Source organism: Taudactylus pleione, unplaced genomic scaffold (genome assembly GCF_031769625.1).
Source record: "Taudactylus pleione unplaced genomic scaffold, aTauple2 ptg000095l, whole genome shotgun sequence".
Taxonomy (NCBI): domain Eukaryota; kingdom Metazoa; phylum Chordata; class Amphibia; order Anura; family Myobatrachidae; genus Taudactylus; species Taudactylus pleione.
The window spans coordinates 3,008,632-3,080,720 of record NW_028284497.1 but is presented as its reverse complement, the minus strand read 5'-3'; the positions used below and the strand labels follow the sequence as shown (position 1 = coordinate 3,080,720).

General features: G+C 41.2%; 1 protein-coding gene across 1 annotated transcript; it reads left to right on the top strand.

The window, feature by feature from the left end:
• The first annotated feature begins 45,324 nt into the window (after positions 1-45,324).
• LOC148526483 (olfactory receptor 5V1-like) lies at positions 45,325-71,757 on the top strand. Its single transcript, XM_088470143.1, has 5 exons — positions 45,325-45,382; positions 53,042-53,159; positions 54,590-54,788; positions 55,224-55,287; positions 70,814-71,757. Exons 1-5 carry the CDS (start codon positions 45,325-45,327, stop codon positions 71,755-71,757), a joined length of 1,383 nt encoding a protein of 460 aa, XP_088326269.1.
• The last annotated feature ends 332 nt before the right edge of the window (positions 71,758-72,089 follow it).

The following is a 72,089-nucleotide window of genomic DNA, read 5'->3' as shown; positions in this document are numbered from 1 at the left end:
TAAATAAAAAAACATAAAAAATATGTTTTATGTTTGTGGGAGGCACGCAACTACAGCACATGTGCTGGGGAAAGCAGGGGTGGCTGAGTGAAGCTTTGCCTTGGGTGTCTAGAAACCTAGCACCAGCCCTGCTGGTAGGTAGTTCACAGGGGCGCCGAGATGGGGGGGGCGGGTACTAATTACCCGGGCTTGCTGGAGGGGTCCTGCACCGCTTTACCCCTCTTACATCACAGCAGCCCAGCACACGCACCCCCCTCGCCAGCGCGCAGCGCCGTAAACTGGGTGTTTTTTACCTAAGGGGGCATGGCCACGTCAGCAGATTAGGCCATGCCCCTTTTTTACCGGGGGCCCGATAGTACAGTGTAGCTTTTTGAAAATTGGTAGATACTACAGTCTACCATAGTGCAAACTGGTATTTACTACAGTCTGACATAGTGCAAACTGTTAGGTACTTCAGAGTGGCATAGTGCAAACTAGTAGCTACCACACAGTGGTATAGGGGCCTACTCATCATGACATAATTATCATTAGTGATAATTATGTTTTAAACTCCCTGTGAGTTTAATCGATGTTTTGGAGGCATTCATCATGGCTCCCTCACAAAAGTATCACTTCCGAAAACTGCTCTTCTTTCAGTTTTTCGGAAGTGAGACTTTTCCCCTACAGTTGAGGTATTAACAAGGATTTCCTCACTGCTGTGCGTCTCTTCCCCCTCTCCATCAGTCTCTATTCCTCACTGACTAACACCCCCTGCCCCCTCTGGTGTCCGATCAAGCCTCCCCCGCCCTGCAGGTGTCCGGTGCAGCCCCCCATCCGGGTGTCCAAAGTGGCATCCCCCACCCCGTGGGTGTCCGATGCATCATCCCCGCCCCCGTGGGTGTCCGATGCAGCCCCTTTCTCCCCGTAGGCATTGGATGCAGCCCCATTTCCCCCCCGCGGGTGTCTGATGCTCCCCCCGCGGGTGTCCAATCATCACCAAAGCCCCCTTCCCTTGCAGTTGTCCGATCACCCCCCTGCTAGTGAATGATAACCAGCCCCCCCTCACGCGCGTGGGTGTCCGATACTCGATGATCCCCCCCCCCCCGCGCTGCATCTTCTCCTCACACGGGCTCACCTGTCTTCTCTCGTGAGTCCGGGGGCTCTGCAGTGCAGACACAGCAGGGAGGGATCTGAATAGATGGCTCTTCTGTGGCTGCCTTGTAAATCTTCACAGGCTGCCAACTAAACAGCAGTCTGTGAAGCTTATCGGGGACTGAACGCCATTTGAAAGTAGCGTGCAGTAACACCATCAAGTTCCAAAAGAAATGCTTTTTTGGAACTTGATGAATAGCCCTGATGCTTATTTTTTACAAAAGTATGTGAAAATGTTCATTTTCACATGCTTTTGAGAAAAATAAGTGATGATGAATAGGCCCCTTAGTGTTCAATTACAACCTGTTTTACACAAAATAATTTTTTGGAGAGTCATTTCATGGGTAAGATTATGTGCAGTTACTTTTCATAAATATTTTAAAAAAAAGCGATAATGGGAGAAAGTTATTACTCTCTCCGCTTCAGTCTTGGGTTGTGCAGTCCCCTCTGACTATTCATTTTTGCTCTTAAATCTATACCCTAGACCACTAATCACTTACAAAAAATCTTTGCTCAAATTCCTCAATAGCGCTGCGAAGGCAATCATTCCGGGCCATTGGAGGTCCACGTTCCCTCCCTCTTTGAAGGAATGATTTACCAGGATAGATCTATATATAGATATGGAGGAGCTGCACATCGGAGTGGAGCAAAATCAAGAATTTTGGACCTGATTCAGAACAGTTTGCTCAATGCGTATGCAAATTCGTCTAACTAACAGCAAGGCAGGCGATCGCACGGCAAGGCATAAGCATGCCCACTATGTCTTGGCGTGTGATCGTCCTGTGTATGCAGATACCCACCAGCCTGTCTTAAGATGCCCACTAATGCACGTCATCTCCAGGAAGTGTATGCAACCATCGGTACCATCGGAAGCGAACGCAGTGCTTGTGGTTGACCATACCCTACCGCAAGCACTGCAATCACTTCAGTGTAAAATCCAGCCAGGTTACGTGTACTATGATGCTCCATCTTAATTATGCATGCCTCTAGAACAACGTTAAGACGCTCAGACACACCTGTGTTTGCACCTCCACTCCCCCGTTTTCATAGACCAACCCCTGTCACCACCCACAAACGGCTTGACCTGTCACTCATTCTGGCGGGGCATCTTTAGACATGGGGCGATTGCGTCGTGATCGCATGGACTAGTTCGCGCCCGCGCAGTGCAATGAATATGCATGCGCACAATGGGAACCATCGGCAGCTACGAGCGAAAGCATCCTAGCGAGTGGGTCTGAATCAGGTCCTTTGTTCTACCTGGTTCTCTTGGCTTCAGTTTAAATCATCTGCGGCTTACAAAGCAGCTTTAGTTTGAGTTCTTGGCATACTAGGAATGGCTCTTCCCATCTTTCCTGTTCGTTTTTCCCTTCCGCCTTCTCCCCCTTTTGATTTGTTCTATATTTATCCATAGTTTGTCTCTTTTTCCCTGTGTATTGTTTAGTCCACATATGGTATTTAGTTTAACTCAAATATTATTCATTTTTCTGCTCTAAATTTGCAGGAAACATGTTATTCATTTTATTATCTTGTAAGAAAGATTGCACACAGATATAGGGCCTGATTCAGACCCGTTCGCTATCTGCATACGCTCGCTAGATGCGTATGCAAATTTGTCAAAATGATGCAACGGGAAGCGATCGCTCGCCAAGGCATAATCACGCCAACCATGTCTTAGCGAGTGGCCACTTTCTGTATGCGTACGCCCAATCACACAGGCAGAGCCGCCCACCAGCATCACGTCATCTCCAGGAAGTGTATTAAAACATTGGCATCGAGCACCATCGGATGTGAACGCAGTGTTTGAGGTAGCTTTACCCTACCACAAGCATTGCGAGGAAATCAGTGTAAAAAAAAGGCAAGTAACGTGTACTATGACGCCTCCTGTTAATTATGCATGCCTCTAAAACGGCGTTGAAACACTCAGGCACGCCTGCGTTTGCATATCCAACCCCCCGTTATTACTGTCCTGCTCCTGTTACCACCCACAAATGGCCTCTGCTGTCACTCATTACCCTGGGCTGCCCTTGCTGGGTGAGCGTGAGGGTTGCGATTGCATGTGCATACACAGAACATCGGGCCGCTTGCGAATGCACAGCGCGAGCGAGCGGCTCTGAATCAGGCCCTAGTTTCATTTGATATTCTGTATTCTCATTAATATAACAATAATAACCTACTTGTGTAGTTAAGCCTTCTGAGGCTTTGTAAATTACCTCCAGCACATGCACAATATGCAGTTTATTTTACCTGAACTGTGAATTCGGTTTGGGTATGCAATCCCGGCGCACACAATGCTTGCTGTCAGAATCCTGGTGCCGGAATCCCAATGGTGGAAATCCTGATGCATGCAGGTAAGTAATATGACTCTTCCCCTACCCCTAAACCACCTTCCCTGCAGTCTAACCCTGACCCACCCCTCCCGCAGCCTAATCCTAACCATCCCGTCCCGCTCCCTAACCCTAACTGTCCCTTCCCGTAGACTAACTCTAACCGTCCCCTCCCGTAGACTAACCCTAACCCTCCCCCGAGTGTCTAACCCTAACCATCCCGTCCCGCTGCCTAACCCTAACCCACCCCTCCCACAGCCTACCGCTAACCATCCAATCCGGCTGCCTAACCCTAACCCACCCCTCCACAGCCTACCCCTAGCCATCCTGTCCCGCTGCCTAACCCTAACCATCCCCTCCTGTAGACTAACCCTAACCCTCCCCCCGAGTGCCTAACCCTAACCCTAATTCTCATACTTACCGTCAGAATCTGTTAGGATTGTAACCATCGGGAAGCCGCTGTCGGTATTGTTACTGTTGGCATTCTGACGGTCGGGATCCTGACTAAATATATTCTGTATATATCAATTCATCTCCATGCTATAAAATATGCTTCAAACCCTACTGCCTAATCTATAACCCCCTCCATCAGATACACATTGATCACCACAGTTGACTATAATTTCAGATCATCCTAATTTTCATTTTTAAGATAGTAAACATCACCAAAAGGGTTAAAGTCCATTGTAATTCAAAGTAACATGGTGTAAACTTATTGATTCATCTCATCTATAACATGCAATATTGATTTGTTTACAACACATGTGGTACTCACAGTGGGTATGCCAACGCACGTTTCGCTGTGAGTCAGCTTTATCAAGCCATATTATCACTCTGTACCTTGCAACATTGTGTCTGTGTGCTAAATTATTGATAGCACAGCCATAATAGCAGCATTTGGCGCCGTTTTCACTACTAATATCCAGTAGGATGACTGTGACATTCTGCTAGTCAAAAGGGGTGGATAGAATCCCTGTCATTTGTTACCGATTCAGACTATGCAACATTGTGTCGGCGTGTCATAGCATAGCTACAATAGCAGCAGCTTGCTTTTATGTAAACTCTAACACATATGAGAGTAATCTCTTTAACAGCGAGGTCTTCAGAAGTGTCCGGTTATAAGGACAACTATATGAATATACTTGTAAACTGATATATGTCTGCATTGGAATATAAAGGGATCTTTACAAAGAATTCTCTATAGTACCGAGGCTCTCCAGATTGACTGGATATAATGATATATGTGGATAAGCCTATGATCAATATATGTCTACGTATTAATCACAGTATATGATCCTATAATTTTAGAATTACTATAATTGTCATAGGGGAGTGGCTCTTTAAGGACATTTAGACCAATAAACCGAAGTTGCTATTTTCCATTTAAGCAAGTGATACAGAGACTGAGAATATTACCCATATTTGGACCTTAAGAATTGAAACACAGTCACACAGCAAGGATTCTCCTTTTTTCTTTTTATTATCACTAATTTCTATCATTTTCACTTTTTCATATAATTATTATTTTTCTCTATTTTTCAACCTCTATTTCGCTGGTCATGTCCCATGTGAGGGCATTTTTAATGTATATTTAATAAAGATTTGTTTTTATTTCTTAATACTTTTTGTTGTGCGCCATACCATAGACATTCTTTCTTTCTCCTCTCCTTTGTGAGATTAGAATGGTATATATCCCTTTGTCTTTTGGCAGCACGCCTTATGTATTTAAGGATTGAAGGGTCTTTTTTTGGAATAATTTTGAGTGCAGATGTTTTCTCCTTTGTCAGCTATTATATTTACCATGATATGACATGGGGATCAAGGCATCACAAAAAAATATATACGGCATGTACAAAATATAGTGCGTGTATATGCATCAATTATTAAGAACATGAAAATATGGTGAATGTTGAAGACAGGATATGCTCAGTATCCCGACAAATGGGATGCCAGGGCTTAGAATGACGGCGCCGGAATCCCGACACCTGTCAGAATCCCGGCGCTGGCAACCCGAAGGTAAGTAGCGGGGTTAGAGGAGGGTTAGGCAGAATTACAACAGTTTCAATATGTGCCTCCCACTTTTTAAGGGGCCAAAAGTAATGTGACTATCAACTCAAAAGCTATTTCATGGACAGGTGGACAATTAAGCAGGTAAAAGGTCTGGAGTTCATTCTAAGTGTGACATTTGCATTTGGAATCAGTTGCTGTCAACTATCCATATGAGATCCAAAGAGCTGTCACTATCAGTGAAGTAAGCCATTTTTAGGCTGAAAAATCAAAACAAACCCATCAGAGAGATAACAAAAACATTAGGTGTGGCCAAATCAACTGTTTGGAACATTCTTAAAAAGAAAGAACACACCGGAGAGCTCAGCAACACCAAAAGACCCGGAAGACCACGGAAAACAACTGTGGTGGATGACAAAAGAATTATTTCCCTGGTGAAGAAAAACCCCTTCACAACAGTTGGCCAAATCAGGAACACTCTCCAGGAGGTATATGTATATGTGTCAAAGTCAACAATCAAGAGAAGACTTCACAAGAGTGAATATAGAGGGTTCACCACAAGATGCAAACCATTGGTGAGCCACAAAAACAGGAAGACCAGATTAGAGTTTGCTAAACAACATCTAAAAAAGCCATTACAGTTCTGGAACAACATTCTATTGACAGATGAGACAAAGATCAACTTGTACCAGAGTGATGAGAAGAGAAGAGAAGGAAAGGAACTGCTCATGATCCAAAACATACCACCTCATCAGTGAAGCATGGTGGTGGTAGTGTCATGGTGTGGGCATGTATGGCTGCCAATGGAACTGGTTCCCTTGTATTTATTGATGATGTGACTGCTGACAAAAGCAGCAGAATGAATTCTGAAGTGTTTCGGGCAATATTATATGCTCATATTCAGTCAAATGCTTCAGAACTCATTGGACAGTGCTTCACAGTGTAGACGGACAATGACCCGAAACATACTGCAAAAGCAACCAAAGAGTTTTTTAAGGCTAAAAAGTGTAATGTTATGCAATGGCCAAGTCAATCCCCTGACCTGAATCCGATTGAGCATGCATTTCACTTGATGAAGACAAAACTGAAGGGAAAATGCCCCAAGAACAAGCAGGAACTGAAGACATTTGCAGTAGAGGCCTGGCAGAGCATCACCAGGGATGAAACCCAGCGTTTGGTGATGTCTATGCGTTCCAGACTTCAGGCTGTAATTGCCTGCAAAGAATTTGCAACAAAGTATTAAAAAGTGAAAGTTAGATTTAGGATTGTTTAGTTTGTCCCATTACTTTTGGCCCCTTAAAAAGTGGGAGGCACATATAGAAACTGTTGTAATTCCTACACCGTTCACCTGATTTGGATGTAATTACCCTCAAATTAAATCTGAAAGTCTGCAGTTAAATCACATCTTGTTTGTTTCATTTCAAAGCCATTGTGGTGTTGAATAGAGGACAAAATCTGAAAATTCTGTCAATGTCCCAATATTTATGGACCTGACTGTATATATGTATATATCTATGGGCCTGATCCAGAGCCGAACGCTCTGACCAGAGCGCTCGCTCTGAATCAGGGCCCTCCTCCCTCAACTTGGAGCGGCCTCATGGACGCTTGCATAGCTGTGGGTTACCACCCACAGCTATAGCGAGCATCCATGATGATGGTCGCGATGGTCAAGACCATCGCGACCATCGGGCTTGCGACGAGACCCTGCGGTAGGGTCTCGCTGCCGGAAGCCCTGGAGTGATTTTGGCTCTATCAGACCCAAAATCACACCCACTGACATCACTACTGATGTCAGTTGGGCCGGACTCAGACGGTAGGCGTTCCCATGGGAATGCCTCTGTCTGGCAGCCACGCCCCCGGCACGCCCAACAAAGGGGGCGTGCTGTCAGTCACCATCGACAGCATGCCCCCTTTGGTGCGAGACCAGGAGCGACAGATTCCCCGTCACTCACCGGGTCTCGCGCATGCGCACGATGGAGCTCCCTCCGTCGTGCGCATGTGCATTAGGGCACCATCGACCAGCTTGCGAGCGTCCTACGCTCATGAGTGGGTATGAATTAGGCCCTATATGTCTACATATATATATATATATATATATATTGTGATAGGATCATTGGTAAAGTGGTCTGTGGCAGGTACATTTGTCCCAGATTCCTATCTTATGTGTTTTAAACCTCCAGGAGAAAGTCTCCAGTGTAGCAGGCTTGAGTCTCGGCTTTTTGAAATGCCGGTTTGGGACCTGGGGGTTGTGGGTGAGAGGAGAGGGAGGGCTCCACCAACGGCCACTCCAGGTTTTGGTTCTCTTAGCCTGGTAACAGGCTTGTTAGGGTTTCCACCTGAGAGTGGCCAATATAAGCCTAGTGTGTTGAGGGCTGATTGTCTCACCTGGGAGAGCAGACAGGGAGTTTGCTCAAAGACTCTTGAAAACCTAACTGTAAGTGTTGTGCTGTGCCCTTGTTGCTGGTGAGGGCATTAGGCCCTGCCAGGTTCTGGTAGTGAGGGAACTACCTGTGAAGTTAGTGCCCCGACAGGGCTAGGATTTATGTTTATGTTTTCTTTATGTTTGTTTCTGACAGTGTACAGTAAAGACTGGCGCCGACCAGCTTGTACTTGCATCCAGTCTGGCGTACTGTTTCCCAGCTGCTGTGTGTGAAAGGAAGGAGTCCTCTACCCAGGAGAGGGACCCCCTAACCTAACTGTGTCACAATATGGTGGAGAATGCGGGCAACCACACACACTGAAGTTGCAGCAAGAGGAAAACTTTCCGTTTAAAAATTAAAGGGACAGACACCCAATTTGTGAGTGTGGAAATAACACTGTGTCCTTGGAGTCCCATAGAGGAGGCGTCAGCCAATGCTCAGAGAGGCAAGGTTCAGCTTCCAACCTACACCCCAGGACAAAATGGAGGACATGATTAAGGCCTTGCTCCAAGCTACAGCAGCTCAGCAGGAATCTACCAGAGCTCAGCAGGAGATGAACAAACTTCAGCAGGAATCCACCAGGGTGCAACTGTTGGCCTTGGAGACAGCCCAGAAGCAACAACAGGTCGCCATCGAGGAAACCTGCCAGGCCATAAAAGAGGTGGTACAGCACCTGGTCGCCCGGCCCAGAGATGTTGCTACTGGTCCTCCCACCCCCACTCACTCCGTACGAGCCAGTCACTTCCTTCAAAAGATGACTTCGGGCGATGATATGGAGGCCTATCTCGCCGCATTTGAAAGAACGGCCGAAAGGGAGAGTTGGCCCAAGGAGTAGTGGGCAAGTCTGGTGGCACCTTTTTTGTCTGGGGAGCCACAAAAAGCATATTTCGACTTATGCCTGGCTGATGCCAAGGACTATAAAAAACTAAAACAGGAGATCCTAACTCGTTGGGAGTCACCACCTTTGTTTGTGCCCAATGTGTCCACCGCTGGGAGTTCCATAGGGACAAGCCTCCACGTTCACAGATGCATGACCTCGTCCATCTGTCCTCAAAATGGCTACAGCCCGAGACGCTGATGGGACCACAGATCGTGGAAAGGGTCGTGATGGACCTGTACCTGCAATCATTACCTGTGACTCTGCGCAAGTGGGTGAGCCATGCAGACCCTAAGTCCGCGGACCAGTTGGTTCAGCTGGTGGAGAGGTACGTGGCGGCTGAGGAGCTGATGAGAATGCCCCACGAGTCCCGATGGCGCACCGGCGAACTCCCACAGACACTGGTAAGACTGTTCCAGGGGAGAAGGGTGCTGGGCGGTGGAATGCACCTAAGACTGAGGGTGTAGAACCTGGAGACAGGCCTGCCAGGCCAGGAAGGTTCTTGCCCCGTAAACGACTAGACATTAATATGACTCAGTGTTTCCGATGTGGTGGCTTCGGCCATATTGCCGCTAATTGTTCACTTACAACTGAACCTATGCAATGTGATACTGCTCATGTCTACCGCAGGGGGTCTTTCTTTGCACAGACAGCCTGTATGGCTGCCCGGCAGGCTGAGACTGATAAGCACATGTGTGTACTCACTGTAGATGGCAACCGAGTAGAGGCACTGTTAGACTCTGGTAGCTTGGTGACACTTATAAAAGCTGAGCTGGTGAACCCCTTGAGGCATACAGGGAAAACTGTTGGCGTGACCTGCATACATGGGGATACTCGATATTATGTTACGGCCGAGGTGAACATCGAGACACCACGTGGCTCTGCTATAGTTTCTGTGGGTTTGGTGCATGGTCTGGTGTACGATACAATATTGGGGAGAGACTTTGCTCACTTCTGGAAGTTGTGGGAAAGCCATTTTGTTCCAGAGGTGAACAACCCCGATCCATTTGAGAAGGTTGTCGATGTAGTGGAGGAGGGAGTTTCTTCTGAGTCAGAGTTATTCCCTTTTTCTACTATGGTTGGCGAACTAGAGAATGCGGAATGTGACGGTGGCCCGCCAACTGATGTGCCTCCCATTGAGGTGGGAAGTGTTGTCGGGCCAGGTGATCGTCTGCCTGATTTAGAGGTCAGAAGAGAGGTCTTTGCCGTGGAGCAGTTGAATGACCCTACTTTGGTAAAAGCCAGGGAGAATGTAAAAGTAGTTGATGGTAAACCCGTAGACCCTGATAGTCCTTTGTCCTATCCCCACATGGCAATGTGTCAGGATTTGTTATATCAGGTGACTAAGAAGGGGGAAGATATTGTGGAACAACTAATAGTTCCCAAAGCGTACAGAAGAACAGTGTTGGATCTGGCCCATGGTCATGTAACGGCAGGCCATCTAGGGGTAGAGAAAACCACTGAGCGAATAATGCAGAGCTTTTTCTGGCCCGGGCTTCATAAAGAGGTGTTTGACTTTTGCGCATCCTGCCCTGAGTGTCAGTATCATGCTCCCAGGCCACATTTTAAGGGTTCACTAGTTCCATTGCCTATTATAGAGGTGCCGTTTGAAAGAATTTCAATGGATTTGGTTGGACCCTTAATGAAGTCTGCCAGGGGACACCAGTATATTCTGGTCATAATGGATTACGCTACCAGGTACCCGGAAGCGATCCCATTGTGCAATACGTCAACCAAGACCATTGCCAGAGAGCTAGTTCATGTCTTTAGCAGGCTGGGTATACCCAAGGAGATACTAACTGACTAGGGTACACCGTTTATGTCAAAAGTCATGAAAGAGTTATGTCGCCTGTTCAAAATTGAACAGTTAAGAACTTCGGTTTATCACCCCCAAACCGATGGGCTGGTCGAGAGGTTTAACAAGACGTTAAAACACATGCTTAGGAAAGTGGTCGACAAGGATGGTAGGGATTGGGATTACTTATTGCCGTATTTATTGTTTGCCATAAGAGAAGTTCCCCAGTCCTCCACCGGGTTTTCACCCTTCGACTTGTTGTATGGGAGACACCCAAGGGGGTTACTAGACATTGCCAAAGAGACATGGGAGGGGCAGTCTAGTCCTTACAAAACCGTGATTGAGTATGTTTCTCAAATGCAGGAGAGAATTTCTGCAGTAGTGCCGATAGTGAGAGAGCACCTGGAACAGGCTCAACAGGCACAGCAGAGAGTATACAACCGCAATGCTCGGTTACGCAGCTTTGCTCCTGGGGACAGAGTGTTAGTATTGGTTCCCACTGTGGAAAATAAACTTTTGGCTAAATGGCAAGGGCCCTTTGAAATCTTACAAAGAGTGGGGCAGGTCAATTACAAAGTTTACCAGCCGGGGAAAAGAAAGCCGGAACAGATATACCATATAAATCTGTTAAAGCCCTGGAAAGATAGAACGGCACTGTCGGCCGTCCGAGCCTCTCCAGTAAATCCAGGGCCCTTAGTTCCCGAAGTGACAGTGGCAAAAACCCTGTCGGCAATTCAACAACAAGAGGTCAAGGAGTTTCTGATTAGAAATAGGGTGCTGTTCTCTGACGTACCTGGGAAAACCTCGGTCATTAAACATGACATCATCACTGACCCAGGGGTTAAAGTTAATCTAAAGCCCTATAGGTTGCCAGAAGCACAAAGAGAATCGGTGTCGAAAGAAATTAAAAATATGCTAGAGTTAGGGGTTATTGAAGAATCACATAGTGAATGGTCAAGTCCCATTGTGTTGATTCCAAAGCCCGACGGGAGTGTGCGTTTCGGCAATGACTTCCGAAAGTTGAACAGTGTTTCAAAATTCGATGCCTACCCGATGCCAAGAGTGGATGAATTGATTGAGAGACTAGGGATGGCAAGGTATTTAACCACTCTTGACCTAACCAAAGGGTATTGGCAAGTACCGTTAACCGAGAGCGCCAAACAAAAGACAGCTTTTTCAGCACCAGAGGGCTTGATTCAGAACAAGATGTTGCCCTTCGGGCTACATGGGGCACCTGCTACCTTCCAAAGAATGATGGTCAGGATTCTAAGGCCCCATAGACGGTATGCGGCTGCTTATCTGGATGACGAGGGCATTCATAGTCCTGAATGGCAGTCTCACTTACCCAGGGTACAAGCAGTTTTGGACTCCATCTATAAGGCAGGTTTGACAGCCAACCCAAAAAAGTGTTGTCTAGGCATGGAGGAAGTAAAATATCTGGGATACACCATTGGCAGAGGCCTGATAAAGCCTCAGCTCAATAAAGTTGATGCCATACAAAACTGGCCATGGCCTCTGAAGCAGGTGAGAGCCTTCTTGGGAATTACGGGGTACTACAGGAGGTTTATACCCAACTTAGCCACCATGGCAGTCCCACTGACTGACCTGACCAAAGGCAAACAAAAACTCATGGTAGAATGGAGTCCTGAGGCGGAGAAAGCTTTTCAGGAGTTGAAAGTAGCGTTGTGTTCCCAACCAGTCCTGATGACTCCTAATTTTGACAGGGAATTCATAGTACAAACCGATGCATCAGAAGTAGGTATAGGAGCGGTCCTGTCCCAGAACAAGGAGGGTGAGGAACACCCTATTTTCTATCTAAGCAGAAGTTGAATGTACATGAGAGAAACTATGCCACAGTGGAGAAGGAGGCGTTGGCCATAAAGTGGGCGTTAGAGGCTCTCAGGTGCTACTTGGTTGGAAGAAAGTTCAAATTGATCACTGACCATGCCCCTTTGAAGTGGATGTCCGAAAATGAAGACAGTAATGCGAGAATTACGAGATGGTTCTTGGCGTTACAAACTTTTAAATTTTCAGTGGAACACAGGCCAGGATGCCAGCTGGCCAATGCTGATGCGTTGTCACGCGTTCATTGTTTGGGGGCTTCAGTTGTTCCGCCCCACAGGTCGAAACAAAGGGCGGGATATGTGATAGGATCATTGGTAAAGTGGTCTGTGGCAGGTACATTTGTTCCAGATTCCTGTCTTATGTGTTTTAAACCTCCAGGAGAAAGTCTGCAGTGTAGCAGGCTTGAGTCTCGACTTTTTGAAAAGCCGGTTTGGGACCTGGGGGTTGTGGGTGAGAGGAGAGGGAGGGCTCCACCAACGGCCACTCCAGGTTTTGGTTCTCTTAGCCTGGTAACAGGCTTGTTAGGGTTTCCACCTGAGAGTGGCCAATATAAGCCTAGTGTGTTGAGGGCTGATTGTCTCACCAGGGAGAGCAGACAGGGAGTTTGCTCAGAGACACTTGAAAACCTAACTGTAAGTGTTGTGCTGTGCCCTTGTTGCTGGTGAGGGCATTAGGCCCTGCCAGGTTCTGGTAGTGAGGGAACTACCTGTGAAGTTAGTGCCCCGACAGGGCTAGGATTTATGTTTATGTTTTCTTTATGTTTGTTTCTGACATTGTACAATAAAGACTGGCGCCGACCAGCTTGTACTTGCATCCAGTCTGGTGTACTGTTTCCCAGCTGCTGTGTGTGAAATGAAGGAGTCCTCTACCCAGGAGAGGGACCCCCTAACCTAACTGTGTCACAATATACACATTACACATACAGACGTGTGTGCTTACCATTCAGTCCCCTTCTCCTCTGGTCCCAAGGCTCTTCCTTCTCTGCAGGAATGAAATAGGTATTTGCCCTCTCTATTACAGTATCCAAAGAGCATTTGCCAGCTGCACTTCCTCTGGGGTTAACCACTTGGCAGGGGCAGACATGACAGGATGTTAGAGCACTGGCAGGGAGACCACCGTGGCATACCAGGCAGTGCAGAGGCTGGCTTTCTTGCAGCCCAGCCCCAGGACACCAAGTAATTGCTGAGCCAGATCAGCTGGAACTGCCCTGTGTTCACAGCGGCTCCACTTCCCCGACTGCAGCCTCCTAAGCTCCACCCCTCCCCTTACTGCAGCCCACTAAGCCCCGCCCCTTCCTGACCGTGGCCTGCGAAGCCTCATCCCCTCTCAGAAAGGGGCGTGCCCTCAAATCAGTGGGGCCCACAGGGGAATTACCCGGCTCCCCGGCGGACCAATCCAAGCCTGGTTCCAATAATCATGAATGTTAAGTTAAATGCAATAATGTACAGGAATTAGAATCTTCATTCAGAGATCTAAATAATACAAAATGCATTTACCAAGGACAATTCTGCACACTGCAAGGTAACTGATTACTAAAGTGACTAATTTACTAAAGTGAGAGTTTTTAGAAGTGGAGATATTGCCCATAGCAACCTATAAGATTCTAGTTAACATTTCACTAGCACCTTCTAAAAGATAAAAGCTAGAATCTGATTGGTTGCTTTGGGCAGCATCTCCACTTCTAAAAACTTTCACTTTAGTAAATATACCCCTGAGTGTTCATAGCACTATGCAAAAAGACTATTTCAAAAGTATAAAGGGGAGTATCCATTTAGCGATTTAACCAAGCGATTGCACGATAACGACGTCATTATCGTGCAATCGCTTGCAAATCGCGAATGCATCGGGTATGTTTTGGTCGGAAGCGACCAGCGATGCGCGTGACCGCTGGTCGATTCCGACATCCGGCATCGCCCGTACAATCTCGTCAGGTTCAGCATGTACGGGGATGAGGGATGTGCCTGGACTGAACGAGTGAACGTTCAGTCTAGGCACATCACTAGATATACAAACGAGAGCACGACAGCAATGTCGTAATTGTGCTCTCGTTTGTATATCTATAAGTGGATACCCGCCTAAAGACTTTTTTATACATTTTTATATATTATAAAAGGGAAGGAAGGTATAAAAACATAAAATAACATTTAAGCACAGAGAAAATGCACATAGGCAAATGTCATTTTAATGAATTTTATGTGACCTCATCCACATTTTATTTATTGTAAAATGTATATTTATTTAATTTTGCTGGGTTTTAATGATAAATAAGTCAGAATGGTAGCAATTTTGTGGGTGCAGAGTGTTGCTCCTCCTGATAGGGACAGCTGAGTGAATAGGGGTAATATGTGCTGAAAGTGGAGTAGCCATACTAATTCACCTGACCTGTGCTCAAATGTGAAAAGAATATTTGTGCACTAATATAACCACTTACCCTACAAATAAGCACTGTGACTTGTATTTAGCAAAAAAATTGTCACAATGTACAGAAATAAAAATAAATGGTAAAAGTGGCTGAAGGTTGGAACAAAAGCATACATCTGGCAGCGCACTGATACGTGAGCGCCAGGCACATCCCGCAGCCAATACCGTCACCACTAGCTAAGCCCTTTTTACATTATAAATCTGAAGATAAGGAATATGCACAGCGTTGAAGTCAGCCAGTCATTGTATTTATTATTACAGCCTAAGGTCATAGTTATGTTACACACACTCTCGTTTCTCTGTGTTAATACATGTCACACGTTAGTTGTTAGACCAAGGAGACCCAGATGTGCTGTTGTCCACTGAGTTTAACAGGATGAATGATAACATAAGACATGCTTTACTGTGTTACATCCTGCACACACTGGGTTCTGTACTGCAGTAGCTGGGGACCTATACTTTATATTACCACTTACAGTATCACCTGCTAGACCCAGAAATTACATTTGTGTCAGTCTGAATTAGTGTGGACTTTCCTGGGTATTTTTATATACAGTAGGATCCCAATTGAACAGTACGCTTGCCATATATATATATAACTTCGGAAGAATGGAATGGCACTCAAGGTCTTAATTTGCAAAAAAGTCTGTATACAACCTGTAATATCCATCTAGTGGTACATCGACGTTTCGGTGCACATAAGTACCTTTGTCAAGACACACACAAGTAAAAGAGAAAACATCTACAACAAAGAAAGCACTTACTTACCCCTCCTAATATACCAGAGATACACCGGTGCTCACGCTGTGTCCACCCAGCACAATTAATGGGCCACCCATTGATGATATCACGCTGTCCTCGGGTCATCTGCTATCTCCAGAAGCAGTGTTGACCTGGAGGCTCCAATAGTAGTGGCGACCAAGAGATCTGCCAGCTGAGAAGAGCTGATTACTGGGCTATATACAAAGTTCTTAACCTTGATTTATGTGAGCATTATTACAAGTAAAATAATACATTTTATACTATTCTCACGAGTGCGCTATTCCTACTATCTGCATATATATATATATATATATATATATATATATATATATATGCCTAATATCCAAAACAGCCAGAGCCACATTGTTTTTCCCTTAAATTGTTGTTGTTTTTTAATAAGTGAATTAGGTGAAGAACATCTATTTTAACTTATCCAAAATGACTTCCTAAATAAAAAATAAAAAAATGTAATAGTTGTAAAAATCGTGTTTTCAAACATCGGAACATTGATTCACCACCATCGGAACATCGGATACATTGCATCCATCACGACTTACAGTACCTTTTCACAGCAGCTTCAGGCACCAGGTACACTGTAGGGGGTGAGGGTGCTAATCTGCAGCCGCTGGGTGGGGGGTCCTGCTGGGATGACCGATCAGCAGTGATTGGCAGCACGGCAGACACTGGGGGAGGGTGCAGGCAAGCAGAGGGACAGGAAGGTCCCTCTGAGAGCAGCAGCTGCGGTAAGATTCTCTTCCTGCAACACCTACACTGTTTATGTGACTGATCGCATTATTGCGACCAAATCAGATAACGCACAGCCTGGTGTGGTCGGAAAACTGCGACCATGCCAGGCAAGTGGTTACAGACCGGAGAACATTTCTTCCAAAATAATGTTAACTTGGTCTGGGCCCCATGTTCATATACAGAAAGACAGGCATCGTATTTCAGTTCTCCTCTACAGAAAGCCTGAGAATCTCTATCGCCCATATAGCTTCTGATCATTAGAAATATCCATAAAAGTGGGGACAGCATTATAGGACAGGAGGAACCAGTTCCTGCCATTTTCCTTACCTTACCCTTCACTCCCCTTTTTTATTTACACCATTGAATTTTTCCTGTTTTTTTTATTTTTAATTTTGCTTTTTGTAACAGTGTAAATGAAAACTCAGGTGTGTACTGTTACAGTGTAGTAATAAAAGTGTAACCCCTGTAATGCTAGGGATTAAGTGTATTAATCTGCTGTAGTTAATATAAATATTCGTTAGGATATATTATGGTACCACAAATATATATTAGATATGTATAGTTATATATAATTGGTGGTGTGGGACAGAATCTGCCAAAGGGTTCTGGCTGCCTGTCAGCAGTTAGGGCCGGTGCTGGCGGCTGTGCACACGGGCACTGATAGAAAAGTGACAGTTGGAGAGAGGAGTCAGTGAGAGCTGGGGGCACCTCAGGTAACAGAGGAGAGAGGGGCTTTGTGCTGTATGCAGGCACCTAATGGCGGCAGCAGCCCTACCTGCTCTATGGGGGAAAGGTTCTTCCTAATAGATGGGAACAAGCTCCTAGTCCCAATACCAGAGCGGAGACTGCTGGCTCTGGGGAGGCTTACCTGAGGAGACATAATGGACAAGGATGAGGCTGAGGAAGAGAGCGGCCTTACCTGAGAGGAAGCTGTCGGCTGAAGGATAGGGCGGGGGATAGTTTTGCCAATTGCAGGGGGAGGGAGGAGCAGGGGGAGCGGCCGGATATCTCCAGCATTACCCGGGGAAAGAATAGAAACCATCCAGAGAGGTCTGTAATTAACCCCACACTGACTACACATAACAGGAAGCCGGGAGACCTAGAGATTTACAGCTGCTTATACTATAATAAGAGACATAAATCTGCTATAATCCGCCCCTCATCACTGTTACAGGAGACTGTTAGGAGCTCTAAATATCTGAATTTCAAGGAACTATAAAGATAGCTATATACTAGCACAACCCTGGGGGAATCTTGGAAGTTAGGAAGCAGGACTGAGGAGACAGAACATGTGAACGCAGGTGTGCCAAAAGAGCATAGGGAGTGGATCTGCAGGCCAAGTTCAGCAGAAGAAGGAATTGGATCAGGTGACAGTGCTGGAACCTGTGAAGCCAATGGTCTTGAGGTTAGTGTGTGTCTGTTTAACTGTATTCAGTTTTAGATCTTACACTGTCTGTTTGTCTGTCTATCTATCTATCTAAATATATAGACCATAGGGCCCAGAGCTGGACTGCCCATCTGGCACTTCTGGGACGGTGTGGCATTAAACCCTGGCCGAGCAGCTCCCCCTCCCAGCACTCTGCTTGGCCTGGATACTGACAGACGGGGGAGTGCCACGAGGCCATGCCCCCCTGACTCGCGACATGCCCACGTGAGATATAACCATGCCCTTTTTGAGACAAGACCATGCCACTTTGTGGGAGCTTGCGCACCTGCGACGCGTGCACAGGGGGACTACCAGGGCTGCTCAGCAGCCCCAGTCTGTACCTGATAGGGCCTCTCCTGTCTTAAGTGCCCCCAGGCCACTTGTAGGCTTAATCCGGCTCTACTCACAGTGATAGGCGGTTGGCCGCAGGGCTGATCTCCTCCTCCCTCTCTGTTGGCAGGGGAACGAGACATAATATCATGTTGTCCTCCCCGGTGCAAAGAGGATTTGCAAGAGAAGAGAGGAGCCACCAGCAGTATACAGTATACAGCCCATGAGTCCAGAGTAAAACAACAGCAAGATGGAAAGGTTGTCAGTTACACTTTGAATATGTCCATTTGCTTCCATTATTATTTTAACACCTAAAATAATCTATGGAAACTGGCATTCTTTTAACTGATTTAGGGGCCTATTCATGATGTTAATTATCGAGGTCTGAACGGACCCCAAAATGAACTTTCTAACTCGCTGCGGTTACTGGAGCTATTCATCATTGCTCTGGCGCGGTGACAGCTGATGCAAAATCAGATGTCCCCACAAGCGGCTTCACTGGCCCTTTTCGGAGCAGTGACGGGATTTTTTGTCATTTACATGCCCGATTTGCGGGCGATTGCACGATAACGACGTCATTATCGTACAATCGCCTGTCAAAATCGCCTAGTGGATACCCGGCTTTAGCTTACAGGGTGAAGCAAGAAAGTGGTCCCTCAAATGTTTCATGTTGTTAAAATCATGTCACCCTTGTTTCCCTACTAATATGATAGTTTGCTGAGTGACTGGCATGCCTCATAAAAGTGCACAGGATCCTGTGCAGGCAGTGTGGTGGCCGCCCTTTCCCTCTACTCCAGTCCTCTTCTTCACTCTGGTCCTTCTGAGCCTGTCAGTTACAAGCTCCGCCCCCAAATGAGGAGCTGCTGCTGGATGGACACTGGTAAGATATTTCTTTAATGGCTTCATGGTTAGGAGAATCAATTAATGATTGATATGTGTGTATATGTGTGTATATGTATGTGTGTATATATGTGTATGTGTGTGCAGGGCCGGTTCTAGATATTGTGGAGCTCAGGGCGAAAGTTCCCAGTTGCGGCCCCCCCCCCAAAAAAAAAAAAAAATTTTTTTTTAGATGGCGTTCCTCTGCGCGTGCTGAAAGCGCGAGTGCTTCCGGAAAGGGAGCGTGTCCTTGCGGAACACCCCCAATTCATCACACTGTGGGGTGTGCCCAGCACTTACGAAGGTGCTGGTCTTCCCCTAAGCTCTCCCCTCATGGCGAATAATTGCCATGTGCAGTAATGCACCTTACACAGTAATGCCCTTTATAACACATTATGCCACATGTAGTAATGCCCTGTATAACTTTATGCCACGCGCAGTAATGCTCTTTATAACACATTATGCCACACACAGTAATGCCCTTTATAACACATTATGCCACAAGCAGTAATTCCCTGTATAACACATTTTGCCACACGCAGTAATGCCATCTATAACACATTATGCCACATGCAGTAATAACCTGTATAACACATTATGCCACACACTCATGACGTCTCTCCCATTACCCACTGCGGGAGCCGGAAGATGGCTCCCGCAGTGGGAGCAGCAGCAGCCGATGAGAGTCTGACAGACTCTCAGCGGTTGCTGATTACAGCAAACACACAGCTGCCGGCTCCAGCGGCTGTGTGTTTGTGCTGTGTAGCGCAGACCGAACTCCGTCCGGTCAGCGCTACACTTCACTCGAGTATAAGCCGAGGGGGTACTTTTTCAGCACAAAAAATGTGCTGAAAAACTCGGGCTTATACTCGAGTATATACGGTATGTGTGTGTATGTATGTGTATGCGCGCGGATGTCCCAAGTGCAGATCAAATGTTTGGAGGTGTGCAGTATGTATATGTGTGTGTGTGTGTATGTATGTATGTATGTATGTATATATGTATGTACAGTATATGTGTGTATGAATGTATATATGTGTGTATATATATATATATGCGTGTGTAAATACAGTATGTATATGTGTGTATATATTTGTGTGTGTGTGTGTGTGTATATATATGTATATGTGTGTATGTATGTGGGTATATGTATGTGGGTATATATGTATGTACAGGTTGAGTCTCCCATATCCAAATATTCTGAAATACGGAATATTCCGAAATACGGAATATTCCGAAATACAGAATATTCCGAAATACGGAATAATTTTGGCATGACTGAGATAATGATTTTTGATGGTTCAATGTACACAAACTTTGTCTAAGGCACAAATTATTAAAAATATTGTATAAAATTACCTTCAGGCTGTGTGTATAAGGTGTATATGAAACATAAATGAACGCTGAGCGCTCGCAAGCGGGTCGATGTTGGCCAAGTGCACATGCACACGAGGGAGCCGGCTAGTGGAGTTGGACCCCCCGGGCAGGGAGTGTTAGGATTAGGGTGCATGGAGGGGGAGGTTAGGTTTAGGCACTAGGGAGGAGGTTAGGTTTAGGCATTAGGGAGGGGGTGTTAGGTTTAGGCACAAGGAAGGGGGTTTAGAGATAGGCACCGGGGATGGAGGGTTAGGGTAGGGGTAGGGAAAATACTTACCACCCATTCCTATGGGTGTTGGGATTCTGGCTGTCGTGATGCCGCTGTCGGTATTCTGAACAGCGGCATCCCGACAGCACCCAACCCAAAATAATAACTGTGATGGAGAGACAAACGTGATGGAGAGACATCTCTGAATAGAGATGTCTAGCTTAGGGTCCCATGAGGTCTAAATCCGCCTCTGATGTCTGCTAATTGTTGCACTGCTAACATCATTGTCTCTGCTGTACATACTGTATCTAAAAATCATTGAAGGGAGGAGACCTGGATTACAGTCATCATATGTTTATTAGCAGAATGACAAAAGTTGAAAAATTGTGCTCATAAATATTGTTTTATATCTAGACAATTATATATGCTAAAAAAGCATTTTTATAAGGCATATAGAAGTGACATATGAATGTTTGGAAACATGAATAATCACCTCGAGCCTTAAGGTTTAGGTTACAGATTTTTTTAAACACATTTTGGACCTCATTCAGAGCCGCTCGCAAAATGCGAGCGCTCGCTCTGAATGAGGGCGGCCACTTCTCTCTAATGAGCCGGCCTCCTGGCTGCTCGCTAAGCTGTGGGTGACCACCCACAGCTTTAGCGAGCGGCCAGGTTGATGGTCGCGATGGTCAAGACCATCGCGACCATCGGGGCTTGCGACGAGACCCTTGTGGTAGGGTCTCGTTTGCCGCAAGCCCCAGTGAGCTTTCGGCTCTAATAGAGCCGGAAGCTCCCCACTGACATCACGAGTGATGTCAGTGGGGCCGCCCCCAAACGGCAGGCGTTCCTTCGGGAACGCCTCCATTTGGCCAGCCACCCCCCCCACCCGCCTACAAAACGGTGCGAGGTGTCGATCACCATCGACAGCCGCCCCTTTTGTAGTGAGCCCCAGAGCGAGAGAATTTCTCTCTCGCTCCGGGGCTTGCGCACGCGCAGTGCGGCCGCTGCACGTGCGCAGGGCCTCGACATCGACCCGCTTGCGAACACTCAGCTCTTGTGAGCTGGTCTGAATGAGACCCTTTGTGCATTAGGTTAGGGTGGGTGGACATTATTTCTACTTAGAAAGAGTATTAAGTGCAGTGCTCTATATGAATATTCACATGGCCTAACATTGTTTTATATATGTATATTTTCATTTTAATAAATATTGGAGTATTTTGTCAGCTGATATTTTAAAAGTGATATATCAATTAATATTAAAAGGAAAAATAAATAGAATTTTACTGTTTGCCAGCGCTTCCTCTTTTTTTGTCAGGTAAGTACTGGGCTGGGGGCACTGCTTAAGGGGCAATACTTTAGTAGGCACTGCATATGGGGAAAAACTACAGGGGGCACTACATAAGGGGCACAAATACAGGGGTCACTGCATAAGGGGCAGAACTATAGGGCTCATAGCATAAGGAGCACAAATACAGGGTGCACGGCATAAGGGGCACAAATACAGGGGCACAGCATAAGGGGCACAAATACAGGGGGCACTGCATAAGGGACAAAACTACAGGGGGCACTGCATAAGGGGCACTACTACAGGGGGCACTGCTCAAGGGGCACTGCATACGGGGCACAAATACAGAGGACACTGCATAAGGGGCACAAATACAGGGGGCACAACATAATGGGAACTACTGCCTGAGAGTCAGTGGGGGTGCAGCCTGAGAGCTGGGGGATGATGTCTGCTTTCATACTTATGGGGGCAGAGTGGGACTGTTGAGATAACTCCAGGGGGGTGGGGTGGGGGTGGCTGGAGTGACACATGTGGGGCCGCTGCAGTGGCATGGGGGGACTGCAATGAAACATGAATGTGGTCTGGAATGGCAAAGGAGGGGGCTGGAGTGACATTATATTATGGTATTATGTGAATCTTGCTTTTTCAATGTATATTATGTGGTTCTGGATTTCAAAATGTATTTGATGTGGTTTTTAAAGCATCTTTTATGTGAATCTGGCTTTTTCAATGTATTTTTAATCTGCAGTCAGCCACAGAAGAGAAGTCAGACACAAACACACAGTTGGGATCTTATGAGTTCTCTGATTTATTGAGCTCAAAACATGAGTTTTATATCCCTCTTAGTTACATGTGTTACTATGCAAGTCCAGAATCTGCCAAAGGCGTATTTATCTTGGCATTACTGTCTGGCCAATATTGTCACAGTGTCCTTCACAACTGTTAAGCACTTTATGTCTGAAAACAGCAAAGTTGTAGTTTTGTTTCTCCCAAGAAATTCTAGTATTTGAATAGATCATAAATATCACAAGATAGTTTCTTTAGTGAACAAAATGGCATCCTGTCTATAACATGTGTAGTGTCTTATTTCCCACCACCATAGAATCTTACACAAATTATTATGCATTTAAATATAAATGTTGTGATATACACCAAATAAACATTTGAATAATATACTTAACATTCTCTTGTAAGTTTAAGTAATTTACCCAAATAGATCTACCAGAAAAATCTGGGGGGATAATGTATTTTTCCAAACGCTAGAAGAAAATAAATGCAAGTGAAAAAAGAAAAGGGATAAACCCTTTACAAACTAGAGGTAGAAGGTTTAAATTAATCATAACGCATTTAACTTGTACACATAAACAGTCTTGTCATATCAGATGTGGTGATTCAAGAGGAGATGGAGCATTTGGAATTTTCCACGAATCCAGGACATTGAGACCATTATCTATAGAGGTCAAGTAGTTAGTCGATCCTGCACAGGAGACTATTAGTTTAGCTGGAAATACCCACTAGTATGGTATGTCTGTCTGGTGAAGAGCTGAAAATATGTGAGAATGATCTCCGCTCAGCCAATGTAAACAGGTAAAATATCTCCAAACAATTGTATAGAACCTAAGGCCTCAGGTGTGAGTTCGGATTCACAGGCTGCCCTCAGGAGTTGATCTTTGAAATGGTAGTTGTGCAGTCTCATAATGATATCCCTTGGAGACCCAATTTGGGCATTTTTCTTATTAGGTAAATGATGTATACGATATAAAAGAAATTGAGATAGAGATAGATCAGGTAGTAATTTTTAAATATTTCTGTTAAATATCCAGAGAGTGCAGAAAGTTGTACTGATTCCAGTATTCCACGCATTTTAAGATTGTTTCTGCATACTCTATCCTCCAACTCTGCTATTTTGTCACGCATCTTAGAAAGATTAACCTGTGTAGAACCGTGGGCCAAAATAAACTCATTATGGAAAGAGTCCAATTCTTCCATTTTATGTTCTAAATAGTCTGTACGGTCTCCCAGGTCATGCACCTCATGTTTTAATTCATGAATGTGAAAACAGAGAGGAAATTTTTTGGTGTATTTAATTGAGGATCTGTGAAAGACTCCATTAAGGAAGTGAATTTATCCAGCGCCAAGCTTCTTATTGTAATTTTGATATACTTTTATGCTTTTTTATTTGTTTGAAGAACCTAAACAATTAGAGCAGGCTGCAGGAGACCCTGACTGCCACCTAGGGACTCTTTGTATTTATAATCTAAATAACAGTTCCTAAAGTATGTAGTTCTTCTGCCTCATACATGTGACTAGGGATGAGTACAGACCCTTGTGTTTTGGTTCTAAATCATTGTCATGTTTTAGCAAAACCACCCTCAAGTGTTTTGGTTTTGATTTTTTAATTTCTTTAAAAATTTATAAAACAGCTAAACTCATGTAACTTTGACAATTTTTCATTTCTGCAAAGAAAGTATGCATTTTTTGGATAAATCATCTTGAAATCACACTGGGTTCTATTTATTATGTTAATTCATAATTGCTCCAATGCGGAGACAGCAAAAATCAGCTGTCTCCACCTTTTGGAGCAGTGAATCTTTTCACTGCTACTAATAACCCGGAACTTCTTCCCATAGGAAAAGAGTGGGTTGCAAGCCCCGAGTGAGAGCAATCACCATCTGAAGTTGGCAAATGCTCCCGCAGTCAAGCTCAGAAAATATTTTATTTACAGAGCTTGATGAATTCTGTCCCTATACTAGTGAATGGCAACAGCTGGCCATTTCACCTGCTTTGGTAGAAATTAAGTGATGATGAATAGACCCCACTGTCTCTTTACACTCATATAAAATTGACAATATAAATTATGAACTGCAGTGTAGATAGATTAGATATAAAAAGCACCAGAAGTTCATTTTAACAAACATGTAAAATAGCCTATTTGCTGCACTGGATTGCAGGTGCTACTACAGTGTGTCTGACAAACAAATACATAGTAGCCCATTTGCAGTGCACTGGATTGCAGTTGCTAGCTAGAGTGTCTGACAAGCAAACAGACTAATAGCCCCCATACACCTACCTGCAGGTTGCGCGACCCTGCAGTTCTGCAAAATGCCTACCAGCGGTCATCAATGTTCAGCGATTCGTCTGAGTATCAGTGAAATTCTCCACGTTATTTTTCACTAATTTGCAAATCACGATCATACGTATTTTGATCGTGATCAGCAAATCAATTAAATCCAATATGGATTTCACCGATCCTGCAAACCTGCATCTCAGGATCAAAGGAAAGTGACAATCCATTGATAGTGTCTAGGCCCCTATACACAGTGACAGAGATGCCTGCAGTCACCCATCCCACATACTCCATCTACCTTCTACAACTCTAATCCAAAGGTTCTGAAACTTGGTCCTCAGGACCTCAAACAGTGCATGTTTTCCAGGTCTCCTCACAGAATCACAAGTAAAATAATTAGCTTCACCTGTGAATCTTTTAAAATGTGTCAGTGAGTAATGAGTACACCTGTGTACCTGCTGGGTGACCTGGAAAATGTGACCTGTGTGGGGTCCTGAGGACTGAGTTTGAGAACCACTGCTCTAAACTAATGGCATCCTAATTGTGTAATTTGAAGTGAAACTATAGCCTACACCCTTTCCATTCACTCTCCTATGCGAAATGGCACCTGATCATGAGTAAGGGACTCTTATATGCAATCCAAAACAAGTGAGCTCTGAAATTCCAGGAAAATTAGTTTTGCCTAATTTTGAGATACAATCTTTGTGGGTGGACCTTAGTTGGGACTTTGTTCTACTCGGAGACCCCAAGTTTTGGTGTGTTCAGTTTTTGTAAAACCAATCAACTCATCTTTATTATTAATTGATATTATATATACATCAGCATACTGTAAACTGTTATATACTGATAAATTCCAACATTTTAAGAGCAATTCTCAGTCAGGTTGGCTAACCAATATTCTTGTGAGAAATTGTTCTCTCCAAGATACTTTAGTAGAACAAGCAAATATAATATGAAAGTAATTTAAAGAGAATAACCACATTATTGTGGCAACATTAAATTAAAAAAATTCATTAAATTCTAGACACATTTATATAATAGTGTCTTTAAACAAACATGAATTTATTTTATCCGTTTTACAAAGTTTCTTATGGCAGCTTTCATTGCCTTGTTTCTGTATGTATATATTAGGGGATTTAATATAGGTGCGACAAGAACATAAGCTATCGCTACAAGTTTGTCCATATGATAGATTGAATGTGAACTTGGTCTGATGTACATGAACATGCAGGAACTATAGAATATTGTAACTACAGTAAGGTGGGAAGCACAGGTGGACAAAGCATGATAGGATTTTATATGTAGTACAGTATATAGAATGAAAATGTAGGACATGCATATCATAAGGAAGCAGCTTAGAATTATAATAGTAGCAATTGTGTAAAAAACTATTCCTGTTTCAGTACTGTCACTGCAGGAGATCTGTAGTAATGGACCAATGTCACAGAAAAAATGGTTAATGTAAAAACTACAGTATTCTGTTTTGTAGAGTGAACATGCAGTAGGGATATGAGCCAATAAACACAGGAGCCAGGCACTCACTATCATTTGTAGGCAAAAATTTGGATTAATAATAGCTCTATACTGAAGTGGGTGGCAGATGGCAATAAATCTGTCAAATGCTAAAATAGCCAGCAGACAGTGTTCATTAGCTCCGCAAACCATAAAACAATAAAATTGTGCAATGCAGGAACCAAGAGAAATTGATGTGTATTCCATTATTAGATCGCGTATCATTCTCGGCACAGTGACTGTCGTGTACCATATCTCTAGAAAGGAAAAATTAGCGATGAAAAAATACATAGGAATGTGTAGCTTTGGTTCATTTCTCACAACTATTATGATCATAATGTTACCACATATAATAAACACATATAGTAATATAAATAAAGAAAAGAGTGGTGTGCGGAGCCATGTTGGGATAGGAAGTCCGAGGAATATAAATTCAACAACAACTGACCCATTACTCATTGTTCAATGTTACATGCACAATATTATACTGTATATGCATTTAACGGTACTGAATACACATACCAATATACTATTGATATAAATGAATAAGCTGTGGTAAAAGAGCAAATTAGTTATTGTAATGAACTAATAAAATATTTTATAATTAGTATACAACATTAGTAGTTACAGTTTTTTACATTAAAAATCAAACTTTCAAATATTAAAATATTAAAAAAAAATCAAGCACACAGAAGTGGTAATGGTTATTTAAAATGTGAAATTAAATCTTAATTTCTAAATAACATACAAAGTATGAAAGTACAACTACAGTTTGCAATTTTGCTAATAATTAAAATCAGCCAAATATTAATAGATTATCATATATAAATGATGGCTAACAAAACAAATTTTCAGCAGAGGCTAACACACATCTTTAAGTAAGTTTTGTCAGACATAAGAGGAAAACATTTACCACAGTTAAATACACCATATGTTCTAGACTGCTTTATTTCCAATTATTAGATAAACATGTTTGGTTTTATTTATATACCTACGTAAAATAGATTTAATTTGCTGATTGCTGTGTTTTATTAAACAAGAATCAATGTGAGCCCTTAACAGTAAGGGTAGATTTTATTATAGCTCTTGGGAAGTATCCTTTGAGATTTGTAATTGCTGTAGCAGAGGCTCAGTGACACCGGTGCAATGTATTTAATTAAAACATCTGCTCCAGAAAACAAACACAAATATTTTTTACTTCATAACACATTACTGTAAAAAAAATATACAGTCAAAATATTTATCGTTGCTGTAGAATTATCATTTATGCAAAAAGCAATTATACAAATGTAAGAATATGTAAAATAAGTTTCCAGTGGTTTTACTAGTCTCCTATGTCTTTGAGTTGTTTGTATTAGCTCTTCTTCAAAGCAGAAGAGCTACTGTAAGCAGATCAAATCGCGTTGGTTACTTCAGTTGACACTGATGTCCTAAATAATGCTATGAGAAACAACACCTAAGCCACCTTTTAAAGAATATTTAAGAATGAGGATTTTGATTCACCCATCTTTAATTACACTACCACTCATTTGATGTGTTGTTCTAGTATGCTCTATTATCTTACATTTTTGTTTACTGTTCATTGTTATTAAATCGTTGCTATCTTTGTAATGCACTATGTGTGGAATTTCCTATTTTATTACATGTCCCATGGAGGATGACTTCCTTATTTATTTGATAATATTCAATGTGCAATCAAGTAATTTCAGTAAGCAGTGTCACAAGCTGCTGCTTCCATGGCTTGTTACCTTCACATAGCTTCTTCCGGTCGCAGGATCTGACAGCCTCGCCAGTTACCAGGCAACATGGATGCTGAACTTGGATGGCACCTGCAGTTGCTGGGAGACCAAGAAGCCAGATGGTCGTGGGTTCTGCTGAGTCTGCCGGATAGACATGTAGTGTCCCAGCTTTCAATCATCTGTGCACTATCTGCCCATTGGCGAAAGATATTTTATCAGTATGTCTGGAACAGCGCCACGTTGCCGGTAATAGTTTACGTCTTGTGTGTGAAACCTGCTTTCTGTTAGTCCGTGCCTGTCTCTGTCTGTCGGTATCCTGCCAGGTTGTGCTACTCTGCCTTGCCTGTTTACCCTGCCATTCTCTACTATTTAAAGATTGGACTAGCATTCATGGCATTCACCTTGGATGATGATCTCTATCTCAGCCCTAGTGCTATATGTGTTTGCCACTCATGCTACCTCCATCTATGGTGTCTGTTTGTGGCCTCGCTTCCTGTACCACCAAGTGCACACTGCTACCTAAAATGGCACACCTTGACCCTCAAAGCCACACCTCTGCCATCAAGACCGCACCCCGGCACTCAAGGCTGCTTTCCGGCTCCGAAAGCTTCACTTTGGCACCCAAGGCCACAACTTGGCCCTCAAGGCCACATCCTGGCCCTCAAGGCCACACCTTGTCACACAATTCGCAATCTCAGCCCTTAAGGTTGCTACTTGTCATTTTGGTCACATTATAGCGACTATTCAAGTGCAGCAACTACTAGTGTGACCTTTGCCACCTGTACCACCATCAGCCGCTACACATCCAGTGATCACCAGGATTGCTGTGTAAGCCCTTACTGTTCAGAGTTTAAGATTAGGCTTCCACTTAATTACCGGTGAGTGTATCCAGCTCTAAGAGAACAGCGGGTGGCTGTTACTTGCAGAAGACCTCGCTGGCATTACTGTAGGGGCCAAATTTAATAGGATGAGAGTTTAGAAAATGTGAGAGTTTAGCAGTATACTCTCACACTTTTTAAACCCAGCCAATGTAATAGAGACCAAGAACATGAAAATTCATGTTTTTAGACTCATAAAAACTCTCACAATTTAAACTGCTAAACTCTCACATTTTCTAAACTCTCACCCTATTACATTTACTACCAGTGCTCTTATAAGGTGGTTTTTTGGTGATCGGAGCAAGCAGATTACCTAAAGGGATATTTACACACCGTGAAATTATCTTCATATTAATCTTGAATTTTATTTATTTGTTCCTTTTATTATTGTGAAAGTATTACACTGTGTACCAATATCTGCCACTCTGATTTAGCAATTATTTATTTTACCATTTTAAATTTATTAGTCAAAACTATCAGTGATCTCATCCATAAAACAAAATCTAAGATTTGTATGTGGGTAAAAATTTAGGATTAATTTGCAGTCAAAAAGCACCCAGTGACCTGACTTCAGGAGGCTATAACATCTAACAGGGAACACACAAGCCGCGATCACCCGCATGCAAGGAAACACGATCCTAGATGCAGGTGCTTCACATGCTCTGTTGTCAGAGAAGCTGGTGAGAACACTCTCTGCAATGTATTTATACAACAGGAATGTCTGACTGAAGTCTCTGACAGCAGAAGTGTGTCTTTCTATTTTTCTAGCGCTGACCTCTCTGCTCTCTTGTCACTTGTCAGATGCCCTGGCAACAGATGACAGTAGAAGTGGAGAGGAGTTACAGCACTTGGATACATTTCTCTGCTGTCACAATTTACACAAGTTTTCATTTGGGAGAACTATATTCATGTTTCAGGATTTTTATTATGTGACCATGTTGATGGTGTGGTCACTGAATATTGTGTTCTGAGAGACATCTGTTTCCCTATAAAATTACCAAACAGTATATGATATTAACATACATATATAGATTAAAAACCTGGCATTGCCCAGGTTAAAATATTCAAGTAATTATGTTTTATTATGTGATGTCATCCAAATCCATCCAGTGTAAGTCCCAGAATAGGCTCCCTTGGTCAAAGTTCGGCCTGGCACACTCTGCCTTGAGATCTGACTGGGACAACATATATTCCTTTAGGCATCCCAGACCAATTTCCACCCCTCTGTGAAGTTTTCATCCAAATCCATCCAGTGGATGGCTGAGACCAGGCTGCTCGGGTCAAAGTTCTACCTAGAGTACAGGAATGGAAGGTCCTACCAGGACCATAACCCCATAGTATGTCTTCTGGGATCCATTGTTACCACTCTGAGAAGTTTTCATACAAATCCATCCAGTGGAAGCCTCATAAAAGGCTCCCTGGGTCCAAACAGGCTCCCTGGGTCAAAGTTCTGCCCAGTGTGAGCTCCGACTGGGACTACAACCACTCCATTAGGCATTCCAGACCAATTGCCACCCCTCTGAAGTTTTCATCCAAATCTATCCAGTGGAAGGCCCAGAACAGGATCCCTGGATCAACGTTCTGCCCAGCGTCCCCAGGGCAAAGTTTTTTCCAGCATATACAAACAGGAGATCCAACCAGGACTTCAATCCTTTAGTATGTCTTCTGGGGTCCAATGTGTTAGCACTCTGTGAAGTTTTTGTCCAAATCCATCCAGTGGAAGGCTCAGAACAGGCTCCCCAGGTTAAAGTTCTGCCCAGTGTACACCATCGGGAGTACCCTAACTCCCCGTAAATCATAGCCAGGATTCAACTGGGCCACCTTCCATTGGTTTTATCCAAATCAATGTCCCAATGCAAAACAAACATATAAACAAATAAACCAGTTAATTTTATATATAAGATTTGTCGCTCTGTCGCATTGTGATCACTATGTGGTCAAATAGTTATTTAGTATAAAAAATTTAAGCTATGTAAGATTTGGCAGCTTTACCTAGAGAGCTGTAGATGATACAGTATTCACCAACAAACAAACTTCTTTTATTTATATAGTAGATATAGAATTGTGCATATGTGATAACTCCTCCTTTAATCTAATATTATATATATATATATATAAATATATATATATATATATATATATATATGTATATAAATCCACAAACGGAGGCACTCACAAGACTGATGTATCCAAAGTTAAAAGTCCTTTAATCCTACATTTCGGGATTACTACCCGTTGTCAGGGACATACGACGGGTAGTAATCCCGAAATGTAAGATTAAAGGACTCTTAACTTTGGACACATCAGTCTCGTGATTGCCTCCTTTTGTGGATTTTTGTATTTTGGGCTGCTTGCCCTGGAGGGCACCGGAACATTATTCATATTATGGTTGGAGTGCCGGGTCTACTTGGATCTTTATATATTTATATATATATATATATATATGTATATACATATATATATAACTGCACGGAGTAGCGGCATTCAGAGGTTTCAAATAAGATACAATAGATGTCTCAGTGGTCAACGTTTCAATGTATTCACATTTTCGTCAGGACAATGATATAATACTAACAACCTGATGTTGCTTAGAAAAGTTGCCAGCATATAGCCAATTTAGTCTCTTGTTATTAATTAGGGGATGCTGCCAAAGACTAAAAATGTGTCATTCATACATTACATTTACACAAGAGTACATGATTATATACCAGTGGGCCTGCTTTCATACATACCCCCAACGTTAAAAGTTCTGATAATCATGAGAAAATAGCAGTTTCTGCATGATTTTTGTAACAAACTAACAATGTAAATAGGCCCCATAGCCTGTGTACAGCTGAAATGACAGCAGTGTCAGAATCTTTAATTTATAAACTTCAGTGCGAAACCAGGATAGCATAAGAAGAATGCAATTCTGTGGACAGTGTGATAATAGAACTTAAATGGTGCAAATGCACTCACCGTCAATTTGTAAAATTAGCACAATATTGCACCAATATCTGCCAGGTGTTGCTTGAGCACAAAGCTTAATGTTGGTTGTGATATTTGACCCATCTTACATGCAGGGCTGGTGCTACCATTAGGCAGCTTTAGGCACAGTCTGACATGTCTGATGTAGCACAGGCAGCGGAAGCAGCAGCGCCCAATGCCCGTCCCCTTCCCTCTCTGTATGGTGACTGCTCCCTCCCTCGGGCCACCAATGTATTGCTGTCTATCTATCCCTTCTCCCGCCCCTATGTGTCACTTGTGAGGGTATATGAGGGGTATGAAGATAATTTCACGGTGTGTAAATATCCCTTTAGATAATCTGCTTGCTCCGATCACCAAAAAACCACCTTATAAGACCAATGTTAGAAAATGTGAGAGTTTAGCAGTTTAAATCATGAGAGTTTTTATGAGTCTAAAAACATGAGTTTTCATGTTCTCGGTCTCTATTACATTGACTGGGTTTAAAAAGTGTGAGAGTATACTGCTAAACTCTCACATTTTCTAAACTCTGATCCTATTAAATTTGGCCCCTACAGTAATGCCAGCGAGGTCTTCTGCCAATAACAGCCACCCGCTGTTCTCTTAGAGCTGGATACACTCACCGGTAATTAAGTGGCAGCCTAATCTTAAACTCTGAACAGTAAGGGCTTACACAGCAATCCTGGTGATCACTGGATGTGTAGCGGCTGATGGTGGTACAGGTGGCAAAGGTCACACTAGTAGTTGCTGCACTTGAATAGTCGCTATAATGTGACCAAAATGACAAGCTAAATTAGGCTAAAATTGTGCCTAGGTCGCTGTGACACCTTGCACTGGCCCTGCACGGACAACAGCGCAAGCTATAGGTTACAGATGACATTATTAGGCAGTTAGTTTATGTATCAGAGATTCATATAGTGCATACAATGAAAATGCTGATGTGATTTTCGCTGCTCAGACTTTAACAAGGCAACCCAATCTAAGGAAATGGACATATTTTTAAAACATGTGGCAAATCTGTATCTGCCATGTCATCAGGTGTATGTCTATTCGTAATTGCCGAAATGACGTGCTCCCAGGGATGTATATGCTATGTCATTAGGAGCGTATGTGCCGCACCATTAAGAGTGTTTATCTTCACATACATCATGGGCACTCATGGGAACTCTATGGGCATAATTAGCATTCATCCTCTATTACAATTATTACATTTGATCGAGTATATTACATATCTACTTAAATAGACTTATTATCCAAAAAGGTCTCCACATAAGAACGTTATTTACTATAATAGTTAACTTGATGAATTATAATATAATAATTTTATGGTAATTTACATATTTGTTTCTTCCTATCTTTTTTCATATCTTAATAATAGAAAGGGGAATTTAAAAACACAGTCCAACTATTTTCTTTGAACATAGATATGAATTTATTCTGGATATTATGTATCAATGTAGTGCATACTGTATTGATACTAAATTCCTTATAAAATCATATTTTGTTTTTATAAGAATAAAATAATTGAAAACATTTTGTATACATGTTATAAGAATGATATTCAGGGAGCTATTTTTATAATAAACTTTTTATATATCAAATGTATAGTCTTCATTACTTTACACTTCACTTTCACCTTTTTTCCATTTTTCGTGTGATGCCCTGGGGATAGTTCTTGGCTGGATTCTTTTGGGGTTCCCTGCGTCTCGGACGTGAAACCAATAATGTTAGGGACGCTGGTATAGAAGAGCCTTGACATTGGCCCAGCGCTTATTCATATATTTGCAAATGTATGTAAACCAATACCTCTGAATTTCTATTATCATGTAGGATTCAAGAATTTTTGTTGATTTTGCTGCAGTGTGCTGGAGGGAAATTCCCTTTTTCTCTGTAGCTCAGTGTAAACCCCACCCTTTACAAGCACCTGTGCAATGTCATTAAGTTGATGTGAGCGACCACCATACTTTTTGATTGCAGTTTTGTGAGGCATGAAAGGAGCCAGCATTGGGAGGATGTGTTGGTCTGAATAGTGCCATTAGGAGGTTTCTGGGGTACCTTCTAGGTGAGTCTGCTCTCAGCTTATACATGTACTGTTATTATGCAGTACATTAATTTTTAATTAAATGACCCAGAGTGGGTGCTACTATTAGGTAGCAACAATTATTTTGGGGTGAGCGTTTGGGCGTGGGGCCCCCGAAGTTGCTCTGGCTGGGCCTTTTTTGAGGGCATCACCACTTAATTCGCATAGATATTTTTTTATCACCTTTCTATTTGTTTGTCTATTATTTATGTAATTTTAACCCCTTACCATTAACACTTATTGATTTATCTTTACACAACTATACTTTACACTTCACTTTCACCTTTTTTCCATTTTTCGTGTGATGCCCTGGGGATAGTCCTTGGCTGGATTCTTTGGGGTTCCCTGCTTCTCGGACGTGAACCCGATAATGTTAGGGCGCTGGTATAGAGGAGCCTTGACGTTGGCCCAGCGCTTATTCATATATTTGCAAATGTATGTAAACCAATACCTCTGAATTTCTATTATCATTTTTTTCTGTAGCTCATGACAACGTCTCTCCCATAATGCAAAGTGGTCAGAGGAGCCGGTGGAAGCGTCGGGACCAGGAGCAGGAGTTTCAGGTAAGTGGTTTTTTTTTTTAAATTAATTAAGTCTCTCTCTCTACTGGGGGGGGCTACTGGGGCACTACCAAGGGGGGGATTACTATGGGGGCACTACCAAGGGGGGGATTACTATGGGGGCATCACCAGGGGGGGATTACTATGGGGGCATTACCAGGGGGGGGATTACTATGGTGGCACTACCAGGGGGGGGATTTCTATGGTGGCACTACCAGGGGGGGATTACTACTGGGGGCACTACCAGGGGGCTGGATTACTACTGGGGGCACTACAAGGGGGGGACTACTACTACTGGGGGCACTACAAGGGGGGGACTACTACTACTGGGGGAACTACAAGGGGGGACTACTACTACTACTACTACTGGGGGCACTACAAGGGGAGGGGACTACTACTAGGGGCACTGCATAGGGGGGAGGGGACTACTACTAGGGGCACTACATAGGGGGAGGGGACTACCACTGGGGGCACTGCAAGGGACCACTGCTGGGGGCTCTATATAAAGGGCAATACTGGGGGTACTGCATAGGGGGGAGACTACAACTGGGGCCACTATTTAAGGGACATTGCATAAGGGTTACCACTATTGGGCGCACTACATGGGGGGGTGGACTGCTACTGGGGGCACTACATAGGGGGTACCACTATTGGGGGCACTATATAAGGGGCTTACTACTGGGGGCACAAGGGGCACTGAACAGGGGGGACCACTACTGGGGGCACAAGGGGCACTGCATATGGGCACTATGACAGGGGGCTGCCCCTAATCTTTATTTTTACCTTACATTAATCCCATATGGACCCGCCTCCTCCCTGAAACTCTTGAGGGGAGGCGGCGCCGTAGCACGCACGTTCTTCGGGCACCCTGGCTACACGCTACTCCTCTGCCAGGGCCGCCTGCATGCATTTGCCCCCCAGGCTAAAAGTTGCCAGCTAGCCCCTGGTGCATGCCCAGTAGAAGCAGAGAAAAAAAAAACACTCAGTGCCTTTCCATGTGAAAGGCACTGAGTGCCCTAAAGAAACCGGCCGGCTTCTGCCTGTTTTTTGGCCAACCAGCCAAAACCAGCAAGTGTGAAAGAGCCCTTACATATTATCCCTTGCTGAAAGTCACAACCAATCTAAATAATATGTAGTTGTTCAATACACCCAATATATTATTTAATTTTATAAAAGAAAAAGGTGAAAGATAAAAATCCATATACTTTTATTTATCATCAGTTTCATTATGTATCATAATTTCTATGTATTACACCAAGACATTTCCCAGTGTCATGAGGATGTGATGAAGATTTCTTATATTGACCCAGTGAATCAGTACATTCCAATATTCAAGAAAGAAGAGTATTTTAATCATTGTTTTACAAGAAGGGTAAATAGTTGTTATTTTCATTGAGTACCCTAGGTGTCATGCTTCTCATCAAGAATATCCACCTGGTTTCTCTTTTAAGGAGCTCCTGGTCTAAATTGCCACCTCTTATCGCCAAGTTGACTTTTTCTAGTGCAAAGGCCAGCCACGATGATGTTTCAAGAAATGCCTTGCCACTGGGGTGAGTGTTTTAAATTTTGCAAGATCACGGGAGGCATTCTTGATAGCACCTGCATGTTCTAATAAATGTTTTATTGTGTTGCCTATGTAGATTTTGTCACAGGGGCATTGAGAGTGATTGATTACTCACGGAGAGGCACAATTAATGTAATCTTACATATACCAGGTTTTTGGAAATTTGTCAATGAATTATATAGTTGGATTCATATAGTTACAGGTCTTATAGGAACCGCATTTGTATGAGCCTTTTTTGTGGCACAGTATTTGATTTTATTTACTGATAGCAAATGGCTGTTGACTAGTTGATCCTTAAGATTTTTGGATCTTCTCTAACTGATTTCAACACGGTCTGGGAGGATTTTTGCAAGGTCCTCGTCAGTTTGCAGAATGTGCCGATGCTTTTGTAAAATTTGTTGTATTATCCTCCACTCTTTACAGAATGTGCCAACAAACCTCACATTTTCTTCTTTGTGTTGACTCTGTTCTTAAAAAATACTCCTTAGGAACCCCCTCTGAATTGTTGAGGGTAGATGGGAGCTGTTGGCATGTAAAATGCTATTATTAGCTGTAGTCTAGTGATATAAATCAGTAGACAGTTTCCCATCTTCTTGAATTCTAATTGTAAGGTCCAAAAAATTTATCTTTTCACGACTCATCTCCGTTGTCAGTCTAAGATTGATATTATTCGTATTCAATTTGCACATGAATTCCTCAAAGATCTTATTGTCACTGTCCCAAATCACTAAAATATCATCTATGCAGGGGCAGGCTGGGCTGGGGGTCAGGGTGCCATCTGGTTTAATGATCCAGGGCCACCTGGCTGCCCCCATAGCAGTCTACAAAAACAAGGCTGCCGTCGACCAATGGGGAACCAGGTTTCATTTCCCCCAGTGTTCACTGCAGAAGGAGAATTTATGCTCCAGCAGCTGCACAAAGTTGGAAGCAGCACTCATCCTACGAATATTTACCTACAGGTACCTTTATATGTCTATACATGTTTTTCTATCTAAACTGTGTTTGAATAAGTCAAGGTGCTCTCATTAGACATCACCACTATGATCCTTTACTATCAATTGTGTCACTAATGTAAGCTCTCATGAGCAGGGACCTCTTCCCTCATGTGCTTCTCTTTACATTTTCTTCTACTCTCTACTCCCCATTAGGGCACCTAACACGGGACTGCCAACTCCTGGCAGCTTATTGGGAGTGCTTTAATCACTATTTCAGCAATGTATATAAGTCGTGTCCTTGTCCTGCACTGTAATGTACTCTAAGTGACTTGTTTCTTGTTCACCTTAGTTCTATGTACTATGTAAGTTGCTGCGGAACACTTGTGGTGCCATATAAATAAAGGATAATAATAATAATAATAATAATAATAATAATAATAATAATAATAATAATAACTAAAGTGTACCTGAAATATTACTTTTTATTACATGTGCATATTTTTCATTCCTTTGGATTTGTTAAGTGTGACCTGAGATTTTTCTGCCTTGGGTAGTGTATATACTGCTTGCACACTGGAGCTAGACAACATTTTCTAACTACTACAATACCAGGTTGCCTAGGTTGGGTTTTGTGCACTGCTGTTAATAATTTCCATAGCACAGTTGCTGAGTGTATATGCTCATCATATATACATATATTCCTGTTGCTTTGATACAAACAGTGGGCCTGATTCAGCACAGATTGCAAGTGCGTTGATGCACGCCGTCGGCCGATTTTTGTGATCTGCGCATGCGTAAAAGATGCAGTACGTAGACCCAGTACTCAGTGATTGACAGGAAGTTCTATTTGGGGGTGGTCATGCAAACGCAGTTGTGTCAGTGTGTTAGAATGCCGTTGCAGGGGTGTGCATAAATTATTCACAGTGAATCCATACGCAGCCTGAATACTCACTGCGTGCAGGAAGTTTAGCAATTCCTGTGGGAGGATCAGGTCAACCACTATTCTGCGTCTTGGTCTGATGGTTCTCGATTTTACTGATGTTTTCACAATCTTGCACATTATTATGGATGTGAAGGTAAGGGGGCATCTTTATGAAGTGCTGGGTGTCTTCATAATATGGTGCCGTGGCACTGCGTATGCATTCATTAGCATATTCTCACAGCGGCCAGGTGTGTGCGTTTGCAGACTTGCGATCTGTGATGAATAAGGCCTAGTGTTTTAAATTCAACAGCCCTTCAAGGTTGACCATTGTGCTGACATTTACAGTCAGGTCCGTAAATATTGGGACATTGACAGAATTTTCAGATTTTGGCCTCTATTCACCACTACAATGGTTTTGAAATGAAACAAACAAGATGTTCTTTAACTGCAGACTTTCAGATTTAATTTGAGGGTAATTACATCAAAATCGGGTGAACGGTGTAGGAATTACAAGTTTCAATATGTGCCTCCCATCTTGTTTGTTTAATTTCAAAGCCATTGTGGTGGTGAATAGAGGACAAAATATGAAAATTCTGTCAATGTCCCAATATTTATGGACCTGACTGTATGTTAGCAGCTATTATATAGGTCATTTCTTATTATTCCCTGGTTGCCGGTAATTTTAACTTAATGTTTATATGTATTTTATATTAATATATTGTATATGTTTATATTTTACCATTATGTGAATTATTATTTCTTTCCTCCTTCCCCTCCCTCTCACTATTTGTGTATTTGCACTTTTGTATTGTACTGTTTAATGGATTTACGTCCTCTTCTCTTATCATGTATTTATGCTTTTGAAGATAATCACGTTGATTTTATTGCATATTTTTTTAAAAGTTACATTTTAAAATAGACATAGTGCCCCTGACCAAAGAATTTCTGTGGTTTCAAGATCGAATTAAATCAAATTGAGGAGGGTTGGGACAATGACCCCCCTGAGATGAGAGGTCAGCAAGGGGGACAATATATACCTTTATGAATTTTTGGTAAAGTGTGCAGTATATCACTGGAGTGAGTGGAAAATCTAGTTACTAGGCTGTATGCAGACTAGTAATATCAGCTGTGATAAACCAGATGTCCTCAGTTATTGAATCAAAAGTTTGGAGTTTCTTCAACAGCGCTGTACTTCCTAGTAAAAATTGTGATTGTTCCTGAATTAGTGGTTGCGAGATCGAATCAAGCCAAATTGAGGAGGGTTGGAACAGTCGCTCTTTCAGAGCACTCGCTCTGAATCAGGGCATTTTTTTTGTGGAGCCGGCCTCCTGGCTGCTCGCTAAGCTGTGGGTGACCACCCACAGATTTTGCGAGTTGTCAGGTGATGGTCACGATGGTCACGTTTGACCAGCCACACCCCCCTCCCCGAATACAAAATGAGGCAAGCGGTCGATCAACATCGACAGCCGCCCATTCTTGTAGTGAGTCCCGCAGCGAGTGGTTCTTGCTCGCTGTGGGGCTCATGCATGCGCAGTGTGCACGCCACGCCTGTGCACTGCCCAGCCATCAACCCGCTTGTGAGCGGTTCTGAATCAGGCCCAGTAACCCCCATGCCGAGTTGATAGGTCAGCCAGGGGGAGGGTATATATCCTTATGAATTTTTTAGAATTCTGTTAATTTTTTTATAGTTGGTGTTGGGTCATTGCTGAGTTTCTGATATACATTGACATCTGTCAGTTAGCATTGAATCTTCTGCATGTAATCAGAGGAATCTTGCAGCACAATCCCCCTGCCTTTGTTTGCCAGGCGGATGATCAAGTTATTATTGTTTGAGAGGGATCTTAAGGCTTGTCTTTCAAGCATGGCTAAATTAGGGTGAGTAGATGAAGTGCTTTTAACCCTTTCCGAGACTTTTATCCAATAGACGAAAAAATTTATTGATCGTAGCATTATTAGAAACTTGATCAAAGGTAGATTTCTACTGCAGTTTTTTTATATTCTCTGGAATTAAGCACTTGTTTCTGAGTTTTGTTTTTATTTAAGTACTCTTTCAATTTAAGGTGTCTTTGCAACTGATATTTTTCAATTTGACACCAAAATTCATTGAATGGGTTAGAGGGAACAAACAATAGTCCTTTTCTTAATAAACTGGTTCCACTGTTAGTAAGAGTATGAGAAAAGAGATTAAAAATTATTTCCGCTGTGGCAGAGGTGGCTTTTTGCAACGTTTTCCCCCTTTGGTACTGTATACCTAGTCTGATGTACCTCCTTATGCCGCTGGGTTTTGAGTATGAGAGACCAGCCCTAAACTGCATGATGGTTGTCATCTAGAGGAAGTATTTCAGAGTCACTCATAGTACTATATAGTTCCTGAGAGAATTCAGTATCGATATAGGAAGCAGAATATTTTGCTACCTAAAAAATGGTTTCTTAAATTATCACCAAAAAATGTAATCACCAAAAAGACAGGGTAATCTCAAGCTTATAAGTAAATAGGATGGTACTTAGCAGTAGGTGCATAATGTTTGTAGACAGGGAGCAGCGCTCAGAACCCGGACAGCCCCAACAGCTGTTTTGTATGCCTTCTTCAGGGGACTGACATATACTAGCCACTAGCCATCTATATACCCAAGACAATCATTAACAAATTAACTCACCTGGACCGAGCTGTACACGGCTCCATCAGAAGGACAGGGGATCACGTGTCCACACGTGCGAGCGGCACACCCATGTCACCAGCACCGTCGTGCCAGAAGTGAAGCGACGGTGGCAACTGGGTAATGCTGGACGCCTCACCATGGCAACAACAGACCTCACCATCAAATAGTAGCACCGCAAGAGCGCGGCACAAGTCCCACACATAAATAAAAATGCCCACAATACATACATTATAAAACATTAACCAGAGCGGCATCTATAACAGACAACCACAAATACAATTATCAATATTATAAATATATAAGAATAATCAATACCACATCAACCACATAAGAGACAAACATATTTAGCAGCACATAAATTAATAACCACTACATTAATGTATAAACGCTAATGGAGCGTGAGGGCCAGAACCTATAAAAATAAATATACAGACATATATGTTAACCCACAAATGAAGTAAACATGTATTCTTCGTTCAGTCCATGAGGAACCATGGTCCCAAGCTTATATATCCACTGGCACTCTTGCCTGAGCAGTATTATGTGTCGATTGCCACCTCTTCTAAGTGGAGGCACATGGTCAAAAGGCATATAACAAAAGTCATTAATAGAATGTCCCGCTTGCACAAAGTGTTTAGCGACCGGAGGCGTATTACTTTCAAGCTGTGTGTAGGCCTTTTTAATGGAGGACCTATGCATCGAGATGCGTTCTTTCAACATTCGGATTGTCCTTCTGACGTATAGTTTTATTGCATGTACATATGATAATATATGTCACAAATTTTGTGTCACAAAACATCCTGTGTTTAATGTTATATACAGTTCCTTGAGTAGGGTGGACAAAAATGTTGCCCGTCCTCATTAATCTGCAATTCACACAGCCTGTACATTTGAAAGCCCCTTTCTGGGGTGTCAGCCAATATGTTGTCGCATAGGGTCGAGGACCAATATCGGCACAAGATATCATTTCTTTTAAATTTTTGCTTCTCTTATAACAAAACAAAGGTCTTTTTCTGCAAACCTGCTTTAAAATAGGATCAGTCTGCAGTATATGCCAGTGCTTAAGTATTGCTTGCTTAATTACCCCAGAGGTGATTGAGTATGTGCTGGCAAATACCATTCCTATTGTCTTGCAATTTCTCTGTAGGTTTTTTAAGAAGGTCTTGCCTCTTTAACTTCAAACATCTCTGTACTGCACTTTGGACTACACTTCTTGAGTAGCCCCTTTGGATAAAATTCTGCCCCATCTTATAGAGCACATCATGTAAATCCTCTCTGTCTGAGGTAATCCGTGCAACTCTTATTAGTTGCCAAAATGGCAATCCCTTTTTAAAGGGTAATGGATGAAAGCTCGAGACTGTGAGCAAAGTGTTCTTGTCTGTGGGTTTGGTGTACACAAAAGTCAAAAACACACCCTTAATGATTTTTACACAAACATCAAGATAGTGAATCTTGTCTGCACTGAAATTATATGTGAATCTAATAGAACTGGGCAACTGGTAAGGCCCTCAACAAACTCCCTGAGAGCATCCTCTCCTACAGTCCACAGAAGAAATAAATCGTCAATAAATCTCACATAAAATGATAGAAATTGTGAAAAATTGGGGATCTGCATAATGTGTCTTGTTTAAAAAAAATACATATATAAATTTGCATATGAAGGGGCCATATTTGAACTCATTGCAGTTCTTTTAAGCTGCAAATAAAAAGCATTATTGAACAAAAAAATATGTTTATGCAAAATAACCTCCATCAAAAGTAAAATAAAATCAATTTGGGGACCCGAATACTGTGGGCTGGAGGAGAGAACCTTCCTCACTGTGATCATACCATCGACATGTTCAATGTTGGTATACAGACTGGTGGCGTCTAACGTCACCAGAAAACAATCGTTGGGTGGCTGACCAATGTCACCCAATTTATTTAAGAAGCCGGACGTGTCCTTCAAGAAAAACTGAGTACTCTGTATAACAGCCTGAAGAAAATAGTCAACAAATTGTAACAGGCTTTGGCACAATGAACCTCTAGAACTGATTATAGATCTACCTGGGGGCTGCGTAAGGGATTTGTGCACCTTGGGCAAAATGTAAAGTAGGAGTGTATGGAGGAAATCCTGAGTTAAAAAACGTACTGTATGGTAATCTATCCAACCATTCATGTGGCACATATTTATAATGGAATCAATTTCACCTTTAAATCTGTCAGTGGGATCAAAACTTAACTGCTTATAGCAGGTGGAATCCAACAGTTGTCTCATGACCTCACCGACATAGTCATCATGATTCATCACTATCACTCACCTCCACCCTTATCGGCGGGTCGTATGACTATGGTGGTGTTGTCATACAACTGTTTAATAGCCAAATTTTCTTTATTAGAGAGATTAGGCCTAAAGATTTTAGCTTTGCGTACAGACGGGTGTGTGTCAGCTTTGACTAGATGCATAAAGGTTTCAATAGAAGCATTCGATGTGGGTGGGTCAAAAGTGCTTGCCACTCTAAAAGGGCTAGCCATGTTATCCACACTCTCCCTTCTAGCAAAGAAATCTTTCAGCTTTAGAGATCTATAAAAGCTGTATAACTCTCTCTCATAATCAAAATCCTTTTGTTTACAGGTTTGTACAAAAGATAAGCCCCTTGTTAAGACAAACATCTTGTCCTCCATCAAAATGTGCCTAGAAAAGTTAAAAACTGTTATCACTTGGGACCCCTGTTTCCCCTGCCTCATTTTCTTGTGCCGGTAGCCCCCTTTCCTACAAGATCTCCTCTTGAGGAATCTCCTCTCGATGTCCCTGGGACATTACTCCTGTCCCCTAAAAAACACCCTTTTATTGGACAGAGCTATCTGTATCACTGTGTGAAGTGTGAGACTCAATGTCAGTATACTGTGTTTCAACTCTTCTACATCCACCAAAGGTAGCCCTCCAGGGCCGTCTAGTGCCTGAATTTAGGAGCCAAGAATAGACTCTCATTTCCTTGTAATCCTCCTTCACGTTCCTATATATGGCTTTCTTGAAGGACAACAATTCAGTTTTGAAGCTAGCTATTGCGTTATCTAGCTTGGTCAGCCACTCACCACTAATGTTTTCAATGCTTTTAAGCCAATAGCTTCACATGCTGCTATGTCTCTTTTAACACTTTAAATATCTGTGTTGAACTGTTGAACTAATAAAACCATGAGATCAAGACTGCATTGGTTTAATATCATACACCATTGTCTACAAAAGTCCTTATTACTTCTGCCCAATGTAGGTTGGTTACAGATCCTAAACCCTCTAGGTATCAACCCTTTGCTATGATACTGTGAGAGGGTCAGGCCAATGTAACTCCAACTCAACTGCCCTTTTACACAATTTAATAAGGTCAGCATATACTTCTGAAGGCATATGTTACGAATTCCGATGCCTACTCCATGTGACACCACAAGAATCCAGCTAGCAAGATCATCCACCAGTAACAACCACCCATTGTTCCCGTAGAACTAGGATACATTCACCGGTACTTAGGCGGCCGCCTGGACTTATGCTCAAGGTACCGTAGTAGTGGCTCACATGGAGATACAGGGAAATTAAATAGGTAAAGAATGTACAGTTAGGACTGACATAGTTGATGATGATAAGGATATTGATGGTACAGATGTTGTGAGAGTACAGGTTTTTTTTTTGGACAATAGCTTGGGAGCCAATGGTGTGGCAGCTGTGCTGATGGTGCAGCGATGGTGCCGATGTTGGGGCAATTGCCATAGATAAACAGTCTAGGGTTTGTTAATGGCTTAGAGAGCCGATGGTGCAGAAAGTGTGCCGATGTTGCGATGATGGTGCCGATGTTGCATCAAGGGAGCTGCTTGGAGTGGCTAAGAAGCCAAATGAGGAATGGTGGTAGCACGGGAGCTACTTGTTGCGGCTAGGAAGCCATATGGTGAAAGTTGGCAGCATGGAAGCTGCTTGATGCGGCTAGGAAGCCATTTGGAGATTGTTGGTAGCATGGGAGCTACTTGGAGCGGCTAGGAAGCTGTATGGTGAATGTTGGCAGCACGGGAGCTGCTAGATGTGGTTTAGAAGCCGTTAGGAGATAGCTGAGCAGACGGCAGCATGGGGGCTGCTAGATGCAGCTAGGAAGCTGTGTGGGAGTTCAGTGAACAGGAGAACAGGAACAACCTGACTCTGCAGCCAGGCCGAGGGAACTCACAGACACTCTATAGTCGTCACAGGTGCAATAGATCAGTGAGTATAAATAGGCTGAAGTCCCAATCAGGTTTGCACTTGTGGAATACACATCACTTCCTGAGGCGTGCCGATCTCGTAGCAACAGGAAGAACTGGAGTAACCCCATCCTGTCTGGGCATACTGTCAGAAAGTGTCATGTCGTGACCGCGACTTGTAACAGTACTCCTCCCTTGATGCGGGGTTGAAGAACACCCAGAACCTGGTTTGTCTGGAAACTCCTGAAAGAAGCATCTTCTCAACCTGGGAGCATGTAGTGCAAAATCAGGAACCCAGGAACATTCCTCCAGACCATAGCCCTTCCAGTGGACTAAAAATTGTAGACGACCCCTGGATATTCTAGAGTCCAAGATTTTCTCCACTATGAACTCATGTTGACCATGGACCATGACCGAAGCAGGCCTGAAAGAGGACCTGAGTTTGAATTTGGCTGAAGAGAAGACCGGTTTGAGCAAGGAACAATGGAAAGTATTATTAATATGGAGAGAGTTGAGCAATTGAAGTTTGAAGGCTACTTGGTTCACCTGTGAAATAATTCGTAACGGACCAATAAATCTGGGACCCAACTTCTGTATAGGCTGACGGAGCTTGATGTTTTTGGTGGAGAGCCAAACCAAATCACCTTTGTTAAAACCACATCACCTCCGATGCTTGTCAACAGATTCTTTGGAGCGGAGAGATACCTTCTGAAGACTTTGATGAACCTTGCCCCAAATATGTCAGAGCTGAGAGACAGAAGAAGAAGCTGGTGATCCAAAATCGAAGGCATTTGACCTTGGATGTTGTCCTGTCACACAGAAGAATGGGGATACAGAAGATGCAGAATGGCATGAATTATTTAAAGCAAACTCAGCAAGTGGCAGATGAGATACCCAGTCATTATGACACTTGGAAACATAGCAGCGTAGATATTGTTCCAGACACTGATTAACGCGCTCAGTCTGTCCATTCAATTGAGGATGGTAACCTGAAAAAAGACTAAGCTTAATGCCCAGAGAGGAACAGAACACTCTCCAAAACTGTGCCACAAATTGTAATCCTTGATCTGACACGATATCCATTGGTAAGCCATGTACCCGAAAAATGTGTTGAAGAAACAGGCTAGAGAGGTCCTTAGCGGAAGGAAGTTTTTGCAATGGTATGAAGTGTGCCATTTTGCTAAACCGGTCCACCACTGTCCAGATAACGGAACATCGAGCAGATAGTGGGAGGTCAATGATGAAATCCATGGCGATGTGAGTCCAGGGTTTCCTATATATGGAAAGTGAAAGTAACAGACCAGAAGGAGCCATCCAAGGTGTTTTATTATGGGCACATACCTCACATGCCAAGACAAATTCATGCACATCTTTGTTCAAAGACTGCCACCAAACAGAGCGGGAGAGTAATTCTTGAGAGGCATGAAAATCCAGAAGAACTGCTCTTTTAAACTTCTCCAGGACAAACAATCGACCAGAAGGCTTCTCTGGAGGTGCTTCCGATTGACATGCCCGAATGAGATCTGCCAGATTTCGGGTGAGTGCACACTGGAAGAAAGAGTCAAGAATGATAGCTTCATCTGACCTGGATATCTGTTGACTAGGTCCAAAACTCCTGGAAAGGGCATTAGACTTGATGTTCTTGGAACCAGGATGAAAGGAGATGAGGAAGTTGAACCACGTAAAAAATAAAGCCCAACGTGCTTACCGGGAATTCAGGCACAAAAACAGACAAATCTCAGGTTCACAACTCCAGATTTTTAATAATATATAAATGCAATAAAATGTTGCAATCAACAGAAGTTTTTAGCATAATCTTGGCCAAGGTTATGGGCCTCCCCACCATATCCAGGTAACCTCTGTAGGGTAGATCCCTAACATACTATGGTTCAAATCCAGAGCGCAGAACACCCCCAAACTAGCCCAGCTAAGCCGCCCCAGGGCACCGCCATAGTAAGAAAAGTGCAGTGTGAAAGAGATAGTTAGGAAATTAACAGTTTGGAGTTGTGCACCTGAGATTTGTCTGTTTTTGTGCCTGCAATTAGTCTCATCAGGTAGCACCTCCCATTATATATATATATATATATTCAGGGTGTGCAGTCCAGAAATCTTTCCCATATACTCAATTTAATGTGCTTTATTGCACACCTGAGGGAAAGGAGATGCCCTCAGTCTGGATTAGCACCCCTACCTTATTGGTTTAAAGCATGGAGTCTTATATTGAATATGCACACTAGTATTAGGCACAATTCTAGGTAAGTCCAACAAGTTTTATATACTGTAATGCAACTTTGGTTCATTTTTGGGGCGTGGGTCCCCCTGGATTGCCTTTGTTGATCTGTTTCAGGGCACCGCATTATTACACATTTTTCTTTTATAACACACTTTAACTCTTCACTGTTTGTTTATTATATATGTACCTCACTTTTTATTTTCATTCTTTATATGCAGCAGTAGCTGCTCCTAACTATCTCTTTCACCCTGCACTTTTCTTACTATGGTGGTGCCCTGGGGTGGCTTAGCTGGGCTAGGTTTGGGGGTGTCCTGCGCTCTGGATTTGAATCGTAGTATGTTAGGGACCTACCCTTACAGAGGTTATCTGGATATGGTGGGTAGGCCCATAACCTTGGCCAAGATTATGCTAAAAACCTCTATTGATTGCAAAATGTTATTGCATTTATATATTATTATTAATTTGGAGTTGTGCACCTTAGATATGTCTGTTTTGTGCCTGCAATTAGTCTCATCAGGTAGCACCTCCCATTATATATATATATATATATTTATACATATATATATATATATATATATTCAGGGTGTGCAGTCCAGAAATCTTTCCCATATATTGCCAGGAATTCAACCTTTTAGCGGACTGAATGTAGGACAGGTTCTTGTGGTCAGTAAGAACCAAAATTTGGTGTTTGGCCCCCTCCAGCCAGTGCCTCCAGTCCTCGAAAGCCCATTTAATAGCTAGTAATTCTCGATTTCCTACATCATAATTGCATTCGGCAGAGGAAAATTTGCGAGAAAAGACTGCACGTGGGTGCAGCTTACTATCTGCAGGGTCTTTCTGTGACAAAACGGCTCCAGCTCCTACGTCAGAGGCATCTACCTCTAAGATAAAAGGAAGGTCAGGATCAGGATGTCGAAGAACAGGTGCCTGAGTGAAAGCAACCTTGAGAGTTTTGAAAGACTGAATTGCCTTAATTGGCCAGTTTAAATTATCCGCTCCTTTTTTGGTCAGATTAACAATGGGTGCCACAATACTGGAAAAACATTTAATAAATCGGTGGTAATAGTTAGAAAAGCCAAGGAACCACTGGATGGCCTTAAGGGAAGTTGGTTGGTCCCACATAAGTATGGCCTCGACATTTCCATGATCCATTGAAAATCCCTGGGATGAGATTGTATACCCTAGAAAAGACAGAGGCGTACAAGGCGTACAGATGGTTCTCCCGCAATTTTTGGAGAACCTGTCATACGTGGTGATGATGTTGATCCAGTGAATGAGAAATAATGTGGATGTCGTCCAGATATACAACCATGAACACCCCCAAAAACTCCTGAAGAATGTCATTGATCAGGTCCTGAAACTCAGCTGGGGCATTGGATAAGCCAAACTAGATACTCGTAGTGTCCGGAATTAGTACGGAAGGCCGTTTTCCACTCGTCTCCACTCTTGATTCGAATCAGGTTGTATGCCCCTTGGAGTTCAATCTTGGAGAAGACATTAGGCTGACACAGTTGATCAAACAGTACCGGAATGAGAGGTAACAGATATGAATTTTTTTACCGTAATGTTGTTGAGTCCTCTGTAGTCAATACAGGGACAAAGAGTTCCATCCTTCTTACCCATGAAGTAAAAAACAGCTCCCAATGGTGATTTTGAGGGACGGATGAATCCTTTAGCCAAGGCATCCTCAATGTACTCTCTCATAGCTTTGTCCTCTGGTATGGAAAGGGAATACAACCGGCCTTTGGGCAACTTGGCATCTGGAATCAAGTTGATGGCACAATTGTAAGATCTATGTGGAGGAAGAACATCTGCAAGTTTTTTACAGAAAACGTCAGCATAATCCTGGTACTGAAGCGGAACCGCTAGAGATGTCTCAGCAACGGTAGCAAGTACGGACCGAATAGGCAAGGTCAAACAATGATTCTGACAAGTCTGACTCCAACTGATTATTTCACCGGATTTCCAATCAATCACGGAATTATGTTCCCTAAACCATGGAAAACAAAGAATGACTGGAGCCAAGGGACAATGGAGGAGATAAAAAGACAAAGGCACTCATTCAGAGCCGTACGCTCTGAGCAGAGCGCACGCTCTGAATGAGGGCCGCCCTCCATAAAAATAGAGCGTCCTCCTGGACGCTCGTATAGCTGTGGGTCACCACCCACAGCCTATACGAGCGTGCAGTTTGATGGCCGTGATGGTCGTGACCATCGCGACCATCGAAACTGCGAGCTGGAGCCTGCGGTTGAGGTTTTCAACCGCAAGGCCCGGAGTGATTTTGGCTCTATCAGAGCCAAAATCACTCCCACTGACATCACTAGTGATGTCAGTGGGCCAGCTTCTGATGGTAGGCGTTCCCTTGGGAACGCCCCCATCAGGGAGGCACGCCCCTGGCACGCCCACCAAAGGGGGCATGCTGTCAATCAACATTGACAGCACGCCCCCTTTGATCAGACACAACGAGCGAAGGACTTTCCTTTGCTCGTCGCGTCTGGCGCATGCGCACGACGGAGCTCCCTCCGTCGTGCGCATGCTCAGTGCAGACCATCGACCCACTTGTGAGTGGACAGCCGCTCGCGAGTGGGTCTGAATCAGGCCCAAAGTTTCCGAGTGTAAGGAACCCACCAATCAACAGAGAGAAGGTGTCTTAAACTTCACATGACCTGATGAAATCAAACCTCCATCTAGACCACAGATAGGAATTTCTTGTTCCAAAGAGACAGCTGGTACTCCCAGAGTGCGAAAGAAAAGAAATTCCATAAAATTGCCTACTGCCCCGCTATCCAGGAAGGCTGAAGTAGACAAAGTGGAATTGGTGAGCTGGATAACTGCTGGGATTAAAATAGAAGTTTTGGAGGAAATGGATGCCAGGCCTAAGTGCAAATCCTCCTAAACACTTAGGCCTTGTCTTTTAGTGGTTTGAGTGGACAGCTATTCACTCTGTGCCCCTTGTCACCGCAGTACATACAGAGGGACCGTCTTTTGCATCTCTTTACTGACAATAGGCAAGAGGCGCCAATCTGCATAGGTTCCTCTGTGACTGAGGATGAAACCCAAGTGGGAGAACGAGACGATCAGATGGGAAGATCTTGTTCACGTTTGCATTCCCGTTACTGCCGGTCAATCCTTATGGCTTGTTGCATGAGGTCATCAAAGGACTTAAAAGGTGAATGTTGCACAAGGATGTCCTTGAAGACCTCAGAAAGACCAAGACAATATTGGCTACATAAAGCCTGTTCATTCCAACCGGAGTCAGTAGCCCATCTGCGGAACTCTGATGAGTAATCCTCTGCTGCCTTCTGGCCCTGTTTGAGAGCACACAATTTGGACTCAGCCAAAGTAGCACGGTCTGGGTAGTCATACTCGTATAGTGAGTTCCTGGACTTTCTGGGTAAGAGTTTGGATCTGGGCTGCAAGCATCTGAGCAAGATTCTGTCCCTGCTCCATGACAGCAGAAGTTTTAAGTCCGACACGACACTTTCTGTAACTATATCCTAGTGTATCTATTATTATTTTTTGGGCCGAATATAATGTTACAAATTCCGATGCCTACTCCATGTAACACCACAAGAACCCAGCTAGCGAGATCTTCCACCAATAACAACCGCCCATTGTTCCCTTAGAACTAGGATACGTTCACCGGTACTTAGGCGTAGATGTAGTGGTTATTAATTTATGTGCTGCTAAATATGTTTGTCTCTTATGTGGTTAACATGGTATTGATTATTCTTATATATTCTTATATATTTATAATATTGATAATTGTATTTGCGGTTGTCTGTTATAGATGCCGCTCTGGTTAATGTTTTATAATGTATGTATTGTGGGCATTTTTATTTATGTGTGGGACTTGTGCCGCGCTCTTGCGGCTCCACTGTTTGATGGTGAGGTCCGTTGTTGCCATGATGAGGCTTCCGGCGTTACCCGGGTTGCCACCATCACGACGGTGCTGGTGACGTGGGTGCGCCGCTTGCACGCGTGGACACGTGATCCCCTGTCCTTCTGATGGCGCCGTGTACAGCTCGGTCCAGGTGAGTTCATTTGTTAATAATTGTCTTGGGTATATAGATGGCTTGTGGTTAGTATATGTCAGTCCCCTGAAGAAGGCATACGAAACAGCTGTCCGGGTTCTGAGCACTACTCCCCTGCAACAAACATTATGCACCTACTGCTAAGTACCATCCTATTTACTTATAATCTTGCAATTACCCTGTCTTTTTGGTGATTACATTTTTTGGTGATTCAATACAGTGTGCTGGTCTGGCTCCACTCTTTTGTTTGGGACCTTATTATGCTATGAAATCTTATTTGACCCTGCACCTGGCCCTGCTACTACTGTGTGTTTTCCATCTCTCCTATCTATCTATCTATCTATCTATCTGTATATATATATATATATATATATATTTCTTGACAAAGGTCCAGGAAGGACCGAAACGTAGATGTGCTGTAATCCTGCTATGATGTTTATTCAATAAGGGACTCTTTTTCTGAAGACTGGTGAGTGCACCCCATTTTTTCTATTTTTTATCCTTATGGGCATTTTTTTATAGACTCCCCTTTGCGTAGCTACCCCAGCAACTGGACACTGGGATGTGAGTGTGGACACATTGGGAAATATATATATATATATATATATATATATATATATATATATACTCTCAGTGACATAGACTATATTGGAGAATTCATACATTGTTCCTGATATACAGTTATGTCTAAATAATCATTGGTGATAAATATCTAGCCTTTCAAGCTACAGTTTGACTAAGGTTAAAAAATTCTATTTGTTTGTATATGTCAGGCGTGTCACAGTTTTTATTTTTATAAGGTTAAAAGCTAAGTTTTAAATCAAATTTACAATAAAATAGTATACCACTAAGAAGCTTATCGTTGTTTGATTCACATATAGTGAATCCCCCTGATTGAGTACCTTATTATTGGACTCTGGGTGCACCTCCAACACTGCATACTTTAAAAGGATCATTGTGGCTTTTGTTGATTTTATCTGGACTCACCAACATCATAAATAAGGCCTGATATGGTTGCAACAACCAAAACTAACGGGTTATAAAATCACGCGGTCCTTTAGCATTATCTTTATGATCAGTTTGAAATCTCAAATATATATACTGACACAGATATCACTCAATTAAAAGATAATCCTCTCCTTTGGAACACTCACAGTGTGGCATATAAAGTGTCACATATCTTATTTTAATGTATAGAAAACTCTTTTATTGCCCATTTTAGTAAACCAGAATTACAAAGAGACCAGCCCTTTCACAATGTGGTTGGAGAGTGGTCTTAACTCCATGGGCTGCTTAGTAGATAAATCATCCAAAAGACTTCTTACAATTCAACAGGCTGTAGAAAAATATGGGTTTCTTTCTTCATACCCCTTTGCATATTATCTTGCTCAACACTACACTATTCAAGTTATTGGGCATTTCTCAGATCTAGACTGTAAAAATCCCTTGGATATGCTTTCGAGCAAAACCTTCTTCCAACCATTGGGCAATTGCTTACACTAATTATTTGTGTGATAGGCTGGACTATGAGGTGCTTATGGCAGGGTTACCCAAATGGTTGCATTATTTTCTGGATATAACCACTGATGATTTACTTAGGGCCTTGTCTTAATCTTGCTGCTTAATGCCCGCCAGTTCCTACAGGGAGCTGTTCTTCAATATATTATATAACACATATATTAGTCCACATTGTGGATTTTTGATGGTCTCTTCACCCTCTCATCATTGTTCCAGATGCCAAGTAGCTAATGCTGATCCATACCATTACCTTTAGGCTTGTCTTTTAATTAAAACCTTTTGGCTTTAAGTCCAAAAGTTTGTGTTAGACCACCATGTTATTTTTTTTTATCTTTGAACAGCTTGGACCATTCTGGGAATACTGTTGCAAGGCCAAGTAATTTCTAGTGGTTATCAGAGACTTTTACAAGCTCTGATGCTGTTGGAAAAAGACCATGCTAAAAGTATAGATCCAACCAGGTAAACATATTTTTCTTTGTTTAAGGTAAAACTTTTTTTACCTATTTTGGATGGATTGGTTGGAATCTACATTGTCCAGGGAATTTAGAGTGGGCACATTTTTTTATATACGGGAAAGTTACATTGCTATGCTTCCTATGTATATACAGAAATTACTGAACCAATGTTTCTTATTTACTTTGTGGTATGAGTTGAGGATTGCCGAGGATAGTCCTCCTTCGTGGGTCGAGGATCTTTCGTCCACTTGATTACTAATCTTTCATGTAAATTGAATTATACTCCTTTATTGTGACAAGTTCTATGTTGTATGGGATTTGAATCTTTACTACTGATGACATGCATATTGCTAATTAGACCTGTCTTGCTGTTTAAAACAGTTCAGATTTAATAAAAATGCATGTAATAAGGATATCACAAATCTATGATTTTTCACACATACACAATAAAAACAATTTCATTAGAAACATATTACACATATTATAAAATCAATAAAGGACTTATCGCACCAGGGTATATTTTATTATAAAAAATATAGAAGTTTTTATAACTCAAAATATGAATTTAATCTTTTCAGGAGAGTGTATTTAACTTACAAATGTGATTTATATACATCTTCACCAATTGTATCTCCTGATTTCTATGAGCCATTTAGGTTTTATATGTTCAATAACTTTCATACTTTTAATACTGTACTGTATGAACCTCTGAGCTTCCATGGGAGACAATGAATGCATATTAAGACCTGTTTTAATATTGTATAGAGCTCACAACTGTTAAGAGTCTCCAACTACCCCCACCATAATTTAAACCACATGTACATTCTATTATATATACATTTTAGTGCAGCAAGTTATACATTTATTTGCCTTGTTTGATTTCAACATCAAACAATATTTTTTATTAAAAATGTTACTGTTTTACACATCTTACATCCTCCACATCTGTGAAAACAATTTGAGATGTATGACATTTGTAATGAAGGGGTCATCCAATAATTCTTTACTAACTCATTTTTAAGGTTGGGGCTCTCAGGTATATGAAGTTGGGTCTTTCAGGTAATTGCTTGGAAGAATTTAGATCTTAAAAAGTTTTCCCAATAACTGTTGAGGATTTTATTTTTTAAGATGCTGGTATAAGTGTTAAAAATTAGTCCTTTAAAAGGGATATGATCCAACACTCTTGGAGAATGCAATACATAAAATAGATAATCTAAAAGAGAACAACTTATAACATCACAAAAAGTTGGAAACTCATCTTAAAAGATTTTCAATTGGCTATAGTTACATATGGAAACTTATTAAAAACTAGTTCTTTATTTGCTGTAGCAGGAGCCAAGGGTTACAGCATTTTGAAATTGGATCACAATATTATGGCAAACATGCTTGGTACTAGGATATGTCATAAATAATGTTTTTCTTCCCAACTGGCAGAGATCTTAAGAGATGGAAACATGTCCGTGTGAGCAAGTCTGCACCTCAAGTTGCACATAACAAGTCCCCTGCTTCAGCTTCTACAAATGCTAATGCCAGAAAACATATGACCTTTTCTAAGAGTCACACTGATGATGACACAACATATTCCAGCAATGTGAATAATTATTTTGACATCTGGGCAGCCTTCAAAGAAATGGTAACAATTGACACCTCTAAAACTTTTCAATCTGATATACAGTTGACATTTAAAATGTTGATACCGTACAATGGGGACACTCTGAGGTTGAACCCTGCATGCCGACATGTTAAGGGGCCTATCCATTTGCCAACTTTCTTCACGATGTGACCAAAACCAGGAGGTTTTGGTTGTAACGTACAGAAAGTCTGCAAGTGGATAGCCGGCAAGGACCAGCGATACGCGTGCACACTGGGTCATTGCCGACCCCGACTATCTATCGAACATGCCGGTCAATCTGACGACGGTTGTCAGGTTCGGCATGTTAATAGATAGGGAGGTTGGGCTCCTGCACTGAAGACGTTCAGTGAACGTCTTTCAATGCGGTGCCCGCACCTCAGTGACATGAAAGTCTGAAAGCTGGACATTCAGACTTTCATGTCATTAAATGGATAGGAGCCTGTAGTTATGAGTTTTCAGTATTTTAACAGTGTTGGCTTTACAACTTCAAAATTTGATGGTAAATTATCCTGTTTAAAGTTGTAAAGCCGACACTGTTACAATCCTATAATTCACATTAATAACCTGTTGGCATGCTGGGTTCAACCTTGCAGTGTCCCCATTGTGAGTGTCAAAATTTTAACTGATGAACTGCTTACTACATACTGTTCAAATTTCCCTCTCATAAAGAAGCTTTACATTTTGAATTAATTAACAATGAATGATGGGGGATGAAATAATATTGTATGAGAATTATGTTGCCTTCAGTGATGAGGAAAATTATGAGGATGACATTGCCTACATTGAAGAATATAGCCACCGGTAGCCTAAAGCTGATTAGAAATCAGTATTTTTTCTACAGCAAGCAACACCCAAAATGTTTTTATTTTGTGGGTTCCCAAACAAACCAAGTACTTTTGCCACAAGTTGCTAAACGGTAATGGTCTTTTCCATTACACAGCAAGAGGGTCTAATGAAAATTTAATCTTCTACAATTTTGCATTATGGGCTTTGCCAACTTTGGTATATATTATTTTATAAAATGAACATTTATTACTGCAGCTGCTATCGCTCTCCATGTTGCACATGCTGAATGAAAAATTATGATTTTCTCAATTTAATCATTTCAAGCTCAGGTCTACTTGGGGTGTTTTATTTTCTAAAATGACCATTTATTATTGACACATTTCCATATCCCTGTCACACATGCTTCATAAAGTATGTAATCAATCAATACCTGATCAAAGCAGTACTTAATAAACAATTTAACTTCAGACTTTTGCCAGGAAAGCTTGGGGTATCTTCATTTTTCATAGTACACCTTTGATAGTCTTACATGTTCCTGTGCAGTCTATTGACCTTATTAAAAGCAAGATGTTACACACAATGAATTCCAAATTACTCCATTTAGCTAAATGGACTAATAATTATGTACATCAGCTGCAGGTGGCTACTGATTTTATTTATTTATTTTTAAAGTTGACAATTGGGTATTATCACTAATTCCCCCATATAGAGGTAAAACATTACTATATGGAGTCCCACCAATTTCCTTTCCTGGCCCCCAAGAGATAGGGGTATGGACCTGATGGTTTTTCCACTGCTTCTTTCTCTCCTGCCCTTCCTATATATATATGGAGGTCCACTGCTGGTGTTTTGGGGTCCTGTTTTTCCATCCAATCTTTCAAGTCTCCTACCCCTCCCTCCTCTTGCCAAGATTTCTGGACATTGGTCTTGGTCCTTTGGGGGGGTGCTCTCTTTATGATTTGGTGTGACCTCCCATCACTATAAACAAAGGCTAGTAACCATGGGGATGTAGTGCTATTTTCAACACTCTTGTGCAATCTGTTTTAGTAGGTCTAAGCATTTGGTCCCCTCACCATAACAACAACCAGCCCAAAACAGCTGTGTGTCCCGCTGTTATAGCATCATCCCTTAGCTGGTTTAGCCTGGTTGTTTATCATTTTCACACTGATGTACAAATGTCACATATGAAATTGATCAGTCAAGCTAAGTACATATGTTGCTTTCAATTGTTTTATTTGTGCAAATAAGATGCAAATTTTGAGCAAAAAATATACTTGGCACTGCTGAGTTGCAAGGACCTGACATGCTGGTAGAGGCAGTTGGCATGACTAAAGCCACAATGTATTAGAATACATCTGTATGTGCAGCCCCTTCCTTTCCCAGCCCCTTGTAAGGTTGTTTAATTATTAGAGAAGTGCACTGACCACCATGTTTTGGTTCTAATTCATCATGTTTTGGTTTTGCCAAAACTACCCTCATGTATTTTTGGATCTTTATTTTTTTTTCAAAATTATTTAAACAGCTGAAACCACATACAGTAATTTGTTTTTGTTCCTATAGTATTATCAACCTGAATAACATTAATTTCCAGTCACTTCCAGTCAATATTGACCACATGACGGCTCACAATATTGTTTTCACCATTATAGGCCAATGGCTTTAGCAAGCTGGCTGGCTAAACTAGTTGACAGAGCAGCGGCACAAATGCACAGCAGTTTAAAATAATATAAGACATAGCCATACAGCAGACAAAATGGCAGTTAAGAAACTGTACAAATGTTTGTCCACTATGCAAAAGATAGTCACCAATTCCCCCAACAGGAGAAAGATGGTATTTTCATGGGGCCCAAAACACCCAGCCTTATATTGTATATTAAACAGGACAGGCACAGTTTAACAAACCAATCATTTCAGCATTAGGGACTGCCACTTTTGTGGCTGAAGTGCTTGGTTTCTTTGGGTCCCCACAAAACAAACTAAAAATGGTCTTAAGGCAGCTATCACTGCTGTTGATGATCTTTTCTCTACAGTGGCAAGATGTCATCATTTTCATCCTTCTCCTCACCCTTATCAGTGTTAACATCTTCACACAATACTAACTTATTTCCGCTGGAATCAACCATTACAGAAGTCACTGCACTTTGATGTAGGTGGTGGTAAAGTTCTTCCTCATGGAATTTATAGTTAACTTTGATGAACATCATCATTTCCACATTTTAAGGATATAGCCTGCTATGCTGATTGCTGACAAGGTTCTCAGCTGTGTTGAAAACTCTTTCCGAGTACACACTGGAGGGTGGGCAGCTTAAGCAGAGAAAAGCGAGTTTGTACAAAAACCTCCAAATTGCCGTTTTTTCCTCCCAGTAGTCAAAGGGACTGCCTGTCATGTCTATATGTACACAGTAATTATAATAATCCTACACCATTCTATGGATGGTGACCATATCAGATTGAGTAGAGGTGTCAATTAGTTTGAGCAATTATTTGAGACCAGATGTCAAAATGTTGTATTGACTCATCTGCATCACCAGTGGGTCTCTTGCAAAAAGTTTTTTCATGGCAGCAGCAGTTGAAGGAGGAGACATTATCATATCATGTGATGTTTGGGCTGACAACCTGCTCACCAGGAACTCTTTGCTTTTCTTTAGATCTGTGTCAGTTGGAAAGAAAGACATTACATATGACTTAAACCTAGGATAAAGCATAGTCAACAAAATGTAGTGATCCAATTTTGATAACCCTTGGACCCTGGGAAAATGAATAAAGGAGTTGATCTACAAGTCCGACATACTAAGCGGAAACAGTTTCTTGAGCTGCTATTCTAAAATTTTAATTAGAGGTACAGTATCACCTGCCATAAGCTGGCAGGGTCTGAACTCACTTCACATTTGAGAACTTTGAGTTGTTTCAACACCTTGCACAACATGGGAAGTATTCTCCACGGTGCATGACTAAGGTACATTTCCCATCTTCTCCTTATTTCATGGCTTATTGTGTAGCTTTGGTTGGTTTGTTGCTGTTCCTCAATTCGCTGAAGCATATAAAGGGTAGAATTCCACTTTGTTACTACCTCTTGCTTCAGTTGGTGGCATGGCAAACTGAACTTTTCTTGCAGCCACTGCAATCTTCTACATGCAGTTGCTGAATGCCAAAAATATTTAAAAATTTGTTGGGCCACAGACAGCATCTCCTGCACGCCACTGTCATTTTAAAAAAAATTCTGCACCACCAAGTTTATTGTGTGAGCAAAACATGGGATGAGTTCAAATTCACCCAGCTGTAATGCTCTCACAATATTTGTGGCATTATCAGAGATATCAAATAATAAGGAGAGTCCAAGCAGGGTAAGTCATTTTACAATGACATCCCTTAATTTTTCAAACAGATTGACACTGGTATGCTTCCTTGTGAAGCCGGTGATACAGAGAATAGCTTGCTTATGAATGAGCTGGCATTTTGTATTACCTACTGATGCTGAAGGCACCTAGTGGGCTGTCACAACCATGCAATCTTTTGTTTGCCCAGTACCACTTGTCCACATATTTGTGGTTAAGTAGACAGTGAGTACAATGGCTTTTTGTTGGTCAAGAATTAGGTTCTTTTAATGTCCTGGTACAGGTGAGTAATAGATTTTCTGGTAAAATGGAACCAAGATGGAATTTGTTAGCATGGACACAGGAACTCAATTACAGTAACTATCTAAAACCATATGCATTAATGGCAGATATTAGATATATTACTACCATAGCCGTCATGGCTTCAGTGGTCTGCTGTGCAACTAGGTGACACTTGCTTCCTTATGCAAAGGATTGTTTAATAGTCATTTATTTTTTTAAACTACTAGTAGTAATGTGCATACACATGGTATAAAATCTTTGAACGATATGAACGATGACGATATCATTCGATGATAAATCTTTCATATTGTTTATTTTTATGCAGCGAACGACCAACGGATGACCAATGATATGTGTTCCCGTATGGATGATAAACATATCATTGGTCGTCCATACATGCAGGCCAACTTGGACGATATCATCAAGAATTGCCTGCTCATAGATGTGGCACAATGACTTCACTGAAAGATATCTTTCAAAGATATATTTCAGTGTGTACACCCAATATCGTTTGTCCTGCACCACAGAAAGTTCAAGGGAAATCTTTCAATGATATCATTCATTGAACAGATCATACCGTGTGTATGCAGCTGTAGTCTTCTTGGTCCCCTTCTGGGATGAAGTTGCACTCCTAGGAGCAGCAGCAGGCCTAGCACTCAAGGATTCTTTTGAGGAATCCTGGATAGGGAAGGAGTAATTTAGCCTTAGCAAATTGGATGCAGGATTACCTCTGATCATTAATGAGGAGATTGATTATGAAGGTGTTGGCAGTGGAGATTGCATGTGCTAGAATCTAGCTGAGAGAAAGGAGCTAGCTGACGCTGGACTGTGTTATTACTACTTTAGAATAATTTTCAGATTTTCCCAAAAACATTTTCATGAACTACACTGTAGCTGCAAATGAAGAAATAGGGAGGAGGTTCCCAGATGGTTAACATCTCTACCTCTACTTACTTTGGCTTTACAATTGCTACAGATGGTTTGACAATTGTTTTCAGTATTTGGGTAAAAACTATTCCACACATAAGAGGTGGATGTTCTTCTTATTATCAAGGGCAAGAACTGATTCCACTGACGCCTGACTTACCCAAAGAAAATCCTCATAATAAACATCCTCATTAATAGCATAAGCTACACAATTATCCCCATCATCCTGTTGCACTTCCTCAGTAGTATCCTCAGCATCTTTACTTGTGCTGCTCATCACTACATTTGCATAGCGTGCAGATATGGTGAAAGGAGACTTCTCTATGAGTACAGTTTCAGAAAGGTCAAGCCCACACATAGCACTTGTGAACACCCTTAGATTCTGCTCATGGATGTGTGACATTTCTGAAAATGCAGTTTGTTCCTCTTCTTCAATGCTTTTTTTAGCACAGATTTTCCTGTTTTAATGTTTTTGACACCTCTTCTAGACTCTGAGTGAGAACGTGTTGCATTGTCATGTGAGGCTGAAGAAGATGCCTGACAGACAGCAGTCGCAGAATCACCACTCCCAAATAAAGGCCAAGATTTCAGCCTTTTCTTGCCACTGCTTGTGGTGTATGGCATGTTGGCAATTTTATGTTTTTCTGCAGGAAACTATCCATTTATTATAGGTAATTTTTTTTTCTTTTGCAATGTAACATTTGTTACATTGCAACATGAGGGGTGTGGTAAAATAGATATACATGAAAAAGTTCAACAATGTCTAGATAAATGCCAGATGTTAGACTATAGGTCAATAGGGACAAAAGGTCAACATGGAAAAAGGTCAACAGGTGCAAATGGTTGACACGCAAATAGATGACACGTTTGTTGTTTTCTAACCCTAACCTTCACCTTTACCCTCACCTTGGTGGCTAATCCTTACCCTCCCTCCTGGTGCCTAACCCTAACAAAAACAATAAAGTGTCGACCATTTGTGTGTCGTCCATTGTCATTTTGACCTTTTGACCCTGTCAACCATTTATACCTTTTGACCTGCTTGCATGTCGACCTTTAGTATGTTGACCTTTTGTCCCTGTTGACCTATTGTCGCCCTTTTTTCATTAGTTGATTTTGAAGGACTAGTGTCACTATGGCAACAGCTGCAGCGTTAGTACTTGGCTGCTGTTTCTGCTGTTCTATCGATTGAGTGTCATGATCCATATCTACTCACAACATTGATATTATTAACACAGTGGCCCTGGACCTACTAACTATTAGTGATGTTGAACACTGTATCGCTGCCTGCGTGAATTTCACTGAACACACACAAATTTAAGCAAGTGTGCACCAACTGTGACAGACTGCACAGATATAAAGGCGGTGGCCATTGATCTACTGACCATTAGTGTATGTATACACAGTATCACGGCCTGCCTGAAGTTGCATGAAACAACTAGTATGACTGAACACACACAAACATTTTTTTTTTTTTTATAAAACTGCCTACCAACTGCAACTCACTGCAAATATATTTAGGTGGTGGCCCTTGACCTACTGACTGTTAGTGTAAATACAGTATCATGGCCTCCCTTAAGTTGCATGAAACAACTAGTATTAATGAACAACCACAAAAATATATAATTTTTAAGACAACTGCCCAGTGCCCACCAACTGCAACTCACTGTGCAGATATTAAGGTGGTGGCCCTTGGCCTACTGACCTTTAGTGTAAACACAGTATAATGGCCTGCCTAAAATTGTATGAGGCAACTAGTATGAGTGAACACACAAAAATAAAAAATATTTCTAATAACTCAACTGTCCAGTGCCCAACAACTGTGACTCACTGCGTAGATATTAAGACAGTGGCCCTGACTTTTTGACCGTTAGTTTCAACACAGTATCACAACCTGCCTGAAGTTGTATGTAACAACTAGTATGAATGAACACACACACAAAAAATATTTTTTCTTTTCTTTTTTTTTTTTTTAAAAAGAACTACCCACCAACTGAGAGATTTTTTGCACCCCACTAAATGAAAATGAGGTTAACATCACTTACACTTTTGATATTAGTGGTAAGTCAGTTAATTTCCTAGACCTTACGATATATCTAAAAGAAGGTTGTTTAGAAACAAAAGGGTGCACTAAACCCACTAACTCACAAAGCTACACCAATAGAAACAGTCAACATCATAAGAATTGGCTTAGAGGTACTCTCAAGAACCAATTCATTTATATAAAGAGGAATAAATAACTAATTATGTCTCACAAAGTGAAAAAATGAGCAAGAAATTCTTGTCCATGGGGTATGTAAAGGAAATTGTGGATCAAGCGAAAACATAGGTTTCGCTAATGAAAACAGAGGATCTACTAGAATCTAAAAAACACACAAATATAGACAAAACAAAGTATGACTTCTCGTTCATTACTACTTATAGTGCCAATCACAAAAAATTGGAATCAATCATGAAAAGACATTGGTACCTTTTGAGAATGGACCCCTTATTAAAAGATAAGATCCCTGCAGTCCCATCATTTATATATAAAAAAGCACCTAATTTACAACAACATCTAGTTTTCCCTCCCCTTTAACTCAAACAATCCTGTACAAACGAAGGGTTTTCACATATGTGGTTCATGTTGTTTCTGTAAATGCATTCCAAGTATAATGTCCACGACTACAACTTTTTGTGTCAAGAACCAACAATTTAAAAATAAAAACTTAATTATTTGCCACACCAGCAATGTAGTCTATTTAATAGAATGCACTTGTGGACTTTTCTATGTGGGTCACACCTCTAGGGCCCTAAAAATACGCATGTCCGAGCATGCAAGAAACATTAAAAAGGGCCTAAAAATGCACAATTTATTCTCCCATTTTAAAAACACACATGAGTGCAACCTAAGGGGTGTGAAACTATCTTTAGGAATCCAGTCAGTTAAGGCCTCATGAAAAGAAAGAGATGAGGAAAGTATGCTAGCAAGGACAGAAATGTCCTGGATTTATAAGCTAGAAACTTCTGCCCCTCTTGACCTAGCTATCATATGTTTATCTAGAATTTCGTTAGAACATTGGTTTAAAAAACCTCAATGTATTATGGATATGCTGAATGCCTACCAGGTACCTTTTTCAGCTGCAGTATAACATTTACCCTCATAATTCATTTAGGGAACAAGATATTTATGTTTTTATATATGTGACTTAAATTATGATTTTATTGGTCATATGGTAATATATATATATATATATATATATGTATATTTAGATATATTTGTATACATATATCATTTTAGGTGTTTGTAATCTATTTAATATTTTATTATGGCTTCAGTGTTATAATAATGATTGAGGCATTTTAATGATTATTTGTTATGTAGAAAGCTATTTTATTATTCCATGGCCCACCGGAGTACACAGACTTACTGTACACTTCCGGCCACTCGATGGCTGATTCCTGTTGCATTATGCACGTGACTTTAGGATACTCCCATGGGAGGGAACAGCACTGTCAGCTCAACATAGAGCTTGCCCACAGGAGGAAGTGCCATTTGCTTAAACCCTCCGGCATAAACATAAGAGACATGCAACCACTTATTTCCGGTGATTATTGGAAGTAAACAATAACATTGCCCCTTTCCCTCCTTTTTTTTTCCAACATACTTTATTAGATTACAGGCCCATTTTGGCGAAAAAATACATCTATAGATGACCCGGAAATGGAGTAAATAAAATGTATTGTTTTTCAATGCCTCAAGCATTACATTATTATGTTTATTTCTCATTACTTTTTAAGTGATTGCTATTAACTGAATACGTTTATTTACATGTTTTTATGATGAATAACAATTTTCTTAGATAGATGTTGGTTATACTTCCAAGTCAAAGTGGCTTTAAATAGCCACCATTAAGCACAGTAAGTTCATACAGCCCTGAGGAAGAGTGTGATCACTTGAAGAACGTTGGAGCATTATATGGACTTACCAACACATCTTCTTTGACTCAATACATTCCATGAACTGCCAAGGTGCTCTGCTTGAAGGTCGGAGGGGAAGGTGTCCGGAAACCTCCCATCCATACTTACTTCCTAGCACCGAGGCTTGGTGCTGATGACGGTACAGGATCCATTCTTTCTATCTATTGCACTATATATTTTACTAGAATTATTTATTGTTCTATGAAAATTGTTTTATAATATGTGGCTATGCTTATAGCCTGATACACATTTTTTATGTTGATTAAATAATTGAAGTTTTGTGAAATACTACACCATGTATTGCCCTTTCTTTTACTTTTGAGTGTGAAGGAAAGTGGAGCACTTTATGGGGAGAATAACTTGTCTTTCCAAGAAATAACTCCTAAAGGACTACAAATTCATGTCTGTATAATTTGGCTGAACTATACCAGAAAAAAACTTTCCATCTACAGTAAAAAAAGGGAACTATCTTTTGACTTTTCCTGACAATATTTTATCAAGTGACCACAAACAGTAGGTCACTTCTCCAAATAACTTTTTTTTTAATTAAAGAGTACACAGACATTACACAGTGTACACAAAATGTGCTCCAGCCTCCTAATGGTGTTTTTTTACAGTCAGACACAGACAAAGTGCCCACTGACCCTACTTGAATACGCAGTGCTCCTGCATTGGCTCAACTCCACTGAGACAGAGTGCCCCTGCCTTGACTAAGTTGCTAAACTTGCTACCACTGTTATTTTCACTACCATTTTCAGTTTCACTAAAGTCCTACCTGCCTACACTACCTTCCTGTAAGATATCCAGCTTGAAATGGCACCTGGATCACCACTGGAGGGACCTATAAAGAATCCAAAACACACAAGATCCGATGGCGGGAGAAGACATTTTGCCTCATTTTAGGATCCGAGCTTGATGGAGATAACAGATTTAGGACTCGGATCCTATGAGATAGCTGAAATTTGGGTGGGTTCGGTTTTCAAGGAAACGAACTCACTCATCTCTAGTTATTATATTATATGGTCTAACATCTCACTCACTATGTGCCAGGAAGTTTTTCGGTTTGCCTTTGGCTGGGTTTTCTACTTCCCCACCACTCTATTGCTTTGTGGTTGCTTGTAGTGTTGATTGTTGGTATGGACATTTTGCAGCTATCCATTATCATTGGTTGGCTTAGCTTGATATTGTCTTATACCTGACTGATGGTGCTTATTTAAAAAAGGCCACCTTATTGTTGTAATGTACTTATAGGTTTTTTTTTCCTTTTTGTGATTATACATTCTAGGTCATTTTGGGTGGTGTACTGTGGTTGGAACTTGGCTGTTGGTGGGAAAGCATTGTGTTTAGTGGCAGTAGTATAATATCAGGATTATGAGTTACCTCCCCCATTTTAGTAAAGTAATTGATCCTGCACTTGCAAGGGGACCTGGGCATGTCCATGAAGAATATTTAAATGGTCCAGGTGGGGGAGGTGGCTATTCTCACAACTGAGTGTATGTGGGTACATTAATTAATTCAATAAATTGTAATTTAAACATTTTTAAAACATTTTTTTAAAAAATTAAATGACCTTTAACTGCCAATCATTGTGTTGTATCATTATTTAAGTGGGGCTGAGAAGGGGATTGTCCTTTAGTGTATTTGGTTTAGGCCTAGCTATGCAGAAGTCATCAGCCCATATGCAGCTTAAGGCTACTGAGTGCTTTGGCAATAAGCTCAGAGGGTACATAAGTACATGGACTTGTGGATAATGGATAGTTTGGTGGATAATGAGTTATTGATTAGGACATTCTTGGATTCACATATTGATTTTAACAGGTAGTCTACCTAGTGGGGGATGGATTAATAAAGCTTTTATAGTGAGTATAGTAGGAGGGATCTGTTGCTTTGATTCTTGAGTTCCCTTCCATTTATTGATATTTTCTTGGTGTGCATTTGTTATATGTTTGTCAGTGTTAGTTCATGTTTGTAAGAAAGCATTGCTTTTAGTTGCAGTAGCATAAATTCAGGAATGTGAAGCACCTTTACACTTAATGTTAGTCCTGCTTTAAACTTTCACCTGAAATTTGCCAAGAAGTTGTACACTGTATTAGAGGTGATAGTGAGTTGAAACCTAGAAAAGAACAGTGATCAGTGTGCTTGTCTTGGTTTCAGCCTGTTGGCCGAATACAGGAATGCCAGAATTTTGTGATATTTAAATACTGTCACCAGGTGTAGGGTCCCCTCAAAGAGGTGTCTCTTCTCTTCCAGCACCAGTTTAATGGCAAGGAGTTCTTTGTCCCTATCTTGTGGGAATGATATCTGCAGGGGTGAAACTTTACCCTGCTATCCCACTGGGATAATATGGCCCCTGTATCAATGGAGGATGCATCCACCTCCAGTGCTGAAGGTTAGTGGTAACACCTGACAGATGTTAAGTCATCTCTAACCTGAGGTTGAGCCCAGCTGATCCCGTTAATGATACTATTTGGGAAGGCAAGTAATCAGTGGCCTGCTGAGTGTTGTAGAAACACCAGTGGTGTCCATAACTGATGAAACAGTCACATTTGTTTATGTTTTTCAAGTGCCCATTTATTGTAGTTGTCCATTATTGCATATAAGTCATTACAAGCATTGGATGCAATAGAACATGAATTTCTTGATATATTATTACCAAGCTCTTTTGCTCATTATGATTAATCATATGTATTTTATAATGCAATTAAATATATTTTATAATGACCTGGGAATATCATGAGTATATGGGCAGGGCAGAAAGCAAAATACTGATGAGGAGGAATCACTAGCGTACAATATGTAATTACTTCATGAATAATGACAATGTCACTAACATTGTTTCCTTATTTTAATGAATTGTCTGATTATGTTTTACCATATATTTTTATTTTGACTGGTTCAAATATAAGATCTATTTCTCACAAGAGATTGTCCTTGTGTCAATGTACTTCTAATCATCCATCTAAGAAGTAAATTGTCATAATCTCCCCCACTAATTGGCAATTTTGATTGTAGGTATGCAGTAAGACCTTTTTACTGGAAATCTATTCCAATAGACAGCTGTCCCGGAGTTATATATACATACAGGTTTATGACCTGGGGGTCCAAAAGTTATGCTTTCCAAGCTTAATGCATGCAGCCATATTGCAGACCCATAGAAACTGATAAGTACTGGTTTTCCCTCTCTCCTTCCTCTCCAATATGTCTTTAATGGTACTGCCTGGATCATCATCTTCTCAAAACGTACTATGTCTGCCTCTCCTCTACCTACACTGGTTCCCCTTTCCCTTCAGTACCCAATTCAAACTTCTCACACTCTCCTATTTACAACGCTGACCTTATCTCCCTTCACTCTCCCACCTACAGAGTTTGCTCTACAAATTTATACTGCCTCTCCTCCCAATTTATTAATTCCTCCCACCCCCAAGATTTTTCCTGTGCTGCTCCCTACCACTGGAACTTTCTCTCCCTCTCAGACTGTCCACCTCTCTACAAAACTTCAAACAGGCTCTCAAGACCTACTTCTTTGTCAAATGCTTCCAGCATTCATCATAACACACTTGCTCACTGTCTCTTCCCTGTCTGTCACCTGTCTGTCTGCCACTCTTTAGATTGTAAGCTCTCACAAGCAGGGCCCTCTTCCCTCATGTGCCTTTCCTTCTTTCATTTATACCAGCATCTCATCCCCACACCTTTGGGTTCTACTCTGCTGATTCCTAATTTGAGAATTATGACCGCTGTCCTGCAATGTTTTGTACTGTAAGTCATTTTTTTCTTGTTTTGTTCACACTATTTCTGTCCTTTGTAAGGCACTGCAGACCCTTGTGGCACCATACAAATAAAGGATAATAATACTATTAACCAGTACACCACAGTCATCCACACCCACAGAGACCACAGTTTACTTCTGCTCTTAAGATCTTTAACAATTGATGACAATAACAACCTTGTTTATCACATCCATTTATGTATTCATAGGGATTATTTACTAACATTATTTACTAACATTACATGTTTATGTAAAAGTTGTACTGACTCACAGCAGCAAATCAGCAGTTAAATTGTAGATGTAGGTATTGGACAGCCTTGTTTTTTCAGTGTTGACACATGCTGCATAGAATCATCATGGCCAGTGCATACTAGTGCTATCACAAATTATTAATTAATTAAGGTTACACACCACATACAAAGATGTGTTTTAGATCTCTAATGTTTCTATGGTAAAGTCCCTGAGGTTAATTAGCTGAGTAAGGCAAGATAAAACCCTTAGGGACCTTTATTTTGGGGGAGAGATACTCCTTATTGATCATCTCCATTAAGCTTATTCATAAAGGTAATTATACTGACAACCCCTGGACTATCTTGTCCACATAAGATCATCTATTTTAAAAATATGAAATGCACAGGCAAAATCTTTTATCCTGATTATAATAAAACAGACTGCATTATGAATTATTGTTTATTTTGGTAATTGACAGCTAAGTGTATATTATTAAAGGTCGATTTTAGTCAATTTTAAACTATTTAAAATTTAGCAACATCAATGTTGTCTTTCTGGGGCTAAATCACACATTTTCTAACATACAATTTTTGATTTGTTTTTTTAAGCATTAGTAAATGTGTTATTTTGCCCCAGAAACCCAACATTCATTTGATCGATTTTGAATGACTTTAAATCAACTAAAGGCAATCTTTAGTAAATATATCCCCTAGTACTATATTTGGAAACCCATTCCATGAAAATAGTACAAAGAACCTAAAGACTTTTTAGATAAATCTAATTTCAAATCATTTTGGCATACAGATTAATTGCAGTTGCTTCATGATTCACTATTTTGAAACTGTTTATTTCCTTCATAGTTAGCAAATAGTAATTAAAATATAATTATCTTAAGCCACATAAATTATTTCCCTTAGCTTTCCATTTTGTCAATATAATGAGAAATGTTCTTATTTTCTGTCCCCAAGCACATAGTGTAGATATATTTAAGATCCTGAAATTAAAATGAGCATGATACTACACTGCAATAAAACAAGACATGTATGCATGTCAGATTTTTAGTAAATAAGTAACCATTCATAAAGGAAAGAAGATTTTTTTGTCCATTGTTTCTTGAGTATACTGTACATTCACATATTCAACACATACATAGGTCTACTTTTCTATTTTTTTTCAAAGATTTTAGAGTTACTTAGATTATTTCTTGACCGTTACTTATATAGCTCCAGCATATTCTAAGCTACAGTACTGTGGTTAAATTTGTACTGTGAAGATGTTTGCATTTTTTAAAAACAGACATAATTTTAAAATAAAAGGCAAAAATATGAACATGTGCTTATTTAGGTAATTTACTGTATTGCATAGTTAATTTGAAATATTTTAGAGCATATTTCTTGCTATGCATAAGTGACATTTACAGGTAAATAAAGCATAGATACTGCAAAAAAGGTTCTGTTTAACATTTTTAAGTTAATATACTGAAGGTTAGAAAAAGTATCTGAAAGAAAAACTGTACACTCAATTAAAAACAACAATTTACTACCTTTTTAGATTAATCAATTTTTATTTAAAATTTGACAATATAAAATCTAAAGAAAGCATTTGAAATGAAATTTATACGTCAGATTGCATCTAAGAATAATTTTCAGTTTAAAGGACTTTCTTTGAATTTTATAACTATAGATGAGAACATATTGCACTTGAAATTAAAATGCATTTTTTTTCACATTTTTGCTGTCTCGATTTAAATGCTTATTACAGTATATGTAGAAGAAATATGGTAGGCCTACCATTTTTAAAACTAGACAACCTACTGCATTAAATGAGGGACCACTTTTTTGACATAAGATGGGGAGATAAGAGATACCCTATTTGTGGAAAATGTTTATTTGTTGGTACAGTATGAGTTACTGTCTATATATTTCATAGCGCAGGGTAATATTGTTTGGTGATCACAGGTAGATACTATTAAGCCACATACTTTCAAATATTGGTGCCTACTTACTTGCCCTTCACCCCATACAGTATATGGAAAACAGAAGTATTCTGTGGAGCGGGTTGGGATAATCTTGTCTGGTGATCACAAGTGATAAGCAGAAAAAAATACTAAGGGGCATTTGAAAGATGGGATCACTCTCTTTCTAAAGTTTGTGCCTCTTATTTATTTGTAACCAGGTTGGTGGATATCTTCTCCCATGCCTGGACTTCACTACTTTTCTGTAGTGCAGTAGTATATGTCTATTTGTTAATGTGATCACCAGACATTAACCTTTATGTAGGCACACAATTTGAATTTCAAAAGAGGGTACCCACATTTTTTCTATGTTATATGATGGAGGAAATACAGGGACTTAAAGTCCTCCCTCTCACCATTTTTATATTTTCTTTCTTTTTTGTTTTTAAAGCAGTGCTACCAGTGCACATGCACACATTAATCTTCTGGAGACAAGGCAAGTTATTTTGGGCTTATACTAGATCTGCCACTGTGAAGGACAGGTGGGGTTCTTCCCCCGCAGTCTAGCTGATATTAGTAGGATGAGCCCCATTTTTCTTTGCATCTAAGGGGCTAAATATTAAAAAAAAAAAAATTATTATATTGTACAATGTTGCCATACTTCTGTATTTCTATTTTATTGATAGTGTATTTGAAATAAAGGCAATAATAATTGAAATTTTAAAAAAGCAACCACAAATGTTTATTATAATATTTTAACTGTTATATATTATGTTCTATCTTGCAGAGAAGATTAATCTGGAAACAATGATCACAAACCAGACCTTATCCCCAGATTTCCTAATATTAGAATTAACAGATAATCTGAATATGAAGATCCCTGTTTTTATAGCTCTTCTTCTTATATATGTGCTGACTTTGATATCAAATGCAGCAATTATTTTAGTTATACAATTAAACAAGGATCTAAACACACCAATGTACTTCTTCTTGGAAAATTTGTCTTTCTTGGATATCTGCTATACCTCAACAACTATGCCCAAAATGTTACAGGTACTCGTAGCTAAGAGAAAATGTATCTCATTCACAGCCTGTGCAATTCAAATGTATTTTTGTGTGACTTTTGTGGGCACTGCCTGTGTTCTACTTGGCATAATGTCTTATGATCGCTTCTTAGCTATATGTGTTCCTCTCCAATATTCTATTTACATGAGAAAGAAAGTCTGCATTTCTTTGGCAAGTATCTGTTGGCTCAGTGGCCTTATTAATTCAATTGTTCACACTGTCTTCACTTTTCGTTTACACTTTTGTCATTCCAATAAGATCAGCTATTTTTTCTGTGACATACCACCACTTCTTATCTTATCCTGTGATGATACATCTGTCAATGAAACCTTACTACGCTCCATTGGCGTTTTTATTGGTTGGACACCTTTCTTATGTACTATTGTCTCATATATTTACATTATTGTAACTATATTGAAAATCAGGTCCACACAAGGAAGACAGAAGGCATTTTCTACCTGTGCCTCTCACCTGACAGTGGTGGTTTTGTATTATGGTAGTGTTATGTTCAATTATGTGAGACCAATTTCTGCATACTCAATGTATAAGGATAAACTAATCTCAGTCTTGTACAGTATTGTGACTCCAATGCTGAACCCAGTAATATACACTTTAAAAAATCAAGATGTAAAAAAAGCAATTAGTAGATATCTCTCTTCCAAGTAACGATGATTATAATATGTTGAATAACATGTAGTTGATTTAGCAAATTCCCATTACATCTGTTACTTTTATTTGAATTGTGTATGCTCCTTATACTATACAGTAGCTACATTTCTAAAATGTTATAAAGAATAGTTTGCTTGCATTTACAGAATAACATAAATTTAAGGGGCCTATTTATCAGATAATATTTGTAGTATATCCCCTAAATACACCAGCTTTCATGGGATAGTCAAAAAAGTAAGGTTACCCCAAATGTAGCTTGGAGTGACCGCAGCAGCTATCGGAGATACCTGCCATGTCCCCTCCATTTCTGACAACAGAAGCAACACCCA

Bases quoted from the DNA above. Each gene is read 5' to 3' on its own strand.
- LOC148526483 (XM_088470143.1), top strand. From the start codon at position 45,325: ATGACCGAAGCAGGCCTGAAAGAGGACCTGAGTTTGAATTTGGCTGAA. The intron at 53,160-54,589 runs GTAAACATATTT...CCCAACTGGCAG, and splicing joins AAAAGTATAGATCCAACCAG to AGATCTTAAGAGATGGAAAC. The intron at 54,789-55,223 runs GTAACAATTGAC...TTAAATGGATAG, and splicing joins GGGCAGCCTTCAAAGAAATG to GAGCCTGTAGTTATGAGTTT.